This window comes from Cottoperca gobio, chromosome 7 (assembly GCF_900634415.1).
Source record: "Cottoperca gobio chromosome 7, fCotGob3.1, whole genome shotgun sequence".
NCBI lineage: Eukaryota > Metazoa > Chordata > Actinopteri > Perciformes > Bovichtidae > Cottoperca > Cottoperca gobio.
In genome coordinates this window covers 9,086,498-9,158,586 of record NC_041361.1, presented here as the reverse complement: position 1 = coordinate 9,158,586, position 72,089 = coordinate 9,086,498, and the positions used below count along the sequence as shown (strand labels likewise).

General features: G+C 40.1%; 2 protein-coding genes across 2 annotated transcripts; both read left to right on the top strand.

Annotated features, from left to right (window-relative positions):
* The first annotated feature begins 54,650 nt into the window (after positions 1-54,650).
* LOC115010779 (nerve growth factor-like) lies at positions 54,651-56,695 on the top strand. Its single transcript, XM_029435563.1, is given in 5 exon segments — positions 54,651-54,809; positions 55,651-55,823; positions 55,825-55,854; positions 55,856-56,291; positions 56,294-56,695. Coding segments are annotated over 4 exon segments (876 nt in total). The 5' UTR covers positions 54,651-54,809; positions 55,651-55,661; the 3' UTR covers positions 56,542-56,695.
* Positions 56,696-67,288: 10,593 nt separating this feature from the next.
* On the top strand, positions 67,289-69,545 carry LOC115010778 (nerve growth factor-like). Its single transcript, XM_029435562.1, has 2 exons — positions 67,289-67,447; positions 68,291-69,545. The coding sequence occupies exon 2, from the start codon at positions 68,302-68,304 to the stop codon at positions 69,178-69,180; it is 879 nt and encodes a 292-aa protein (XP_029291422.1). The 5' UTR covers positions 67,289-67,447; positions 68,291-68,301; the 3' UTR covers positions 69,181-69,545.
* The last annotated feature ends 2,544 nt before the right edge of the window (positions 69,546-72,089 follow it).

Genomic DNA, 72,089 nt, shown 5'->3' with positions numbered 1-72,089 from the left:
CATTACATTTGAGTAATCCATAAAGTAATTGCTAATCCCCTTGAGCACAAGGCCACACAGGCAACACTACCATTGTGCAGATTCAGCAGTCTTTTTTAATGATTAACATTAACATATTAAAACTTGTGACGAGTTAGCTCTTTCCCCCATGAGTCACTGTCATCTAAATAGCAAGCTGCTTCTTTGTAAAACCCACTGTAATTATCATGTTTATGTAAATGATGGTTAAACTAAACAGGGTCGGCACAGGAGAACAATGAGTCACTACATTTGCATGCGCTTTTGCTTACTATGAAAAAAAGATTACGGGTAATAATTTGCTAATATTTTTGTATCTGCAGTAATCTAGCAACGTGAAAAATTGGCAAAAAAATCCAGAAAGATTTGGTGTCTATTTAGGGCTACAAATAAAGAAAACGTTAGAGAATGTAGAAACCTTGATTTACTTTTATTGTTTGCACATAACAATGATGTTAATCTTTTCTGGTTATGCATACGCAATTACAACTTTAATGTGATTAGAGTACTGCAACAACGTTATCATGACAATTGATAGGATCTACAATTTGTTATAAGCTGGGTGGTCTGATTAGTCTCCACTTTTCTATATTTGATTATGCTTTTGCATGTTTCTTGCTGCATAATAATCTGGTTTTGAACCTCAGCTCTCTGTATTGTTGCAGTCATTGCCCTGCACAACCTTTGAGGATTATATCCTGAGCCTTGCAATAGCAACCAGCATGGATTCCCTCCTGCTGCCAGTCGCTTGCTGGGGCGAAGGTTTCTCGTCTTCTACAATAACAAAATTCATTTACAGAATTCAGGATGGTGATTTTTTCAGCTCGTCCAGTGGTTAACAGTTTAACTCTGAATCACCACTACAGGTCAGAGGTCACACAGAAATCTGACCTACTGCTTCCCTGCAGAAACATCTAGCTGGTCCATAAAAACTGTACACGTTTGTTCTCACGGCTGATGATGTAGCTTGAAGTCGTCGTGTTACTACAATTTATTCCTGTCCATATCAAGAGTATTTTCAATAACACCAATATTGCGAAACTAAAATATTAAATGGTGCTAACTTAAGCATCACATATCTGCATACCTTCCGGTTTCCAAAATGACTCCTTCGGTTTAGTGCTGTAGTTATGGTTCACAATAAAAGTGCAATCGTATCACAATGACTGGTCTTTAAAAAGTACAAAATAAAATAAAAAGGTGCTACTGCTGTATGTCTTTGACCAATGAGTGAATGCCTTTCAAAGGCTGCAGATTAACATGCATGTCAGGATTGACTCAGAAGCCACTCCAAATACCTGCTCTTCTTCTGTCAATACATGTGCACACAATGAATGTGCAGTCACACACACACACACATTCACTTATTCAAGTTCCTGTTTATGTGTATGTGTGTGCGTGTGCGTGTCCACTATTGCTTTCTCCTCCATCAGTCTCTCCCTCCTCTTGCCCACCACTCACTCATTCATCAGACTCATCGTCTTTCCATTTGTCTTCATCCCCCCGTCAGTGGCCTCTCTGAAAGGTGTTGCCTTGATAAATTATTCAGTTTTGGCATTTAGAAATCTCTGCCCTTGAGAACAGAGAACACACATTTCTAATGTGTGTGTCATATAAACCCTGGCCTCAGCGTGTATGACATCCTCTCCCTCCACTAAATGTCATATTGTGCTTTTAAAAAAATAAAATGAAAATAAAACGTTCAATCTCACATGGACTTTGTGACAGTGTAGTGTTTTCTAAATGAGAGGCATGTTGTTTCTTTCAAAACTAAATTGAAACATGATTTACAAAGTGAGAGACTAAAAAAGTACAGTTGAAATCAAAATGATACCAAATGAACAATTAAATGATTTCATTCTATATTTTAGTGCTGCGAAAGCGTGCAGGGCTGATTCATTCTGTGCACATTTCAATACAAAACATCAGTTAGATAGATTAGAATGCAGATTTATATATTTATTTACTTACAGAAATTAAAATACATCAACTTGCAGCCTGATTTGTGGTCCTGGAAGCAGTTATACAATTCTAAATGAAAGGACATAATTATAATAACTGTCTTCTTGCCAAATATCAACCAATTACATGTCGGCAGAGTCTTTTTTCTAGAAACAATGCTGAAACAATTGAGGCACATCTATCAGAGACGTTTTGTGGTTGCTTCTCCGTGCAGTGGAAATAAAAGGACAGGAAGGCCTGGCACTAATTACAGTAAAACAGGAATATTGGAGGAAATCGTATTTCCAGCTGGATTGTTTAACAAGGGAAATTTGGACAATTCCCACCTCACATAGTTGTCCTGCAACCTGAGTTTTACTGGAGAATAAACTCATCTCTTTTTCCACGGAAAGTCTCTCCAGCTAGTTCACAACTGTGTATCATGTCATCACCATAAAGCTTACAGTAATTATATAAAATCATTCACTGTCACCGCTTTGTTAGTTTAGCAACAAAAAAACCACAAACAAACCTGACATTTTAAAATGGTCACTGCTCTTTTATAAAACTCTCCATCATTTAAAACAGTGTGTGCGTGTGATTCTGTGCTCGTTAATTAGACACATAAGCTTTCTGTTCCCTGTTGTGAGATAGTGTCCGCTCTTGAAGTTCAATGATTTATCCCTCTGTAAGTGTTTGGAAAGATAATGAAAATCTGTCGGGATGGACCCAGGCTGAGCCAAGTAACTGGAATCAACCGAGAGCTGGGAACTTCTATAAAATAGAAAAACTTTTAAAAACAGTCCAATACTGTAAAATAATGAGTCCAGCATACTCATTTAGTGAGTAGCATCATTCAGAGATTACAAAGTCAGTACATCTGTGCATTTCACTCACCTCTGGTGAACTAAAGGCCGCTGTCCTGGGACCCAGTGCTATTTCTATCCAGGAGAGGGGAGGGGAGGAAAGGGGAAGAGAAGAGAAGAAGAGAAGAGAAGAGAAGGAGAAGAGAAGAAGAGAGAAGAGAGAAGAGAAGAGCAGAGAAGAAGAGAGAAGAGAAGAAGAGAGAAGAGAAGAGAAGAGAAGAGAAGAGAAGAGAAGAGAAGAGAAGAGAAGAAGAGAAGAGTAGAAGAGAAGAGAAGAGAAGAGAAGAGAAGAGAAGAGAAGAGAAGAGAAGAAGAGAGAAGAGAGAAGAGAAGAGTAGAGAAGGTTAAAGTAAGTACAGAGGGTATTTTTATTCAGTCTTCCCCTTCAGAACAGGGCAAAGGGCTAATAGCACTGAGACTGCAGAAGGCCTGAGCAACTGGAGGAATCAGAGCACAAAACGCACAAAGACCCACGGAGACACACACAGACATACATGCTGTGGAGACACATACTCACTCACCACAGACCTCCCCGGCTACCCACTTTGACAGATGACTTCCTCAGACATCTAGGGGATGCTACGAGGCAGTGTGAATTGAATTTCAGAAAAAAAAAGGAAACATAGACGCTAATGCACAGAAATGCACGCTCATCCACACAGACCATGAACAGAATGACATTGGCAGAGTTAAGTCGCAATTACATTGCAGCTACGGTGCCCTAAATCTCTATTAAACAGAGCGCCATTTTGTCCTTCATGATGCCTCTCCATCCGTTCCTCCATTTCTTACCCTTCATCTCCTTCATTTTTTAATTCACTCGCCACACGTCCACTATCCTCTCATTGAGGGCTTGAGTATCTTGTGTGTTGTATAAGTGGTTGGTATCTTTTTTGTTGTGTGGTTGTTTAATACATTTTCAGTGGTTGAAATCAAGTGTTTGGTATCGTTCTGCACCTAACATAGCCAACCTTCAAATATGAAATAATCAAATATGTAAAAGTATGAAAGTAAGTATAAAATATAAAAAATATATAAAAATTATATAAGTATAAAAATATGAAAAGTACACCTGAGAAAGAAGCTCAACAGGTTTTACAAGAGAGTTTGGACTTCCTCTCTCATGCAAGTTCACAGTTGAAGTGAATCCTCATCGTGCAACAAGTTCTTGTTGAATCTTTTAGACAAATGGGATGTTTGTATTCTGCATTTTTTGTTATTTAATTTACTTATTTATGTATTTATTTTGATGAATTGTAAATAGATGTATACAGTAGTTGGTGGCCTCAATAGTTTTTGAATTAAAATAAAATGTATTTGACCTACAACTTACCCCACTTGGGGCAGTTGAAACAAGCTGTAGACATATCATCCCATTTTAAGTTCATATAACAGTGGCCTCTTTAAATTCAGCAGAGTCAGATGAATATTAGCATTCATTTGAAGTTGTTTTTCAGGCAATCCAGCTAATGCACGTCCAATATTCGCTCAACATTTAGCTCTATTTTTGGTCTGCGTGAACTCCTGAGGGAAATATCTGGCCCTTTAGCAAACAGCTGCCTGCCGCCACAAAAAAGGTGAACCAAAACACTAAAGTTGTGGTCCGTAAATAAATAAAAAAGGAGCTGAAAGACACTATAAATCTTCTTAAAGCTGAGGGGAATTGCAGAGTCAAGTGATAACTCAGTGGCTTTGTCATTGTCAAAATATTGATCATAGACGCTTTTATTTTATTTTTTCCTCAATATATTTAGAAAGTAAATAATCCATTATTTTCCAATATTATACACAATTTATGTGTCCAGACTGACCAACAAAGGCACTTTAAATATACAGTACTTGACATCTATAGACACATCAAAAAGGCCAGCTGAAACGCATCTGTTCGGCACCATGTGCCACAACCAAGCAGTGACCTTCAGGAGGTCAAAGCAAAGAGGGAAAGAAAAGATGCATGTTATCAAGTATGGAGGGTAGACGAAGAAAGAGAGTAAAGGTGTTATTTTCGGGGGAGGTGGTCATTTCAAACTGCTGACTCTCCTCTGGCCTGTAATGGCCTTTACCATGGCAACAATGCCTGATAGAGGCATGTTAATAATGTAACAGACAGGAGAATAAAGCTGCCAATCAAAGAGCTTCAGTCCCCTCTGCACTGAGTGAATTATTCACCACAAGCACTGATTAGAACAGGGAGAGAGCGCGAGAAAAAGAGGCTGACAAAGGTGTGGAGAGCGTGACAAAAGGAGAGTGATGTGACTGTGGAGGGGAGGAGAAAAGAAAGAGAACAGACGAGAGGAAGAAAGAAAGGTATTCTCCTGTTATGTAACTCGGGGGTTGACAGGGGTGAGCAGAGGGTTGGGGCTCAAGACAAAATAACATTATTTTTCGAAAAAGACAGGGTGGTACAGTACCGCTCTGCTGGAACCTAGTTCGCTGCCCCTGTTATGTCTCTGTGTTTAAAAACCTGTTGTTTTTTACCTATTCTTTACTGCTCCCATCTGTCCCTTATGCCTCTTTCTCTCCCACATCCCCTTTGCATGCTTTTAAAGCTGTAAGTAAATGTTGATAGTTCAAATTGGAAATGCACATTCCACACACACAAGGAAGCATGTAAACATGCCATTTTCTAGTCAATGATGGGAAATGCAGATTTGACGAGCAGATGTAAAGGACAATTACGTTATTCATTTAAAAAGGCAGGGGGCAGTAGCCTGTGTGTGTGTGTGTGTGTGTGTGTGTGTGTGTGTGTGTGTGTGTGTGTGTGTGTGTGTGTGTGTGTGTGTGTGTGTGTGTGTGAATCTCATTCACAAAAGAATAAAAAAAAGAAGATTGATCACTTTTCATTTAACTCAAATTCCACAAGTTTTATTTCACCTCTCTGTTTGTCTCAGACTGTCTCCCTCCTTCACACACAACACCACTTCCTGCCCTTTCAATTAGCAAACGCTTGCAACACATTGCTTCCTGGCAAAACCTTAGTCATTAGGATGCAATTAGCGACTTAAATACACTGAGCTCATGTATAAATATAGCTTTTATATGATCACTTCATACTATCAAAAGGCAATGTAGAGATGGAAAAAAGCTGGTAATTAGAAGCCTGTGGCACAAAAGGAAATGTGCCACATAATCATTTACAGAAACGCAGGAACACACACGCAAGCTAATACAAGGTTTTTCCATAGGCAGAGGTGAATTTATGCTCAAAGTTCACAGAGTTCTTTGTATTGTCAGAACTTCAGGTTTCCACTATGAGTTAAAATGATAGAAAATAAAAATTATTTAAATGTTTTTTTATTGTAAATATTCTAGAAATTGTCCCTATATGTATACTTACTTCTTTAAGGCCACATTTTGGTAAGTTTTGCTTTCATTTTGATTTACTTAAAAGTATTTTGAATGCATTTACCAAACTGAATGCAGCCAATCCAAATGTGGGCAGCAATAATTCCTGTCTAGGTGCCTTAGCTTTTACAATTCTGGTTAGCTCTTCGCTGTACATCTAACACAGTGTGTGAAAATACAGCAGTCAACATGTGCAGCAGTGGTAAACCAACTCTCCAGTCTTTCCTTCATGACCCAGTTTACTGTTTTTCCAGGATTGTGGGCGACCCTCCATGATGGAGCGCTGTTAGTTGAAACATCCTCTTTCCACATGTTGTGTGTGTGTGTGCGTGCGTGCGTGCGTGCGTGCGTGCGTGTGTGTGTGTGTGTGTGTGTCTGTGTGTGTGTGTTTTGACGGGGGTAAGACGTTGCTGAGCTTTGTTTTTGTCATGATTACACATGGTGGAATAATGCCTCAGGCAACCAGATGGATTCTCTCTCTGAGAGAGCTACACAATCAAGTTAATCTTTGCAGTCCACCATTTATTCACTGTGTAAGTATGGACATAGAGCACAGCAGTGAAACTAAGTAGCCCTTCTCTGAATAAATCAATCCAATTCCTTGCAGGAGAAGTTTATCAAAACCATATGGTCACTAAAATAATAAAAAAAGTAATTTAACATGAAGCATAATCTTCATAATGGACACATTCACTGCGTACCACAGTAACTGGGAACCTGAATCTGAAGGTAAAGATGAACAGAATTTACACTGGACACAGGACAGTTGCCTGAAACTGAAGTTTAATCCTTTCAACCTCCTATTAACCCTTAAAAAAACGAGAAGATTCCCATAGTCCTTTGGGATCATTCATAAACTGAAGTTATATAAAACCCTTTACACTTTATGGAGCACATAATAAGTAGGCCTACCTAGCTTTCCAACAGACATATTGAGCAGATCATCTTACTCAGACTCAGTTCTTGGATGGGTCGACATGATGTAGCCTTTCCTATACTTTTTGTTATACTGTGTACATCTGATATTGATAAAAACGCACTTTGTCTTTATGGCTGCAGTCTGGAAACCAGCATGTTCTATCATCTCCTGGCCAATGACTAACAATGTACCTTTAGTCATTTACCTCTGAGCCAAGGAGCCGCTGCTTAAGATAAAATGACCCTTAATCAGATGAGATAGTCTATATAGCCACAGCAGCTTGCTTAATATCCAAGTACCTGCACTCCAGTTACATAGAGAGCACGTTTACAGGAAAGCCTGACGTTGGGTAACACATATATTTATGTTTGTTCTGCTTCGTTAGTGTCAACTCTGCAGACTTGGCAACTCTCCTGTTAGAATTTTGTCATTCGAAAAGTGATAAGAGACTCCAATAGTGAAGGCCATGTTATGACAACGGGACCAAACAGCTGAATATATAGATGGCTGGCCCGGAGCATGATGTGCACATTAATGTGGACGAGCTCCAGTTTCAAATGGGGGGCCTAAGTGTTCCACATGGAGACGACTGACAAAATGATGTACATGGCATGTGGTGTCTCTGTGTACATTTACTGTATGGTTGAGACAGTAACCCTCTCACTGAACTTTTAGCACAGCATCTTAAACAGACTCCAGAGAGATCAGCAACACACAACTGGCAACTCACACTCCACTTCCTTAACAGATCATTTAAAACCATAAGGCCGCATACAGCACGACATTGAAGCAACAAGCTCAGGCTACAGTGCCTAATTTGGATCCTTGTGGTTTAAGAAGATCTAAATAAACCACAAAGGCTCATACTGACACATATGATAAATTATTGCTCAAATTTAGTTCAAGCCACCATTTTCCACTGAGATCGACATAACGACCACTGCTGCCCCCCAGTGGCCTGTAAAGGGAACTGAACTGGGTACCAAAAGTGAAGATATAAAGTAAAAAGTGTTGCACATACTCCCCATCATAAAAACATAAGAAAGATTTGGTAAAAAAAAAATATATAAATCGTGACATCAAAAGGGAGGGAGGAGAAGTAAGGAGAGTGAAGGGAGGAGATTTCCTTCTTTTTTTTAAATAACGAAAGAAAAGAGATGTAGAAGCAGACAGCCCGCCTTTGTACACTAGTACAAAAGAGCAGACAAAGAACCATGGACACCTGATCACCAAGGCCTTGGACCAGAGAGAGAGAGAGCCTGCAGGAATAAAGAGAGAGACGGACGAGGGCATGAGGTGCATTTGAGTATATGTGTGTGTCTGTGCGATTGTGTGTGTGTTTTATCTGGTGAAGGGGTGAAAGCCAGGAAACAGGTCCCCATTGTGCAGCACAGAGTAATGAGGAAGGTAATGAGGGTTTGGGTTTCCAGAGCTGCCCTATTACAAGTGCACCATGGCTGCTCCCGAGAGAGCCAGGGGACCGAGAGAGCAGAGGAGGGGTGGTGGGTATCAATGAAGATAGGGGAGCTTGATCTAGATAGCAGTGAACAGCCGTCTGTCTCAAACTACCACACAGGGAGTAGAAGTGTCACTGTGGATTTTGATAATACAAGATAATGGACACTAACGATTTAATATGTTGAACATGTTGAATATAGCTAATAGCATATTTCTGTAAAATCTGAAAATTTCCTGCAAACGATGTTGCCAGCTTGGGTTTGATTGGCATATTTGTTTTCATTGTGTTTCTCTGTAGTATGATTATTACCCACCTGGGGGCAGCAAACAACACAATGTTTCCTCCCAAGCTCTGAAAATATGATGAAGAACCTTTACCACATCATCATCAGATTACTATAGACTATTAATTGACAAACCACCATAGTTAAGCATACAACTATGTACACACACAGACATACTTATATACTTGTGAGGACCTCCTGACCCCAACGTTCATCACAATGATATGCCTTACCCCAACCTGTATCAAAACTCAGTGGTGGAAGATGTCTTTGTAAGTAACAATACCAACATGTAAAAATACTCTATAACAAGAAAAGGTCATGTACTAAAGAAGTATTAAACTACTGAGCAGCATTCGATTTGTTTTAATGATGCATTAATGTGTGAGCAGCCTTTTACTGTTGTAGCTGGTTGAGGTGGAGCTCATTTTAACTACTTTATACACTTTGTACTTTTACCTTTAGCAATGCACCATACATCACAAGCTCATTATATATGTTTGTATGGCAAACTGTAATCTGCCAAATATTTAGAAACTACAGCCATCACATAAATGCAGTAGAGTGGAAAGTATATTACCCCCCTCTGAAATGCAATGCAGCAAAAGTATAAAGTACCACAGAATGGGGTAGTTCCACTTAAGTGTTTCAGTAAATGTACTTAGTTACTTCCCATTACTGCCAAAAGAAGGGACAGCTGGCCAAAATGTCTGGACTTTCCAAACTGTTCGCAGTCTTTAGGTCTAAAATTGTATTTCGTCCTCATAAAGATAGGCAGATAGAACTCGGACATATTTATTCTCATTGCACAGCAGGAGGAGATGACACAGTTTTAAACATTTTCTAAATCGAACAAATGAAAAGCTGAGACTGATGAATAGAAAACAAACGTGCACACTTTGTCACTTTATTGTGTGCATTTGTACTGTAAGAGAGAGCCGGAACTCCCTCTTCCACTTCAATAGCCAAACAACCCTCTATAATGTAAACAGTATATTTTGCGTAATCAGACAAGCTGAAAAGGCCACAGCGGAAAGAAAATAGCACGTTAATAGCGAGGTGAGGAGGGATTTATTATGTAATACATGTGTACTTTCTGTATGTATACACAGTGAATTAGAGACCTTCATCTTTATGAAACAAGTCTGTGGGCAGTCGGCAGTGCTGGCTGGAGAATCATGGAAGATTCAACAGCTGCATTGATAGTTTACAGAGGTTAATCAGACCTTTAGTGACATCAGTTGAACCACGTGAATTCTGTTGTGACTCTTTCTGGCTTTAAAGTCTCCCTCATCTCTGTTCCCTCAAGGTGTATGTTTTAGAGAGCTTTACCATCCCAGCTTTACAAGTGTTTGTCCAGAGACACAAATACCACCGGACTCATCTTTGTGTGTGTATCCATCAGAGCTGTAAAGCCTTGGATGTCTCCTTGTCATCCCCTCTGCTTGGTTGTCTGACTGTGTAAACTCAGGAGACTGACACTGAGACTGGGGCAGAACGAGCTAACAAGTGGAATGTAAGCATTTGGGAAATGTGAGAACTTGTCTGCAACTTGCACTCTGTGTGCAGTCTAAAGCACTATTATGGTCTGTGCTTATGTGAATGTGTGTGTGAGGAGTCTGAAACCTCAAAGTATACCTGACTTGTTTTTACAAAGATCTTAGTTGTTCCTGGTGACCACATGAACATAATACAGCAATGATCCCCGCGAGAGTCTGCTCACTATGCATACAAATCTAAACATGTCAGTTATCTTTACAGTTATCGTTTTACAGTAAACCAACCCCACCTCTCTTGCTACATTTTGAAACATTCATATGTTCAAGATGAAAAAGGAGGAAACACTGTACGAATGTGGCCTGGGTTAGATAGAGGTTCTACACCTTTGGGTTATCTGGCATCTTGCCATGACATTTTCCATTGCACTTTTAAGAAGACTGTGTGTGAGTCGGTGCAATGAATTGTATTGTGGGGACACAATCTGTTCATGTCATCACATGTGGAGACACGTCTTCCATATGGGGACAATAATCAAGTCCCAAGAGTAACTGTTTATTGTTAGGGTTAAATCTGGGTTTTAGATCTGCTTGCATGTGCTTTTATTTTGGTGTGGAATAATTTGGAGTTTTAGACTTTCAGAGCGAGGACATTTCTTTCTTTCTTTCTTAATGATTGCAATGTCAGTTGGTTCGTCCACCACTTTGGTCCAGACTGAAATATTTTAAACACTAATTACATGGATGGTCATAAAATCTTTTAAAAGCATTCTTAATCCCCAGAGGATGAATACTTATGACTTGGGCGATACCCCGACATTTCATCCAGTACAGCCAGCAGTTTGACATAATGTGGATTAGAGTGAAATATCTTTAAAAACTTTTGGATGCAGATGACATTCATAGCTTCCACATGATGAATTGTAATAACTTTGTTGATCCCTTGACTTTGGTTAATGACCAAATATCTGCAAAACTAATGATATTCTTATCAGCCTGAATTGTACTTTGTGTTTAGTGCTGATGAGGTTAGTACCTTGAATGCATGAATACAGTAAGAAGTACAAGCAAAACATAAATCTGTTCACATTGTCACATATAAGCCATCAACCTGTCTTTTAGACCTGATTCCAACTTTAAAGAAGTTTTATCCTTAATTAACACCTCGTTATTACATTTTTTAAACCTGTCTCTATTATCTGGCAACGTACCACAATCCTTTAAAGTAGCTGTAATAAAACCACTTCTTAAAAGCCTAGTCTTGATCCAGAGGTTTTAGCCAACTATAGGCCGATATCTAACCTTCCCTTTCTCGCTAAGATCCTTGAGAAAACAGTTGCAAAACAGTTGTGTGATTTTTTACATTTATAATAGTTTATTTGAGGTTTTTCAATCTGGATTTAGAGTTCATCATAGCACAGAGACGGCACTGGTGAAAGTGACCAATGACCTTCTATTGGCATCAGACAAAGGAATTGTCTCTGTTCTTGTCTTGTTAGACCTCAGTGCTGCTTTCGACACTGTTGATCATGACATTCTACTGCAGAGACTGGAACATTGTGTTGGCATAAAAGGAACTGCACTAAGCTGGTTCAAGTCCTATTTATCTGAGCGATCTCAATTTGTATGTGTTAACGATAAATCCTCCATGACAGCCAAAGTCTGTCTTGGAATTCCGCAGGGTTCTGTACTTGGACCGATTCTATTCACCTTATATATGCTTCCTTTGGGACAATATTATAAGGAACCACTCTATAAACTTTCATTGTTATGCGGATGATACCCAATTATATCTATCAATTAAACCAGACAAAACCAATCAATTGGCTAAACTTCAAGCCTTAAGGACATAAAAACTTGGATGTCTAGCAACTTTTTGATGCTAAACACAGACAAAACTGAAGTTATTATACTTGGCCCTAAACGCCTCCGAAATGCATTTTCTAATGACATAGAAGCTCTGGATGGCATTCATTTGGCCTCCAGCACCACTGTAAGGAATCTTGACGTTATCTTTGACGTTATCTTTGTCTTTTAACTCCCACATAAAACAAATCTCAAGGACTGCCTTCTTTCATCTACGTAACATTGCAAAAATAAGACACATCCTGTCTCAAAATGATGCAGAAAAACTAGTCCATGCATTTGTTACTTCAATGCTGGATTACTGCAACTCATTGTTATCAGGTTGTCCCAAAAAGTCGCTTAAGACTCTTCAGTTGCAAAATGCAGCGGCACGTTTATTGACAAGAACTAAGAAACGGGATCATATTACTCCTGTATTAGCTGCTCTGCACTGGCTCCCGGTAAAATACCGAATAGAATTCAAAATCCTTCTCCTGACTTGCAAAGCAATTAATGGTCAGGCTCCAGCATATCTCAAAGATCTCATAGTACCTTATAAACCAACTAGAGCATTGCGCTCCCAGAATGCAGGGTTACTTGTAGTTTCTAGAGCAGGGGTAGCCACTGCGTTGCACTTTGTCGCCCGCAGGGACTACGTGAGTCGCCCACAGAGCATGTTCTAAAAATTGCACTAGTCACCATGAAGCTCCGTCTAAAATTTGTATTTAATTGTTTTGCTGTTTAAAAAAAAAAAATCAATAACACTTGAATTATTCTTTATTTTAAAATGACAATATTGAATATAGAATAATAAAAAAACTAAAATGTGTTATGTATATATGAACCTGTCTGGGGTCAGAGTTCCACGTGCAAGCTGAGACAAGCTAGCGGGAGCAGCTACGATGGGGTGCTAGGTGCGTTTTTTACGCTAAACATGACAAAAAAGCGAAAGAAAAACTAATTATTTTCACAATGATTGGGAGGAAGAATAATTTTGTACAACAGTGAAAGAAAAGTGTGTATTTGTGGAGACACTTCGGTACGTGTCACAAAGCTACCATGCTAACTACCCACTTGGCAGCACAGCGGGCAGAACACACCGTCAGTTAAAGGCAGCTTTGGGCAGCAGCATCTCTTTTCACGAGGCCGGTGAAAAAGTCACAGAAAGCAACGGAAGCTTCATTTAGAGCTGCACATTTTTTTAAATAAAGTACAAGAAAGCCTTTTCGGACAGAGAGGTCTTGAAAGGGGCAATGATGGTTATTGAAAACACTGTTCTAAGACGAGAAGAAAGGTTCCGATGTCATCTCCACTCTCTGATGTTACAAAGTTAGTGGTTTGTACAAACAGGGTATGATTTGACAGTTAATGATTTCCTATAAAATGTTACAGAAGTGATACTTTGTACACAAATATAACTGGTGTGATTTTGAACAAAATTGTCATACAAAACTGTCAATAAAAGATATTTACAAAAATATCAGAGATGTGATAACTCTGACTTTCAAATGTTGAAATAGATTAAGAACATAAATAAATAATGTTACATGTTTTAATATATCTGTGTTTCTTACCATAATCATTGTTAATAATTATAATCTTCACATTTATGAATATGTATTATGATTTGTGTTCGGGAGGCAGACACCCTTTCCACATTTAAGAGCAGGCTAAAGACTTTCCTTTTTGATAAAGCTTATAGTTAGGGCTGGCTCAGGTTTGCCTTGGATCAGCCCCTAGTTATGCTGCTATAGGCTTAGACTGCCGGGGGACACCTCTGTGCTCTCCTCCTTCTCTTCCTCTCTCCTCCCCTCCCTCTCTTCTTCTCCCTCTCTATCTGTATGCATTTATGAAAATGTATGTTACTAACTCAGCATCCGGGGCATCATCCCCGGAGTTTCTGTGTCTCATGTGGCAGGTTGCCACTGATAAAGTTTACGTAAGGATCAGGAATCGTGGCTACGCCTGCTGCCCTGGTCCTGCTGAACACCGGGAAGCCTTTTTGACATTATCCTGGATTCATCCATACTTTCTCTTTTTTGATCACAACATCATTTCTGTCAAATGTTGTATTTGTACTATGTTGTTTATCCTGTACACACAACATCTATTGTATGTCTGTCCATCCTGGGACAGGGATCCCTCCTCAGTTGCTCTCCCTGAGGTTTCTTCCATTTTTCCCCCTTTAATTATGGGGTTTCTTTTAGGAAGTTTTTCCTTGTGCTATGCGAGGGTCTAAGGACAGAGGGTGTCGTATGTTGTACAGTCTAAACTTGATTTGATTTGATATGATGACTATGTTTGGGCAATTGGACGAATGTATCGGCTACCGATTGCCTGAGTACATCACCGGTTGTTTTTTGGGTGATTTTTGTCTTTTTACTTTGCTAATTTAACGGTCTGCAAGTGAGATGCATTGTAGAGTCAGTATATTTTGACATCTAACTCTGTGAATTAAGGATTTATTTTGACCAAACTTGAGTTTATTTATTTCTGTCAAGTATGAATGAAGTGTATGCCCAACCCGAGTGTGGACTTTCCTCTCAAATGAGGGCAAAAACAAGGAACCCATTAAGTGAACAATTGTTTTATTAATCCTAGTTAGGGCATTCATTGGCGTTATGAAAGGAACACTAAAGAACACATCACCGACCCATTACAGACATAAATGGTGATTTCTAGCAGTAAACCATTGCGTAAGAACATGCAGACAGACACGTATACAGTAGATTTTCCCACAGTGTACAATTCCTGCTGCATAGAACAATATTCCTCTATATAAAACACAAACAAAATATGATCTGTCTGTATCTCTTCATCTTTCCACAGCTATAATTTAGAATGTACCATGCCACTGTAATTGACCACAAAACAATAACTAAATTACAACATAGCAGAACTATTAGTTCAGTAGAAACGTTTGAAAGGATCCAGAACACCAATCTGAAAACAATTACTGGGGGGAGTAGAGAGACGAGAACAGAAACAACATGCATTTCAATATATGGTTATTGAGCTTTTTGGCCACTGTCCATACCACCCATATTACCCTGATGGCTTGCATTTATACTCTCTAAGTACGCTCTAAGCAAAGCCCAACTACTTTGAGCTGTGAGGCTAAGTGGCCAGACAAAGACGTTAGGGGTTTGTGATGGTACAATTTGATCCAAAGGAATTATTTTATTCATAATTTTCTGTGCAAAATAACTCTAAATTACTTCATTATGCAGGGATTTGTAACTTTTCCCGAGTTGCATTTAGCCTTTTTGTATTTTGCTCTTTGAATGCATTTCTAGAATGACTCTACACTGTGAAATCTATGATTAGCCAATACGCTCCAGATGTGTCTGCAAGGTGAGTTTTGCCACAAAATGTATGCTTAAGAGAAGACAGCAGCCTCCCTGTCAGCCTATTAGCTCTCCAATATACCCCCCGACACTCAAAGCACACACCAGCAGACACACTGAACAGCTCTTAGTTGTAAATTTCCTTCACTCTCTCTCACTCTTTACACACACTGCTTTGGCACAGGTCCAAGTCATACTACTCCTCCATTAAGGGTCCTTGTGGCAGTGGGGCTGCCCTATCGAATGCCTGTGTCCTGTTTGATCCCATCCTAGATTTCAAAGGGAGATACCTAATCCCCACCCTGGGTGAGGTGGGTGCGGTAGGAGGGGGGTGGGCATGGGGTTGGACCGTGGGCAGGGAGTACAATGTTTGTAATAGATGGGTATAGGCAGAATCCTGGTCCCCTCTCTCTGCCTTTTTCTCTCTTTCTCTCTCCTGAGGATCTTGTTTCAATGGAAAGGTAAAGATGGACAGGCGGTCAGGTTGGTTGGGGTTGAGTTTGTGGTCCTCTCATATGTCAAATCCTCTACATCAGGGGCCTCATCTATCAACTGTGCGAATGCAAAGTTTTGTGTGTAAACGTGCTCCCAGTTCCACGGCTAAGATTTTTCAATTACTTTTGTGTTTGAGTGTGTGTGTACATTAAGAACCGCTCCTGCCCTTGCACACAAGCAAACCCTTTGTGGGCGACAAGTATAATCATGTGCAAATGAATTCCCAAATCCTAGACCCAAACCGTATTATTAGACTGTCGACTATTAACACAATTATGTGGGCTGTATACAAATTATAGTGCATTACTTTTTGTAGGTATATGTACGAACAGTGTATGAGAAAAGCCTGCATTGCTCATAGGTGTGTGTACACACGCTAAATACTAACTTTCTTGTGTACAGGCAGTTCACACACACAGATTTAGAACTTTGAACACACTTTGATAAATAAGGCTCCAAGGTTAGGTTGACAGACATTAAAGCTCGAAACTTCAGTCCATCAGTTGTAAACTGAAATTTATTTCCAATGCAGCTCTTTATTGCTCTATTTCTGCATCTGTTTCAGCTTATTTCCCTTCCCGCGCATTTCTATGTTCCTCAGCAATTTCTCATTGCGTGTGTAAAGTGTTTTCAATTAAATTCTTAAGTCAGAGCAAGGTCATATTGGAAGTGTTATAAATGTGGACCAGGGGGGCCTAATGTTTTCTGAAGCAATGGGAGGAATTTGTACAGTTCAAACACAGGCCCAATTGCATTCCAAGCAGGTGGCATTTTTGCACTCTTTATGAATGTGAAAGGACTTAGCCCCGATTGTTGAGCTGAAGTACTGGCTCCATCTGTCTGACATGCAAACAGATGATTAACACTTGTTTGTTCAGACACAAACACAAATTGTGTGCAATCATACAGCATAACCTGTACTGTTACAGTTTTTTTCTTACATTGTTCTGATGTTGGCATGTAGAAGTTTGAGTGTGGAATAAAACGAAAAGCACATAATCACATTTCAATAAAAATGTTTCTGTTAGACAGAGGCAAATTGTTTATTTCAGAGACTCCACTAAATTTATCACCATCTCCACTCAACTCCTAAATCATAAACAAGGCATAAACCTGCCGTTCCCGGCCTTATAAAGCAATGGAGAAACCTGGTCACTTCAGTCCACTGGTGCATAGCTTACTGTTCTAATAAACTATAACCTAAATGGTCTTGTAAGGACTGACAAGAGTACTAAAAGGGTTACGAAGAGTCCTAAAGAAATCACTTAAAGACCTATGTTTGCTTTCCAGTTTCCAGCAGTATACATGAAAGAAACTCCTCCAATAATTATTTTAGTTGAGAAATCAATGGACATAGTACATGTCTATATACACAGAAATACCATATTTTAGCCATTGTTAAGAACTGTATGGATTTTAGTCTGTAAAAGGATCCTGAGAAGGGAGGTACTAGGATTCCTCCAGACTCTTAAATCACCCATGCATCCATAAAAATTCTAGACAACAATCAAGTGGAAACCTCTGAAGTAAGATGCTTTGTGCACATGTGTGTGTGTGTGTGTGTGTGCGTGCGTGTGCGTGTGTGTGTGCGTGTGCGTGTGTGTGTGTGTGTGTGTGTGTGTGTGTGTGTGTGTGTGAAAGGTAAATCATGCAGGGTCAGACCCAGAGGTGTCTCTGGGGCAGGTAGCACCACTGTGTCACAGAGTCAAACGTGCACCTTTGTCTGGAGCTGTTCTTTTTAATCTGCACACAGCTGTCCTTCAGAAAATTACTTTACCTGCTTCAGAGGATTTGTGCCTCCAATTTTTTATCAAAATGTTTGTGCAGCACATAAGTCGATTTTGCAACAAACAGCTGAAAAGCCATTTACCATTAAAATAATGGTTAAGAAAGTAGCTTACTCACACAGGGCAGCATGTTGGAATCAGTGGTGGTCTGTTTCCTTTTCTTTATGAGGTGAATTATTGCAACGCACAGCAGCTCATTATGTGAGAATTTTACAGCATGGGATTAGTCAGCAGCAGCTAGCACCTTCTTTCATTTGTACAGTATGCCTGCTCTGTATCATACATAAAATACAAAGACACACACAATGGTAGCATGATCCATAAAAACTTAAGTTATCATCTGTGATTAAGCCGTGAGAAAGTGTACACAGTAGAAATATATTATTACATCAATTAACATGAACTCCCTACCAAGCAAATACAACATATCCATTTCAAGTAATTGCATTTACATTTTGCACAGGCGTTCTGGTTTTAGCAGTGTAGAATATATGATACCCACAAAGCAGTGGGGTTTCACACAGTTCTGCTTGTTTAGCTAAATTGGGCAGTAATAACATAACTGTGGCCAAGCAGGCTGCCTTATAGCGCCTTAGCTTTACAAGATCCCTGCTGTGTCATTAGCATTGTAGTATACTGTATCAACAGTAGTCATGCCTGAAAGCCTTTTGGTAAAGTATGACAGCATGCCCATTCATTACAGCAGTGGTAAAACCATTTGGACAGAGTGTGGGTTAATACAAGTATGATCAGCAATAAGGACAAACAGATCTGTCTCTGTTTTTATGGTACTGTATAATCGTGCCTTGTAAACAGTTTATCTATGCAATTAAAAGGTAACGAGCCACAAAGGTACAAAGAGCAAGTTGAGGCTGATTTTACAAAACCACTCTCATAATTTGTCATGATTGACCATGTTTATATTCACTTTTGCCTTGCGAGCCCTCATCTCCAGCCACATTCCTCCAGATGGGACCGGTGTGTTTGAGTCTGCACTCCATGTTCTTGTGCAACTTCCGCACATCCCCTGGCATATGAAAAGACATGATTTCTTCCATGTTATCAAGGTCTTGAGTCAAACGGGTTTTCTGGATAAACAATAATCTCCCTGGCAGGAAATCAGCGGTGACAAAAATCCCCCCCCCCCACACACACACACACACTCAGCTCCGACCTGTGTTATGGTTTCTAAATTGAAACTCAAGCCTGCAGAATGTCATACAGCAGTACAATGCAGTACTGCTGTGCTCAGCATATGTGACCAGGATTGGTTTACTAAAGTCCAATGTTTTATTTAGCATGCGTCAAAGTAGTTGTGTGTGTGTGTCTGTCATTAGGGCATGCACCCGTGTGTTTAAAGGAACATCAAGGAACACTAATCAACAGTCTATTACAAATGTGATTGATGAACTTTGGCAGACTGCTGCAGCCTCAACCTGCATAGGCCACATTGCTTTTGTGTCTGTATCACTGTGTGCAAGCACATGTTTGTGTATCCATATGTGGATGATATTTTATTCAGCAGATGTCACTGCCCCTGGTCACACTCATCTGAACAAGAAGACACACAGATGCAACCTAAAACCATGGGCTTGGATGGCTCTCTTGTAATAACCCTGACATCATTAAAAATAAAGGGGGGAACATGACAATTACCACCTATTAGAGTCCGTCTTGCTCAGGTGCATACAGTCTGCATTGACTATATAGCCATGGCTGGTGGTTAGAATACCTTCTGTATAGACTGCAAGTTATAACTTGCATAGTTAATTTTATAAGGTACAATTATTCAGGTACTATGTCTAAATTATAGTGTGTCTCTCGACAGGACAACTGAGTAAAAATGGCGATCCCCTGAAAGCTTTCAAATATGATTCTCCCTCCTTGCAAAGCCATAAATAAAACTAATTCAAGATGTAACCTGGCCATAAATGTGTTTTACAAGCACATTCTTGACCAACATGATGACCAGCTTATTCAGAGCAGGAAACCTCGTGTGAGCCGACTTCAGGAGGGAATAAGACTGAAAGCTGTGCTCTCTGGCCAAAACGCCACTCAGAGATGAATATCTGGGTTACATTAACTCTGATCTTTGTTTATCTCATCGTCCACTTCACAACTGACAGTGATGGATGTTTGTCTCTGGATATATACCTCTCTATATGTCTGTGATTTTCAATTCTACTCTTTTCTATCACCATTCTGAATTTCACCCGTGCATTTTCTCACTTCAGTTCCTCTTCCTTCGCTTTAACTTGTATGTCTTCATTTTCTGGCAAGTTCAAAGTTTTCGCAGCCAGATTGTGAAATTGACACTGGAAAGCCATCATTGAATGCTCTTTAAGTGTTCTATATACACCTTGTCCTACCTTTCAAATGTAAACACATTACATTATTTTTAGTTTTCTTCCCACGTAGTGTTTGGTACTATCTGAGAGGAAGTATACTGGACCCACGCAGTCTGTCAAGCAACACAGTTCCACTGAAAACGTTTGTAAAAATGTTTTGTAAGCAAAAGTAGTAATGGTCTCATCCACACTCATGACATAATATAATATAATTGCAAGTGTCTGGTACCAGTGAGTTACCCACTCAATATGTCCTGACAACACTTATTAGGCTTTGTTTAATGGATTGCGTCTGAGAACATTGTGGCAGTAATTTTCCATGGCTGTCTACCCAACCGGAGACATCAGAAATATACTTCCATACTTGTGAGTGTGAGGCAGTGCTATAAACACGGGTTAATGGCTATGGACACCTGTGAATACTTCACTGTAGGGCCTCTTTCTCTCTTTCTCTCTTTTTTTCTCTCTCTCTCTCACACACACACACACACACACACACACACACACACACACACACACACACACAGTCCTGTAAGCTGATCACATCTGTGTCCGTCAGAGTGGGTGTATGTAGTGAAAGTTGGTAATTTTCCATTTGATTATTCTTTGTGAGTCATCTCCATATGTGCGCAAGCTCTCTCTCTCTCTCTCTCTCTCTCTCTCTCTCTCTCTCTCTCTCTCTCTCTCTCTCTCTCTCTCACACACATACACACAAAATCCCTCCTGCAGACTGGCGATGGAGACCACCTGGTCACAATCAGTCAGGGCCAGGGGTTAAAATCATTGTGTCTTTAGTGTGGTGGAAAAGGCTCATGGAGGGATTGGCAAGGCAGAAAGGAGGATTGTGTTGGACTTGACAAAGTGTGATGCAACCACACTTATCAGGCCTGAACACCTTCAAAATGCATTCATTCGTTTATCAAAATACCTCTGACACTTGCCAGCGCTCGACCATACTGTTACTGTTTCATGCTAGCTTAAATACGGAGATACTTTAAAACCACACTTTCAAGTCTTTTCAAAGTCTTAGCTCCACTTCAATTGCTCTAATGTGCTACAAAGAAAATAGGTGCAATCAGGAAGGTTTTTATGGCTGAAAATAAGACAAATCACACATTTGAAAGAACTAAATGCGTCCTGTAAGAGAAGTTGGGTCACGGGCAAAGGTTAACTGGGCACCAGGCTGTCTGGATCTTACTTTTCAAACCTCTGATATATTACATCAGACATTTAACTCAGGAAGTAACGCTAATGTCACAGCCTATGGTATCTGCTGCCATGACACACTATTGAGCCCAGGTAATCATCCCCAGCTGTCTACAAACGCACGCAGAGACAGAAACATTTGGGATTCTTAGGGGTTTTTTTTGTCAAGCCAACTGTTTTAAGAGTGAGCCAGCGGATTGACACTGACAAAAGCAGACAGTGGAACAAAAGGATGGCAACCATGGGGTTGATCCAAAACACTGGCAGCAATTTCCTGCCACTGAGGCTCAGCCCCCCGAACGTGTCAATCTCCAGGTAAAAGCTGGAGCTAGTCAAAGCCAAAGAAAAACAAAGATGGTCTTGAGTAATGTGTTCTGGGTTTTTGTGCAGCTATGTGATACTGTAAGTAGGTCTTCGACAGCACCTGCCTCTCAACATCCAACTGCCTCTCAACATCCATCTCTCACTACACATTGAAGCAATGCTGATTAGTTGTGTAGTTTGGACCCTGATTGTCCGAGAGTGTGTGTATACTGTACACTTAACTGTAATTGTGCTTTTTAAACAGTTTGACTGCGCAGACCCATCACTTTGTCTTTGTTTGCCCGCTACCCTTCAGCACTCAGTAAAGTTTCAGAAGTAGCTGGAAGTCGTTGGCTTAAAATAGCTGTCAGTCGCTCTGTTTTATCCTGCACTTACATACTCCACTCTGACAGACGCAGACTCAATGCCATCTCTGATGTGGTAAAATCAATCAGTTGGATTGTCAGCTGGTTTTAATGGCCACCTTGTCTCTGTGCCATGTCATTCTTTCCTAAAGTGTTTTATTTCTTTTTGTCTGTCTTCTGTCTCTCACTCTCCCCCTTTTTTAAATTTCTTCTTTTCTTTTCTCTTCTTCTAGTTTCTTTTTTCAGTCAAGATGCAAACCAGAGTTGGCCTCGACAGCAACGTACAAGAGGAGGTGGTTGCTACGAAAAGCATTTCTTAACAAACAAAGAAATAAATGTGTGAAAGCCAAAGGCTGTTCACTGTACCTCCGCCCTCCATCCGACATGTGGCCGACACTCTGCAGACCCTCGACGTGGCAGCAGGAACACGTGACATCATCAACGAGTCGCAGGACATAATGCAAACAGGACATTTGTCATTCAGACACTGTTTTGTCAGCTTGATATGGCTTCATTCACCATTTTCTGTCTTTCGGGGCTACAAAATTGCTTCCTTGGAATATAGTTTCTAGTTTTTCATTGAATTAAGATCTTTATATCTGTACATGCTGAGCATATACAACAGTATTAAACTGTTGTATCCAACGGGATCATGAAGTTAACATTTCAATCATTTTTCTTGTCCATGTTTTGAGACCAAAGTTTAAGGACTATGAAGCACATTTTATCTCATCCCTCATCCCCTCAAAGGGATTCTGGAGTTGACTCCCAGTTTTGGGAAACACTCTTGAGCAAGACAGGGTGAATAACTAGCACCTGGACTGCTGCTGAAGAGCTGAAGTGCTCTGATCTCCTCAGCAATGAAAAAAAGAAGTTGATTATTTAAAATCACAAGCTTTTTTAAGGTAGTTTCGACAGAAGCAAAATCTTCCTATTACATTTCTGCATTTGAAGCTGTGCCAATATAGTTTTTGAGTCATCTGATAAAGTAGGTCAAGAAAGACTTCTGGTTTGTCCACATCTCTATTGTGCTGGAGATGTCATAAATACATGACTCACACCCGCACATCATTATTGATCATCGCACTTTCCATTTCCATACTTCTCTTTCACACGCAGACACATGTGCACATGGGCGTGCACACACACGCACAGAGGCATGTGCTGTATGTGGTTTAATTTATAGTGATGTCATTTTACAAACATTCAGCACTGCAGGCTTGTCAAGATTGTGGAGATGAAAGCACAGGAAGTTAGAAAGAAAACATGAAATCTTGTCTACAGGCAGAAAAGCTTATTTCTGTAATTACATGTACGACGATACATTCTTAAACCAGATTCTTAAGCACATATTCTGTGCTCGTCAACACAGACCTCAAACAGTAGCCGTCTACAGCCATGAAACTAACTCGTAGTGAACTCTAGCTGACTGCAGAGTCGAGTTACAGACTGGTCCGCCGACATCGGAAGCATTGCAAAAATTCAACAAATATGAAGGTAAGCTTGATGGTTAAGCAGTACAGAATGCCTTCGCTGTTGAGATGTGTTAAAGTTTGTATGGATGCAATGTTACAGTTAGTGGAGGATTGGTGAAGGGTAGTAACGTTTAGGCGTAGTGTGGTAACATGGTGATGATAAGTGGTCATACGTGGTCCCCCGGGTTAGGTTGGAGTTAGAGGTTTATGAATGGAGTGGAAGAGACATCTTGCTCGGTTCAGCAGGCCGCCGGGAGCCCCAGATCCTGACGTGTATGGATCTGAATGTATGTGTGTGCAGTAGACTCTATTGGCAGAATACATTTGAAAAGGGCAGCCATTGCTGAAAAGTTAGCTGAGCTTGTGTCCCTTTCTATGGACTCTGAGGGGTAAAGTGATGAGGTAAATACCTTATACCACAGAAAATAAAGAATAGGCTTTGGTCTTTGTCTAATAAGAATGTTTTCTATGGCAAAGAGCGAGTGGAAAAAACGCAGCAGCAATTACTGTGAAAGTTAAGATTGGCTATAAACGCGGGCTGGGAATGCTTACTGCAAAGTTCAGTGTAACACGGTAAGCAGCTCCACCTTTATTGCGTAGACACAGGATATTGAAATCTCTTTGGGTTGCATAATGAAATGATTATGAAACGGTCCCCATCTTTGAATGAAGTGATGGAGCTCTGAGCCGAACGGAGGGTGAAGCCGTTACATCTTTTCCCAGTTAAAGAGGCTTAGAGAGCAGCAATCTTACTCCAGTGACCTGCACTGATTAGAGAAGTGTCTGGCACAGAGGCAGTGTGTGTCTGCCAAGCTCTAACCACCCAAGAATAGTGTAATACACACACACACACAAAATGAAAACGTACTCTTTTTTTCCAGCAGACAAGTAAAAGCTGACTTCATAATTCCCCTAATTTTCGAAACTCGTACCTAAAATGGAAACCGCAGATCGTAGGGAGTCAGGGTTCCACATCATTTCCAGTCATCCAGGATCAATTAGGTGCTTCATTCCATTCTGTTGATGTTTCATTCACTCAACATGGGATTCGATGGGGTGAGTAGCATCTTGTGAAAGTTTGTGGTAGACCTGAGAGTTGATCAGTGTTTTCTGCAGCCCAAGGCAGACCTAAACCCCTTTGTGACATATTACACAAGTTACTCCAACTGAGCCTCTGCTGAGACGACACTTGTTTACCTTTACACACTCATATCCCAAACCACAAAGCTGGGATAATTGCAGAGTGATATCTCAATGGACTGTATTTATATAGCCCTTTTCCAATCTTTTTTGCCATCACTCAAAGCTCTTTACAACATTCACCCTCACACACATAACAGGGATAACCATTCACACACACTCACACACTGTTGGCCATGCCATCGGGAGGAATTTGGGGTAATCTTGCACAAGGACACTTTGACATGCTGACTGCAGGGGCTGGGGATCGAACCACTGACCGAAAAACCTCTCCACCTCCTGATCCACAGCCGCCCATCTCACTCATGGGCGCCTAGTTATAGTTATATCAAGATTTGTGACTGACAAGGGGAGGTATCCAGCAGAAACATTTTTTTATTTAATTAACACCTTATAGTGCCATTTCCTGCATAATAGAGCCTTCATTCACGCCCAATAAAGCTGCTCTTTCACTATAAAGCTCAGTTTGTATTACACTACAGTGTTTCCCACAGGACTTTGTGAAATGGTGGTGGGTGGGCCTCGGACCATGTACGGGTTTCTTTAAAATGGTGAATTACAACACCAACAAACCATTTACAGTAGGAGAGAACGCGTCTGACCAAGAACATCTTCATGTTGTGTGCTACAATTGTGAAAGGTCAACTCCGGATGTCCTGAAGTGATTCTCCGGACATTAATAGAGTTCATACGAGAAAACCATTTTCTTAAGGACGGGAAATGTCTTTTCTCATGTAGGCCTACTACATATGAAACGGCCAGATATAAACTATGTTTGATCGAAATTAGCTCTAAAAGTGATTATCCAAAATCACACATTAGCTCCCTCAAGTTTAATAGTGGGGATGTATATGCTCAGCTTGCTCCATTGCCAAGGCGCCTATGATCTCACTTATTGTCCTGCATCTTTTCCATGATTATTTTCTTTCATTGTTTTACCATTGCAGTGTTTTCGGCCTCCACACCCTTCATAGTCTTTAGCGCATACAATCCTTGTGTGTTTGACCCTGCCTCTCCCACCCGGAGAAGCACATCAAATAACTCAGGGGAGAAAAAAAGACAGATGTGTTAGGGGAACATCTGTCCAGAGCTATCTCCATGTCGAATGAGGTGCCAAGTACAATAAAACTCGAAGATAGTTTTTCTCAGGAGGATTGAAAAGAAAAAGAAATTCTTTTATGTTATCACTTGGCTTTAGGAACGTGAGGAGTTCTCACAGTAGACAATTAGACACCAATTTCCTCTCATAAGGCTCAGTTTCCGGCACTTTGACCCATAGATAACTGCAGCAAGAGGAGCTTTGGATGCTGTGTGAGTGTATTTTGGCCAAGTGTGCAAACATAATCTCCAAGCATCTCGAGGCCAGAAGGTGAGAGATTTTTGGAATACAAAGACATTGTGTATTCAGTATTACTTTGAACATCACGTTGGACTTGAGAGGAAAATCAAGGCTCAAGGGACAATATTTCAACATTATATTGCTTTGTTTTGACAGAAAACACTGCTCCCTTCCACTTAAATACAAAATAAAGGTTGATCCTATAATTATCTTCTCATCTTATTTTCATGGTTTTGGTCATGCTTTATATTGGTTGAGATAACAAAGTAAATGATAAGATCTGGGAACATGGTGGTATCACTACCATTAAGTCAGACGGGACAAAAATAAATAGGCATAACATTGGTGGGCTCATTATCTGTTTGGCTTGTTTATAGAATAAGTAGTCCCTCGTTGTGTGCGTGAACATCTAAGCAAGAACTGTAGGTCAAAGTTGAACTGGGAAGTCATTCTTTAAACTGAAAGTTTGGATAATACTTTTGAAATTCTTGTACCTTCTAATTAAGTTTGGCTGTCAGACTTGCCTTCCTTGTTACCCTGTCATACTTATTTTTTGTTGCATTCCCAGATCTCAGCAATCAGATATTAAAAATAGAAATGATTACCAATAAATGTAAGACCAAAGTTGGAATACATCACATGTATCATCTAATACTGATTAAATAATGTGGTCAGTATGGGTGAGTGATTCAAAATGTAATCAGGAAATAGCAAACTAATGGGTCACTACTGATGTCTGTCTTCAATGATCCCTGCCCTTTTCTGAATAGTTTGGCGAGTAAAGAGGAAATAATACAATATGGAGGGAAAAAAAGAGTCTACAGCTACTCTAGCAGCTCTTTTGGCTGCACTGAAGCACAGTGATGCTTGGATCTCACATTCTATTGTCACACAGCTGACATGCTCACAATGACATTATGGAAAACAATGTGCTGATGTATAGCAGGTATACTGTAATGTTTACCATGTTAAACATCTTAGTGTAGTGTATTAGAGTGTTAACAGCTGCTAAGTAGCACTAGAAGACAAGGGGATGCTGACAGACTGAGTGCATAAAATATTCTCTGAAAATATTTGAGACTTTTATTGGTGTCCAGACTCCATGATTTACAGTCTTCTATTTATCCCATCAATTTAGCAGTATATGCCTCAGCCTTATGATTTGTGCTTAATTGTGTTGCGCTACAAGATGTTCTCCATGCTCCACCTTCTGTCACAGCCACACTAAAGTGTTCTGTAGCTTGTTTTCATCAAACATGTTTGTGAAAACCTGAACTCAATGAAGCTCTTTTCATGATGCTCCACAGAACCAAATAAATCGCATCTGCCTTAAATCCAATCCAATACGCTACTTTTTCTGGTTTGGAGATTCCTTTATCCCTTTGCGATAACTCTGCTGCTCTGTTTAAGCTTTATCTGCTGAGGAGACGGAGGTCCTTTGGAGGGCACTCCTTAAGACCTTCTTTGACTCTGTGGTGGCATCAGCTATTTTTTATGGAGTGGTCTGCTGACGGGAAGAGACTGAACAGACTGGTTAAGAAGGCCTCCCTCTGTTCTGGGGAGCCCTCTGGACACTGTGGAGGTGGTGGGAGTACAGGAGAATGACGGCCAAGCTGTCATCTCTATTGGACACCATGTCCCCCCTCCCTCCCCCGCAGGACACTTTTGTCGCACTGTGTGCAGCTCCTTCAGCGACTAACGTGTTCTCGCTTATTCATTCTTGGCTTATTCATTCTTGTCGTTGCTGTAAACAATGTAAATTCCCCGTTTTGGACTAATAAAGGATTTCCGATTCTGAAAGACCTTGTCACTGAGGTCTTCTCGATCATTGTGGCTCTCACTCCATACTTCTTTCTGTTTCCTTCCCAACCTCTTCTCTTTCTGTCCATCTTCACCGTGGAGTTGTAATGGCTTTAGCATATGCTATTTTGAAGTAGCAGCTAGTAGCCACTGTGTAGATTTGTTCTGGGTTTTTGTTTATGGCTGTTACTAAGCCTTGTAGGCCAGCACCAGCCCTGTTGTCTGTCAGATGTCTACTACCAGCCGCCACACACAGAGGAACAGAGGAGCCTGAAGGACCATACCAGTGGTTTCGCACAAACAACACAGTGCTTAGTGCTATGTGCTTAAAACTTACATTACTGATATCCATTTCCCAAGTCATGCAAGTGGTGCTGTAATATAGTTTTAGGGTCATAGGGTCTTCTCTTTCAGTTCATTTTAATATGCCATCAAAATCCTCTCACACAAATTAGTTCAACATAGCTAATGCATCATATTTAGGGGTGTCCTGATTCTCCAATTCCACAATTCGACTTTGCGATAAAAAAAAAGGCATTGATTTGATTTGATTATTTCAAAACATTTTTCCCAGCATTAGCGGCTATGCCATTGTTTGTAAAGATCATCAGTTGTATGCCCGGACAACTGTCATTAACATTTAAAAAGATAGGCTACATGGCTGATATATCCACCATGTGTTTCTGGGACTGTACCACACCAAGACCATATGGTCAAATTTAAATAGTTGATTTAAAATGTAAAGAACAATAACTGATTTCACCAGGGAACAATCAAACAAAAAGAAAGAGCCACTGGATGGCAATAGGTATTTTACAACGGCTTACGTTTCCTTACCTGCAAATAGACACCAGATGCCACTTGATGACTTCAGGGCAGCAGGAGGATTTCCCCTTTATGTTATTTCTCACAAATCTCTGACTGTGAGTGGTCATGGTTTCTCCAAAAGTGCAGCTGCTGGCTACCGGTAAACTGTGATCTGTGTTATCTTAGAGCTGCAAGCTCCAGTAAACGATACTGTGCTGCTGTTTCAGATATATAGGTTGATAGAAAACTTGAATTATAGGCAAAATACTGCCATTTTTTAAGACAGCACTGTTAATATTTATAGAAAGAAAAAATGTTTGCTATGCAGACAAAAGACCAACATCCTGAATTATAATTTTTTCATGAATCTGCAAGAAGACTGGAAGAGCAAGACGACATGGAGACTTGATATCAGAACCGTTTATTCAATCTGTTTGTTAGGTAACATTCAAGAGTTATCTGAAGTACATGTTTCCAAAACAGAAGCAACAAGTGCATCTAACCAAAGAGTTCAGAGGAATTCTTACCATTAGTGATCCCACTGTTTATATCAGTAGTTCACTATGTCCATGGCCTTTCCAGTAAACTCTGTGCTTTGGTTACATCTAAACAAATGACAAAAATGGTCTTGAAGAGATACACAAGCTTGGGCATGGTAGATCTGGTGTGTGTCCCTTTTAATTGTGTACAAGTGTGCACTAGTGTGTATGTGAATAATTTGTCCCCACTCGCAAGTCATCTCTCGTCCCTTGGTGGCTCCAGAGCAAGCTGATGAGCTCATTTCCATAGCACGTTGTGTCTTATGCTGGCATTTCCTATCTAATCCCCCTTGCAGACTGTCTGACACTGATCTCTTTTTGTCTAAGCATACCAAAGGATGGCTCAGGACAAAGGAACGAGCCTAAAAGCTTATAAAACCTTCAGATCAAACACAGTGTTCATTTTCAATATGTTTGTGTGAGAGACGAAAGCCATTCTGGATCCTCATGTCTAAATCTTGTGCAATGCCATTCCTTCCCAGCCTCATCACTTCGTTTGTCAAACAATGTTTGGTGGTTACCGACCAGGAGGTATCGTTAGGTTCAACCCCGCAGCAGTTTTATCAAAAGATAGACCATGTTCTATATTTAGTTATTGTCCACAAATGTTATGAAAAGAGTGATAGATTGTCTCTTTAACTAGCCCAGCCTGTCTGCGGCAATGTGTTGAAACTGATGATGTAATTCTTTGAAAACATTTTTTGTGGGACTACTATACACACCACAAATTCGGTGTGCCACAGAGTGATTCAACTACAGCCATGGAAACAGTGTGGATAATTGATGTGTTCTTAAAAACACAGATAACTAAACTATATCACATACAGACAAGTAATGTACAATATTAGCTGTAACAACGACCTTTCCCTTATCAAGTTTCCATGCATGCGCAGATATTGTAAAAAGTGATAGGTATGCAAGAGTTTGCACAGAACACATCTAAAAAAGGCAGATGCATCTGCGATGTCCTACAGTACTTGAGGTACTATACTGCAAGTCTACATGTCTTTCCTGTTTAGTAGAAGCTTAATAAAGACCATAATATATCTGTGTTGATGTACAAGGTTCCTGGTAAATACCTGGAGCTTGTAGACTTGGAACAAAAACATCTGCTTCCTAAATTTCCAACTTACTCTCAATGTCATCCCTGCACTTACTCTCATTTTATGTATCTGGTGTAAACAGGATGGTGGTAGGAGTTACCTGGAGCAGTTTTGCAGTAAACAGATCTCTGTAAGCTCTGCAATAGACCAGATAATGTTGTTGATTATAAACATGGGTAAAAGTAATTGATTGCTCCTTTAAAGTTTGAGCACCGTGGCTGTGAGCTTGCAGAGGAAATGACACACCACATATCTTCACAGACTGGGAGTATTTTGACTGTTGGTTGGAGGTGTGGGGGGTCATGCCTGGAGGTTTGCGGAGGCGGTAATGGAGCATTTCCTAAATAGTATGATCTCTAATAAGCATACCATTTGTATTTCCTCTCGTTTGTAATCACCCTCAGGCTTCTCACCAGCCCTTACCTGGTTGGCAAAGTATTCAGATTAGTCAGAGCGGGAACACCCTGGGATCTCCATGCAGTCATAAGGTTGTCATTAAATAACTTTATATTGGATGGGTGTAAACAGGTAGTCTATCCATTCTGGCTGTTTCCTGGCCCTGTATAACCTGTACTCTCTGGTGTACATTCAGTAATGTATGCAACTCGTGCTGATAATGGAGCATCTCAGTATCAACATGCTGGAGACAGAAACACAAAACCGATTTCATTCCAACATAAGGGAACACGACTTCTCACCATACAGGTTATGTTTGGACCTGTGAACGTGTGTAATAGTGTGTATGTTGACCTAGTTAACCCTTTAAAAGACTCAGAGGTGTATCTAAGGAGTAAAGCCCTGCCAGCTGCTGCTTTGTTACTCTCCCAAATGTTTCTTTTAACTCAGTCGTCACAACTTACTCTCTCCCTTCCTTCCTCGTCTCTCGTCCCCTCCTCACGCTTTACAATTCGCTTTAACCCCCTGCCTCTGTCCTCTACGCTCCGCAACTAACCCTGACTGCTCACGTCTCTCCTCATGTCTAACTCAAACTTAATTTCTGTCTTTTCTACAATCACCTTATACGCTTTATTGAAAACACTGCCATCAAAGTTGAGTTGTCTAATCTCTGTTTCAGTATCCCTGATCACACATTAGGTGCGGACGTTGTACAACAACACGGAGATAAATGGTGATTGGTTCAATGGTGTCAATATTGCACCAATAACTATAACTATGTCATAAAATGTGTCAGATAAAGCTGTCAATTGTAGTATTGTTACCAACTGCTGAACAATTTCACGTTATTATAGTTGACAGTGTAATTATATCCTTTCAACTTTAGAAGAAGGAAATTATTCATGACTCTGTTATTATTTGATTACACAGTGTACCAATTACAGTGTCATGTTTTAAGGCCTGTCGTGTCATGTCAATGACAGGATGTCCCATTGATAAATAAAAAATCATCATTTCAGGTTAACCAAATGTCATTTGAGATTAATTACTGACAGTCAGAAAACATTCTGGAAGTTTATCACTAGTTCATGTCTGTTTTTAATCAACTGTTAGTTACCAGGAAGCATTTATGACCCTTAATTAAATCACAATTTTACACTTGCACATTCAGAGGGTCGGGAAACAGGCAAGGCAGATTGAAGGAATCCGGTCCGGGTCAGGAAACAGGCAAAGCAGGCAGGTCAGAGGCAGACAGTGTCGGCAACGAGAGATCTGTTTAGGGCAGAGCGCTGGAAAGACTTGCATGATGTGGCGTACAATCTGGCAGTGAAGTGGAGGCCAGAGCAGGCTTAAATACCAACTAGTCTTAATTGTTTGTAGCAGGGAGAGTCAGGTGAGCTGCAGAGGAGGCGTGGCTAGACGGTGTGACACACTACTAGGCGAGCGAGCCTTAAAGGAACAGAAACTGTGACAGTAGGTTTCCGTTCAACATTATGGGGGAAACTAATAAAGCGTGGGTCTGGGTGTAATCCCCATGGACATCTTGAGCATCAAAGTCTTAATTTCCTGCATTCGAGTGAATTTTTATGCACCAATTTATAGTGGGAAATGTCTTCATTTATGTAAAGGAAAACACAAAATTAAGGCAGCAGATGACAATTTCAAAATCAAAAAATATAATGGAATGTAAGTGTTCAAATATTTGTATACAATACATCTCTCTCTATATACATCTATCTATCTCTATCTATATCTATACATCTATCTATCTCTATCTAGATATCTATATCTATATCTATATATTTACCGTAAATCCCATATCAATAAATTGATTATCGTCCTTCTTTTAGGAGTGGTCTGGACTCCACTAACTCCTGAGGGAAATATCTGGCTCTTTAGCTGCTAAATACTACAATATGTTAACCAACTAGTTGCAAACTGTCCTGCACTGATCAGCATGGAAAAATACAATATCTGCAGTGTGTAATTTTGAAATATGTTTGATGGTTGGCACATGTTCTTTGTATTTTGTAGGATACCAAGTGTTACTTTGTGTTGGCAAGGGCAACCTTGTACCTGCTTGTGCTCGCAGTAAGTTATACGATGTTAATGACTACAAGCATTGAATGAAAGTGGAAAATTCTTTGACAAATTGAGAAGAAATAATTGTAATTATAATTGTGATGTGTAGACATAATAGGGCTTGTTCTGACGTGCTGAGGTAAGATGTGGGTAAGTAAGTTTCACATATGGGAGAAAAGTGGTGGTTTTCAAGATCCTGTGGCTCATATCTATAGAATTTGCGCAAAAAGGGGAAAATTATTTAAAGAAATAAAATAAAATCAGGGGACTTGATGTTGGAGGAACTGATGTAAATTGGATTTAGTCTAATGTGTGAATAAGGTTCAATATATGCATTATCTTTAGCATTACTGTATGATTGTTGCTGCAGAGTTGACCGCAAAATAGATTTTCATATGTGGTTGAGGAAGCGAGTGAAACGATTTCCTGCTCATAGCTGGTTCCATTTTGTTGCATGTATTCCTCATGGGAGATGTACTGTACACAGCTCCATGCATCCTGCGTTTGCTCCCAGATTGTTGTGACTTTATTAAAACCATTACTGGCTCCTGTCTTAATCAGGCTATATGGGTGATATACTGTATGCAGAAGCTTATTTAACCACAACAATGTGTTTTGAGGCAGAGATCTAAGCCTACATGTCTATGAGTTGTGAGCTGTGAAGTAACAGACCCTGAGGCCAGGGCTCCATTACAGGACACAATGCCCTCTGTGTGTGAGAAACAGCCAGCCGCTAAACAACTTGGCTAAAGAGTTGGGTTATTTGGATACCATGAACCTGTCATTAAATTTTAAACAGCTAGAAAGGTTTGAGTTAAGAAGATACAATGTATGGCTTGAAGTTAGATTAAATACATGATTTTTTTACTTAGAAATGTTGTGATAATAATGGTCATATGACAATAACAAGGGGGCAATATCAGAGTCCAGTTGCGGGATGCACAACAGCATATGACGTTAAGACTTAAGAAGCTCTCATTTCTTAACTTTGGCGCAGACCCAGATGCGAAATTAACACAAGATGTTGGTAGATTCAACATTTTGCCAAAATCTCTGGGAACTGGTTGCAGTAGCAACGGGCCATGTCACAGAAACAATGGTGAGAGAGGCTAAAGGTTAATACACTTACTTACCCCGCACACAGAACCACAGTAACAGACACAAGCACACATAAACACACTCAGGGACTTTGGGTTTAATGTAGAGCTTGGTTTCCTCTGAGAGTAGATCAGGAGGGAAAACTGTGGGAACAACTGGAAAACTATTCATCTTGGGAAAATGATGTGAGTAAATGACGTAAAGTCTGTTTTTTCAGAAAGTTCAGGTATGTTTTGCTGTTGTTCTGAATCCATCTGTGCATATCGTGTATGGTGCACAGTGCGTATCAGTGTGAGCCCGGCTCGTGTTTGTTAGCCTGTGTACACCGCGTGGTGGGACAATAGCGGGATTCTGCCAAGCGAGGCCGTGGGAGGAAGGGGACAGAAGAGTCAATGAGTGAAGAGGCTTCTGGGATGCGTCAGTGCAAGGCCATGATGAGGGTGTAGGAGGACGAGCCCTGTAACTCAACAATGCGCAGAGGAACAGCCATTCAGTCGCCTCGCAGGACGACACGCACATGCACACAGTCATAGGCACACACAGTCAACAAAAGGTGCAGGTGAAATTAAGCCATTCATCCACCTTCCTCGTGATATATGAATAACTGGGCCAGAAAGCCTCAATCATTGGCTGATTCTTTGGCGTAGCTTTGTAACTGGCCATTAAGGAAGAGAAAGAATGAATGCTATGGGAAATGTTAGAGGAGAGATGAGTCAATCATTGACTAGAGTCTGACCAATGCTGGTGAAAAAAAGATGTACGTCATGCAGAGTGCTTCGTGTATGAGCTTATTATCATGTCCATTAACAAAATGAAAAATTATGTCAGAGGTCAGATGTATTAGGGTAATGAAGGGGTTTCATAATGTGTGCTTGTACATTCATTCTGCAGGAACATTTTGATCAAATCATATTCTTTACAAACTTGTCATGTATCTGATGATTTAGAGCAAAATGTGGAAATTAAAATATAGCTTCCATGCTGTAACCAATTACTTTTTTTTCTTTTGAATAATGTTTACTATTAATTTTAAGGGCAAAAGAAAAGAGAATGAGTGTCATTATAAGCTGACATGAGTTGTGATGGAAGTGATGAACAGAAACATCCATACTTTCTCTTTTTTGACCACAATATAATTTCTGTCAAATGGATGTTGTATTTGTACTATGTTGTTTATCCTGTACACACGACATCTATTGCACGTCTGTCCGTCCTGGGAGAGGGATCCCTCCTCAGTTGCTCTCCCTGAGGTTTCTTCCATTTTTCCCCCTTTAATTGTGGGGTTTCTTTTAGGAAGTTTTTCCTCGAGGGTCTAAGGACAGAGGGTGTCGTATGTACAGTCTGTAAAGCACACTGAGACAAATGTGTAATTTGTGATATTGGGCTATATAAATATATAATTTGATTTGATTTGTCACAATATCTTTGGATAAGTCACAAAACACACTTTCAACAGGTTTCAAGATTCTTGCTGTTCGGAGTTGTAACCTCATGATTGTTTGCACTTACTGTAAGTCGCTTTGGACTAAAGCGTCAGCGTCAGCAACTGTAATGTAAAAATGTTATGTTTCACAAAAGGAACTACTTTTTCAAAACACCCAAACCTGAAGATACTGAACCTCCAAACCTTGACACATAAAACCAAGACTATTTGCATTTGCTAGATACCGCTAGGTAGATGAGAAAATATGTTTTTGTGTGGTTTGGGTGAACTGACACTTTAAATTGCATTTGACTTGATATTCTATCACCTGGAAGTATGATTGAAATGAATGGGGATCTGTGCTTGTCTGATTCATCAGACCTGTGCGTCCCTGTACAGCACCGTTTAGCCAACCTGCCAACCGTTTTCCTCAGATATCATCAAGATACATATGGAGCGCGGGTAAGGATTAGCCTGTTGTTAAGTGCTTGGAAGAAAACAATATTTGGATTTGGATGTGGATTTTATGCCGGTGCGGTTCACTGCTGCCCTACGGCTGCATATGAGTAAGGAATTAACTCACATATTGTTTCGAACCATCCAAATGATGAAGATGATGTAGTATTGTGCAGAATGCATCTCGATAATTATGCACTGTGTGGTAGTTTAAAGGATAAATGTCAAGTCTTTGCAGGCGTTCACTGGAATTTATAGAGCTGTAAATTGAAGACCACACATTATGGCTGGATTGTGACTCATCCCAGTTATTATAACACACGAGCATGCACGTGCACTGTAATAATGATCAACAACATATTTTACAGCGGCAAACCCAGACACAAAGCCTTGTTGATATGTCCATGGGAAAGATGCATTCATTCAATTTATTTATTTTATATAAACACGTCATTATTGAACAGTTGTATTATTTATAAATGTATATAAATTACAGACGTGACTAAAAAGTTAAACTACGATATAAAAAGGTTTAGCAACATTTAGACCCTTGTTCTAAACCTACTTAGACTAAACTTAGCCTAAGGTTAAGAAACCCGATCAACAATGCCGTTTTTAAAATCACCTGCATTTAAGTCGCAGCCTGAAACAAGGTCAAACTCATGAACACTTATCCTCCGAAGCAGCCGCCGAAATTCCTGAAATATGAGGATATCTGTACACTCTTGACCTCCTCTCCACCCTCCCAGTCCAAAATCCTCACCCCCTTTTCAGCATTTTCACCCTTAACCAAACCCATAGTGGGGTGCAGGGTCAAAGTTCAATGTCTGGGGGGGGTTTCCCCTTTCATGCTCAGCCTTGATAACTAGGGCCAAGGCAGTTTTGACAGAAACACGCACAGAAACACACACAGAAACACACACACACACACACACACACACGGGAAATACCCGCTTGGGTTTGAACTCATCAGATTGGGTCAAAAGTGAGACCCCTCGTAAATTTTCACCTGTGTTATTTCTTTCAGGGCCCATTTGTGCCCAATAAAGTGTTCTCATTAACACTGAAACACCAACTCAACTCAAAGTAAAAGAATTTCTATTTTCCCAAGAGGAGGCGAAAAGGATGACACTGACACACAATCCTTCCTTTCTCTCATTTTTCTCTTTTTTTTCTTCCCCTCTCTCTGTCTGTCGGGGCAGAAGGGTGGGATGTTTGTCTGCTCAGCGCCAGGGGCTCTGACAACGATACGGTTCAGGTCAGAGAGAAGCTGTGAAAGAGAGAAATGCATAGAACCAGAAAGAGGGTGAGAAGGCAGGATGGAGAGATGGGAAAATAAAGATGCATAAACAAGAAAGGGAGAGAAATGTCAGAGAAGGACTGTTGTGATACTGGAGCCTGGAGGCCTTGCTGAATGCAGGGTGTGGCTGAGCTCTGCCAAGGGTGAGGGGATATCATAGTTGCATGGTTTGACTTGTTCTTCTATTTGCCATTTTCTGTTCATTTACCATTGACAAGTAGCAGGGATGAATTCCTAGTTGTAACAGATCATCAAAGTTCTCTTCTTTCATTCATTTCGTTGGACTGTACACATTCTGAAATGGTCAATCAAGGACGTGGTTTAACCACACGAATGCCCGAGACACGTTGCACAACCAAGTCCACATATGCCAAGCTAAAAATGACTCAGGTGTGAAACAACAATGACAATCTTGGGAGGCTTTCACTGCACAGGAAAAATCCTGACCTCCCTATTAGGTGACGTCAAGTCTGAAATTAAAAGTCGTTGAATCATCCCATTTGCGCAAAAGAGGCAAATGGATGAAATGATGAATGGAAGGAGAGGATGAATAACAGCAACTAGTTGGAAATTATAAGCAGCTGTAAAAAAAATGTATAAAGGGTAGGCACTAGGACCTGCAGTGAGCCACACAGGAGGGAGGGAGCAGCTTTTAGGACTCCTCTTACTAAACTTTTAGAACAATCCATTTCCCAAAGAGTGTGGGAGTGAGACGGACAGAAGTGGATGGAGCGAGACCTCGATTTTAAAAGCAGGAGCGGGATTTGGAGATTGGGATAATTCTGCCCTTGGCCTGGAGAGAGTGAGGTGGAATATAACAAAGTTCATCTGGAAGTTTTCTCTCACTGGAGAGACAGAGAAGGAGCATTAAGAGGCTGGTGAGTCCTACCTTGGTCTTTAAATATTTTTAATTAAACACAATGTGTGGGGTGTGCATACAGGAAAGACAAATAGAGAGACAGAAGAGAGAGTCTCTCTTCTTCATACCTGTCATTAACTGAAAGTGGAACCTCTGAATTAAGTCTGAGCTCAGCAGCAGCCAGTTAAGTTCTCGGTTGGGGGGGGGGGGGGGGGGGGAATCCAGCTGACATGGGCCACACACAGGAGGTACAAAGAAAGTTTACCTGGGTGATAAATATAAAGTTTGTGTTGGCAAAGTTTTTTTTTTTAATTTTCAGTCAGACAGTAGTTTTCCAGGTACAGATGGAGAGAGGGGATGGAAGAGGAGAGGGTGTAGAGAGAAAGAGAATAGAGGTGAAAAAAAGGGGTTCTCCAAACTTCAATGGGAACCAGTTCACTGTTCAGAAAACTCCTGGGACATCAGGTTACCTTCATTCTTTCTCTCCCCTTTCTGTCTCCGTCTCCCCTTCTTTTTCTATCTGTCTTTCTCTCCGCTCATGTTTCACAACCCTTAAAGGACTTGTACATTCTGATGAGCTCGAAGGTCCGACATGAAGTATGTTGCTCAGATTATCCTTGTGTCTGGGTGGAGCCTGGTGCTTGTATGGGTGTGCAGCTGATCAATGTTTTACACTCCAATATGTATATTTATGTGTGTGTATGCAAGCGTGTGCGCTAAACACAGACCTCATGCCTGCCACTCCTACCAGGGAATTCCTTTCGGGCTTTGACAGGGGAGGAATGTCACTGCGGGCCAACATTTACGCACACAAACATCACACACAGAAGGCTTCAAAAGTATCCTATAGGTGCAGTTATTTGGTCAGCCACGCTAGACCTGACGTTATTTTGATTCAATTTGAATCTGAAGAAATGCAAAAAATGTAGGTGTTGTTGGATTAAAACAAATTCTAAATACAAAAAGGTTAGCTCATATTTTCACACACACACACTTAGACACACGTTTGTACATTGTCTGCTTCTACAGCATTGTGTGTGTGTGTGTGTGTGTGTGTGTGTGTGTGTGTGTGTGTGTGTGTGTGTGTGTGTGTGTGTGTGTATACATCTGTGTTGGATAAGAAAACTTATCAAAACTTTCAGCGTAGGCCAGCAAGTAAAGCGTTCTCAAGAGAAAGGTGCTCTGTCCGGTACAAAAATAAATTATTGTTTACGAGCTTCAATTTAGCTGCCAGTGTGTGCCGAAGGGGAGCGGACTGTGTTTTCATCACCTCTCTGTTGGTTCACAGAGCAAGTGGAAAGAGAAAGCTGCAGCAGTCTGGCTATATATCTTACATGACATCTCAAGAGATACTGTAGTTTGTCCATGTGGTTAACACGGGATAATTCAGAGCACATTCCCTTAAATTTCAACTGCAATTAAAATGCATATATTTTCCTCATAAAGATCAAAGATTATAAATTGTATGTCATGATCCCTCTTTTGGAGGAGAAAAATAAATAGTAACCAAAAGGGGAAAATAAATTATTATATTTGTTTGTCGGTCTCGTGAAGGCTCCCGCTGGCTTTGCACATTAAATTATAGTTCTAGCATAAAGCCAATCCAAATTCATTGTCAATGCTCCGTCATTGTTGTGATGGTGACACTGACCGACAGCCACATAACACTGAAAACAACAGAGCCATGAATGGTAAACCACACCAAATATATAGTACAATATGACCACCAGTTCATACAGTAGATCTACGACATATACCTCGTCTCAAACAGAGCAATGTCAACAACCAAGAGAAAGTGCACTTTCTGACATCATTTTGAAGGCTAGAAAGGTAGTCAGCTTTAAACAGGTTTAATAATTCTGCTCTGTTTTTAACCAACATTTACTCAACTAACTGCCTATCCCTTGGCTTGTCGTCTACAATCGAGTCTGTTAACGATGTACTTGGCTCCACTGCTGGCTCACTTGTCCGTCGATCATGCAGAATGATCCAGAAGCTTGTGGACTAAAATGGCTTTTGTGCTTATATATCGCTTAAGTGGCTGTTCCTCCACTTTATTCTATATTAATGTTAAAAAATCATTTTAATTTATATCAAATTACAACATGGGTTGACATCTATAGCTAACTTTGGCTAGGGGTTAAAATGGAAATGGTCATCCTCTATATATTTTTAAAACCCTGAAGAATTCCCAACGGCGTTGCTAAAAACAGCTTAAGCACTATAAACTGTGTGTGTGTGTGTGTGTGTGTATGGAGGGCAGATGGACAGTGCCGTTTTCCCCTGCAGACAAAGATGTCTGTGATTATTCATGACCCTCTCAGGTTTCCCTTTGAAGCTGAATTACAGCTTTCCCTATGTTATCACCTGTGTGTGTGTGTGCGTGTGTGTGTGTGTGTGTGTGTGTGGGTGTGGGTGTGTGTGTGTGTGTGCGTGTGTGTGTGTGTGTGTGTGTGTGTGTGTGTGTGTGTGAGAGAGAGAGAGAGAGAGAGAGAGAGAGAGAGAGAGAGAGAGAGAGAGAGAGAGAGAGAGAGAGAGAGAGAGAGAGAGAGAGAGAGGGTAACACTTTACTAGTATATACACAGAATCTACTGATATGGAAGACATATTGAACTATCTGAATAGTTACTAGGAATGAATTTGTTAACAACACAATACATCACTGGGTTAAATATAGACCATGGTTTGTTTTTTTATGTTACAACACAAATATGGAGTGGTTGTTATAATATCAATATTTGTCAGTGATTTAGAATAAAGTGTATTCTTTGCAATCTTGAATGACAGATGGATGTTTTGCATAACCAACAGTCAGCAGTTTTAAGGTGAAATGTGAGCTTGTTGTGTATCAGTGGGTGAAAATAACAATATTAAGTTTGAATAAATAACTCAAAGGTAACATAAAAAAAACATTCGGTCAAAACAACCAACTACAGTGGGACGTAGCTTCTGACTTTAAATGAAAATGCTCCTTTTTTATTCATGATTGAGGCAAACCAGAGACGACATACTCTTTAAGAAGAGATATCATGTTTAGAGCACATTTATATTAAAACGATTACAGTATCCATACATCTTATTATTAGATAGAGGTTACAGTTAACTGGTAAACGAGACAATGATCGATTTGTTCCCTAATTATAACGTGGCATCTTGTGATTTTGTGAACTTTTATTCTAAAGTTATATTTCAAGAATGTATGACATGCATTTTCACAGGTGTATGGGCAATCATTTGATACATTGATCAATAAATACAAGTGGTACTGTGTTGTACACAGTAGTTGACGCATCATCAGATTTCAAGATGTTTTTGGATTTATCTGCCGTTGTGTTTGGTGCTTTGCAGACGTGACATGTTGCCATCATCTCACCAGGCATACAAATCTATTGAATTGTACTCAAAATATGACAGAAGGAAGAAGATCCACCCCCTAAACACATAAAGGATGGAGTGGTGTGAGCTGTCTAGACTGCAGAGTGTTGTATAGGACACCTGGGCAGGGGAGAGGCTGCGACAGCACACCTGGACTGTTAATTTAACTGTGGCTATTTAACCTGAGGGCCTAAAACCAATTTATAGTCAAACTACAAAACACACATATAATTAAAATAATGTTTTGCCTTTTACCTAAACATAAACTCTCCACGGTATATCACAAACATTGTTGTTCTTTTAACTCTTGTTGTGAAGCTCTATTGCCTACTTTTAATTTGTGTGTTGAAGCACTATAAGTTCATACATATAAATCACGGGGGGGTAACACATATTCTTTTTCACCCATGGAAACGGCCTTGGTAGAGTTTGCATTCATCAAGTGCCCTTCTAATTTTAATAAAGATATATTTTTGTTATTTTTCACCCCAGAGGAGAGATTTGCACTGATAAAAAGGGTCAAAACAGAACAAAAAACATTTAAACCCATTTTGTTAACATGGTATCTTTGGTTGGTATCAGTTACAATTGAACCATTAATGCAACGTAAAGCATGGAGATTGCTCCTGTAAGCACTTGCAGCCCTATATAGACAGCACTAATATAAAACCATGATTTAGACCAGTGGAATTATGGGACATGATTTAAGAAACATATTAAATCATAGTTAATGTTGGCCGTGGAGAAAATGTTTTACAGTAAGTTCCATGCGCCACAAATTCGTTCCAGGTAAAAATAAATTCCTTGTTACCAACATACCACCAGACTTAGTTAGACACGATTACTACTCGTGTTACTAAAACATCTGGGACAGTTCCAGCTGGCAACAAAAAAACAATCAAGGGTTCTTCACACAGAAACATGACAAATGATGTTTTATCAGATTGCAAAAGCTGGAGGCAGATTAAATTGCGATCTTCTTCCAGTCTTCTACCAGTTAGATACAGTGGTTAGTAGCCTGTAGTCCCATAAGTGAAGATTGCCGTTAATATGAACACTTGTTCTCAGCTGCAAATGACAATTTAATTTGTCACAGAGGCTGTAATGCAGGAGCGTTACCTACAGACCTAATCATTCTTCAATCAACCTTTGTCAAAAAGAAACAAGTTTGACAGTATACTCCTTTGCTTGCCTCTTCCTCTCTGACATTGTCAGTTTTAGCAGCACTAGCTCTTACCCAGGTAGCAACTACCAAAATAATATCAATTGTTTTTGACCCCAAGTCAAAGAAGATTGACTTGCCGAACAGAGACCTATTTATTTATATCATTTATTATATAATCTTTGTGTAAGTTTGTGTCTTAGCCTCGTTAGCTATAGTCACCTGTCAATCAGGATTTTTAGGTCATACATTCGTCAAAACATAATCCAATGTGATATGAGTTTTCTTGACATCGACCATCTTTTCAAACTTGATAGCCAATTTTGCTTTAACATCCAAAACAAAGCTTCCCTGTTTGGTAAAAATGAGGAGATGATAATTCATGGGTCAAAACATAAACCCAGACCCTGCTTTGGTTATCTTTTGGGTCACTAGAGCAGCAGACCCAGTCTGGCACAGGTCAGTGCACAGAGGTAAGAACATCTGGTGTAAAGTGAACCAGCCAAAGTGTTCTATCTGAAATCAGCGGGAGAGGTAAGAGGCCAGAGTTCAGACTCGGGGGTTAACGTCTATGTTTGTGGAGGAAAACGAGGATCTGGAGGTCGCCGCAGGTCACGAGGATCCTGAACCATGTGTCACGGGAGCAGAGTGGAAAATACGGAAATGTGACGTCCCCTCTAGATTTCCTTTCTGCAGTAATTCTTGTTGACGTTTCCTTTACAAACAACTTCTAACAATGTTTGGGAGAAAATGTATTCAGCAGAAATCACAGCTAACATTGTTTGACATTTGTAACTTACTGGATTTGAACAGAAATGTTGTCAGGCATGAACAGATTCTTTTGTCCCAAGCACCTTTTACCACATATGGACCTGGTTTTCAGCTCCTTTGCACTGTACTAAATCAAGAATAATACACTTGTGTATTTAGACTTTTCTATACATTAAAAACTGAATCAAGGACTCGTAATGCCAGTCGACCTTTGTGTTTGACTGTAGAAGATCTGATTTCCACAGGTGTTCCATCAAAAGGGTTATGTTTGTCTATGTCTGCCTGTTTCTATGTCAGCGCACATGTGCGTGTATACACTGTATGTCTATGTTTCACAAAAATGACAACTAAATGTGCAGACTTGCCTGATCATTCCACACTAAATGCCTCTATGACTTTCAGTTATGGCTCGCTCTCCTCTCGTGCATGTGCACGCAGCCAAAACACATAGCCAATAAATCACCAAATTACCGGGGCTGATCTTACAGCTACAATAACAGTGTTGTGGTCTTAATCTGTTGACTCAGTGCACGTTTTGTGTTTTAAATTGTTTCACCGCAACCCTTTTTGTGTGTGTGTGTGTGTGTGTGTGTGTGTGTGTGTGTGTGTGTGTGTGTGTGTGTGTGTGTGTGTGTGCTTGTCTGTGTGTGCATTTGGATTGAAGTGATGACACAGTCTCACTCTCGCTTTCCTTCTCCTTTATCCCGATTAGTAGGTTGACTTTAGCTTGTCTGGACATGAAACTCTCCCTCGTTGCCATCAACAGAAAAGGAATACTTGATGTTTTCAAATATTGAAGTTCACTCCAAAGCCTGAAATAAGATAAAATTAGCATCTGCTATCAGATGCTTTGTTATCAATATGTTTTTTAGCCATACAATAATGTGTCTTTACAAATTCCTGGGTAATTGGAGAGATCAGGTTTACTCCAACAAACAAAGTACAGCAGAAATAGACACATAAACCACACCAGCATTGGAGGAATGTGGTTTGTACATGTTTACTGTATGAGCAATGCGCACGTGTGTAGGTGTATATGTATACGTGTGTTTGTGTTAGATACTCATCAAACACACACACCTTAGCCCCAAGGATACAAGTGAAGCCACTTATTATGCACTTATACGGATTATGCCGATTTGGGAATCCACAGAATGCAGGAGGATGATCCACTGGCTAGTCATAACAGAATGGTCATTTACACAATGAGCAGAAATAAATAAACGTGTCATTCTATAGTGGTTTTAGCCAGACAAGATCCTAAAAACCACAGAGGCGTGAAAGACTTTACAAGCAGTTTTCTCCACCTCTGCCTTCAAACAATCCGTTTTATCTGTCATCAAGTTGTTTTAAACTTGAGGATTAATGGCGTGTCAAGAGGAGTTTTGGGGAGGATGATGCTGTTGGAAGTCATTTATCTCTGCTGGATTCTCTGTTGTGCCTGCACATCAAGCTCTACAGTAAATATTAACTCATCCAAACCCCCGCTGCAGGTCACATACACACACAAACACACACATGCAGACGTGCTGGAAAGTAGCCACTCTCTCTTTCACCATAACTCTGCTCACACACTGAACATGGCATGCTGCTAACAGACAGGATGAACAGGATGGGCCTGGGAGGTCCCACGCAGACAGGTGGTTGACATCAGCGAGAGGGGGAAAGAGAGGCAGGGGGGAGGGAGATATGGACTGAAGGAGATAGGGAGGCAGAGAGACACAGAAGCAGAGAGAGAGAGTTGACAGAACGATGTGCAGACCACACAGAATAGAAAATGGCCGGGTCAAGTCTTTAGTGAGAGGGGTGAGACTGTAATCAAACAAACGCTGGGAGTGATGACAAGATCACATTTTTACACTCTTCAGAGGATTCAGTACAGTCCTGGCAGTCTGTGTTAAGAGCTGTCTCTATGTAGTGCAGGCTTTGTTTGAATCTGCATATTGTTTTCAATGCTTTTATCATTGATTGTATTTTTTATGCTTTTATTTTTAACGTTCTTAGCCTTTCTGGATAACTCTGGCATATTTTCAGAAATGTTAATAATGTACCATGTCCCTGCAAATAAACTAAATAAACAAGGCCATCTATAACAGTACAACAAAGTGGATTGTACTAGTCTGTTCTGTTGGATTAAATAGAGAACACTGAATATTCAAAGTGGTTTCACTAAGGTTTAAGCTTTAATTTTTAATGTTGACGGAGATGCTTACCGACACAAAGGATCTGAATCCTTTACCATTCATTTTTGATGTTGTACTAGCATGTTCCCCATGACCCTGGTAACACGCTGATGTTAAAGAGATGTGTTCAGCATGTTCATCATGTTAGCATTATAGCACTGCTTGCTATCATTTGCTAATAAGCGCTCAACACAAAGTACAGCAGAGGTATTTGGTAATAAATTAAAGAATTGGTACTTATTTTTCACATGATAAAAGAAACCTTCGACTGCACTACAGAAAAGAAGGATCTCAAATGCTTTTCTATCACTCCAACCAATAGTTGTTGATATTTTCTAGTCGGAACCAACCAACAGACAAATATTTCTATCCACTGAGCAATGCTACTTAAAAACAAATCAAATAACTAAATTAGGGTTACTGCAAAGAGGCTGACAGTTATGCCTCATGATGCCTCTTTAAAGCCAAATGGCAGCGGGACGTCGTCATGCAAGTGAGGTCTTTACTCATTTTACTTCAGTATCCTGGAGTGAGATACTTAATATCTACATGCTTCAGGAGGTACAGCGTCGGCTGGCTGACTCTTCGCCCCAAACAACCGGGCCAAAATAGAATTGAATTAAATTGAACAAATCAATTCCATGTTACACCAATTTAAAATGGAAGGCAACATTAGCCTGCAGCCACAGCCCTTTCACTGTGCCTCTCACATACTGTCTACACCTTTATGTTAAATTTAGCTCATCATAATCACATCGAATAGCTCTCCTCTCCTTCAGACGTGGACAATGTTTATATGCCTATTGTTTTATGCATACATGGATATCTCAATGTCTGACGTAACATATATCCAGTTTGCGTCTATGGTTCCACACCCATGCTCATGGCCTCAGATGAGCAGCACAAATGGGTGTAATGGAAAAATGTGGGTGTTTGATTAGGCACATCTGTCTATATACGCCTACGTTTCACTTCATGTTTTGATGCAAATTTACCTGAGTGACTCATTGACGAGCTCTTTGTTTTGCCGTTTTGACAACAAGCAAAGTGTCACATGCTAGATTTCTTTGAGGGTAAAAGCTGTGAAAGACGCATTCAGAGCACGCATATCAGATCGAAAGATGAGTCAAACCAAAATCAACAAGATGAATGACTCATTCGGTCGTTAGTCAGTGATCTTTATTAAAAACATCACCTCATCAGTCTCATTGCTTTTAATCACGTACGTGCTGATATAGTTGCATATAGTATATATAGTTGTACTCCCCGGGAAGATTAGTATGAGCGTGAGTGAATCTCTGCTTGGACAACGTAGATGCTTTTCAAGTTCTGCTCCAGCTCTGAGACAGTTTTCTGTCTGCTGAAGCAGAAAGGGGAGTATTGTTAATTTCTGTTAAAGCTATTGTGAGGACAAAAACAGCGATGAAACTTCATGTGTCTTTAACTCCTCAACACTTTGTAACTCCCTGAAGCCTTAATTCCTCCCCCCTTTCCTTGTCCTTGAACTCCTCTTCGTCTTTATTTCTGCTCCCATACAACCTTGTTCTTCCTTTCTCTGATTCTTTGTATCACATGCTCTTTTATTTGTTGAATTCCCCAAGACATCTCATTGCCCATCTGTACTCAGCCCTCCATTACTTGTTGCCTCTCCCCATCCCTTGATGTCTCCAACCCCTTCCTCTCCATCCCGTCTGTCTACATATCTCTCTCTGGCCAGACAGGCATTCCTGCTTCTGGTGCTCCTCCTCTCGCTGCTCCACTGTGGGATGTTAGATTCTCACCAGGAAAGGGAGTTATTACCACGGCCATGCCAAAAGATTAACCACTTGTCATGAGAAGATTGTTGAATGTCAAGGTCATAAAAACTAGGGGTCTGGAAAACATGTTAATCATTGTGTTCATCCTGCCTTCAAGACCTGGAGGACTGGCCTCCCACGTCTACTGGTCCAGGGCAGGGAGTGGGTGGGTTTACTGGGGATAGGCCTGGTTGTAAGGAGAGGAGAAAAAAGGGGGATAGAAGACCTTTCACAAACAAAGTCATGGCGCTGCCTGCGGTTTGCTTTAATGCCAAAAGAAACTCGTGCCTGGACTTTTGCCGGGGACGGCAGCCGAGAGTTCATTATGAGGACACTAAACAGCATTGGACCACTGAAGTTCATTGTCTGTGAGGACCTTTTGAAAGTAGAATTAAAGAGTGACAGCAGTAGTGCCAGAAAGAGTGATCAGGCTTGTTAACAATATCGCAGAAAAATGGCTCCTTAATTGTTGTGTATGTGGTCGGTTGTGACAGCTCTGCGATGTGCCGAACGTTCAAATTTGTTGAACTTTGACCCGAGCTGTGCTAACCTTTGTGGGCGCAGCCAATCGCTGTTGACCAGTGCTTTACCAGAAAGATTCCCACAACTGCACAATAAAAATAATTTACCCCTTATCGAGACCAGACAAAAAAAAAAAGAGATTCGCTCAGCGAAATATTACAATTATATTCCTCGGTGTACAAAGACCTGCATTGTTTCAGTTTACAGTTTCTATTTGCTGCTCATCTCTTTCTTCCAAATGCAATTACAGCTCAATTTCGCTCTCAGCTAAAAATGTTGTTTATTTTGGACTTCTTTCACAAACATCACAAGGATTCAATCTTTCTATTAGGATGAATCACTGTTCAATTTATTGTAGGACAATGTGACAACAGGGGAAAGGCTGAGGTTACATTGTAGTCATGTCTCTGCTTTGTCTCAGGGTTGCCCTTGCAAATAAAAAAACAATCCTGGAACAAATATTGTGCCAAAAGCCGATTTAAAACGTTTTACCACATGTAGCATTATGCGTAGCTGAAGACGTGCAAAGTCTCCGCTGAAAAACAGATAAAAAGCCCAGAGAGATACAGAATACGCCCAACTTAAAGTCTGTGGTTCCCAGAAAAGGGTTTCAGTATCTTGGACTGGAATGAGAGCCTTGTCAATGTTTAAGTGCCTTTGAGCTTTGCCACATCAAAGGGAAATTTAGACATTGAGAGTGTATGGTGACTTAAAGATCAAATAGGCATGTTATTGTACCTCCTGTGTCAGGTATGAGGGACGGATTTATAAAGTGTTCAACATCCAGCTAAACTTCATTGGCACACCTTTCCCCTCTTGACACAATACTTTGACGTCTACTTTTCTTGGACAATGTGCACTAGTGAAAAAGAGTAAAAGTGGATCCATATGTGGACACAAGTCCAACTGTTTCAATTATCCCAGTTCCAAGTCAAATTCCTTCCACTGGAAATGTTAATTGAAATCCGATTGTCTGGGTTTTTGGCACGTCTTTATAGAAATGATTTTACTGCTTCTGAAGCAGTAGCCAATTATTTGTAGCCAACAATACAAAAAAACAACAACACACGCACAGTCTCAGTTTGAGAACAGCCAAGTTGGAAGACGGTAAGGGGTTCTATAGATATGATCAGAAAATGGTTGTGTAATTTTCCCAAAACACAAGGAAATGATAGAGAGGATCCATAAGAGCAGTGCTCCACACCTGCACACATGCTCTCTCACAGTGTTGAAATCGGTTAGTGTTGTTAGATACAGAAACAGCCATGTATCCAGGAAGCTACCTTTGGCTTTTAACTGTGAGAGAAAAGACGAACATTAGGTCAGATGCCAGGAGGAGAAAAGGGAGAGCCAGGATAAATGAGACAGACTGACTGACAGACAGACAGATAAAGTCACGATACAGCAGGATGAAGATGCTGGCTCATGGCCAAAGTCGGTTTGGTTTTGCTGGATTCCCTGATATTCTCAACATTATCCTGAAGATATTTTACCTAATAAATGTTTAAACTAATGAAGAGAAACACACGTATAGAATGATGATATATATTAAATCCTACAGGCAACCAGCAAGTAACTTCAAATACAGACTTCTTGATATCCCCCCCTGTCACAGCCTGGCACCACGTTCATTTACACTTTTATCACAGGTAAATTTGTTTCAAATGGTTGCTCATAAAACTTGATGCCACAGATTTCAGAGGTCTTGTTGGCAGCATGTTACTGAGCTGGAAAACATTCAGTGGATGAGTGAAGTGAAGTACCTGCGTCTGTGGAGCTGCCAGTATCAGCCAGCTAAGTTTAATAAAAGGTCAGTGTTTTAAAAAGCTTCTAGTTTTTTAGAGAAAGTTGGAAACACATTTAGCTGCGTGTTGTACACAGCAGGCATATTTTATTGCCGCACCCAGTAAACCTATCAAGGTAATGCTGATGTCAAGAACTGCACATATGTTCTGTTTTCAATATTATAGCAGTTGTTCAGTTCGTAGTATAACACTATGTACACTAAATGTTCTTTTGTTTGGCAAATCTTGCATCAGTTGTCATCGCACGGAGGAGTCAAGCGCTTTAACAGGTTGTGTGTGTCTGTCAGTTTCTTCCTGTGTCCTGAGGCCAGAGCAGCAGAGTTTATCGTTTAAAGTATTCCTGATGCACAACAGGTGCCTTAGTTCTCACTTCAAATATATTTGAACATGAAGACGAGGCAGAAGCTGATATCTCCCTCATCTCTGCTATTCACATTACGACAGTCACGTGTCTAAAGTCTGATATTGTTCACTTCTAGTTCTTTTCATCAGCCTGGAATTAAAGCTACGGCTGATTCAGAAACAAAAAGGTGCAGAATCGTACCTGTAAACTCAGTATTATGGACCATATTTTGATGCGATATAGAACAAGTTGTCTTGAAGTTAACCATCCTCAGTGAAAACCACACTCAGTTGCACCATAACACATTTTAGAAAGACTCTGTGATAAGAGCGGCGTTAAACGAAGGTACAAGAATAATCAGACCTTGGTTTTGAGTTTCACAATTTGACTACTTTTTTATTTGCACTTGAGTTAATAAATTGCACTGTTAAATTTGTATCAGATTTCTTTAAGGAGAAAAACAAAAAACATGCATTTTCCAAGTTTATTTTATGGTTACGATGTTCTGACTGTCCGACCTGCGCTGTGTATTCCACATACGAGACCTTTAAAGTGTTTCGAAGAATAACCAGCCACACTGACAGTCTCTCAAGAACGTTTGGAGAGTGTAACTACATTTTTGCTTTTAACAGACGCTGCATTACATCACATTGCGTGACAAAAACGTGATTTATGGCAGTATCTTGGCTGTTGTATTAGTTTCACGAAGCGGCTTGTCTAAACTGTGACGAGCAGATTGTCTTTCATTTGATGACAGGTTCGATTACAACGGTGAATGAAACGGTGGCTGAACAAGGAAACGGAGGCCTTTCATCTGCGAGTATGGCTCTGTAAAATAAAAAAAGACATTATGAGAAAAGACATAGATGCAGATGTGAATTCTGTTCCAACCCTCCATTTTATTTTTGAGTTTGATTTCAAATTCAGCCTTCTCCAAATGTAAGACGTACTTAGTCCTCAAAGACTCAAAGATCCTTATAAGTCACTGCATGTCTCCAGGCTTTGATTAATGAGCATTAGTTTACGATTTCTTGAGAGGAAATTAAAAATATTTGGATGGGTGTTAAAGTAAAAAGAGAGCAAGTTGACCTGGCAGTCATCCCTCTTTATAATCATTTCCAGTGGATGACAGCAGGAGGAACTGCACTACACAGACTTGATGAGAGACACAGAAACACTGTTGACCTTGCTCTGTTTTCCTCTGCATCACCCGCTCTCTGTCTCCTTTCTCACTATCTCCGCAGCTGTCAGTCTTTCTTTCTCACCCCCTCATAATCTGATGCGGCTTTCATCGCTCAGAGAGAGAGGTGTGTGTTTGTTTCAGAGAACTGTTGACATGCCGTTCCTGCACATCTTTTAACAAGGACTTGTATCTAATGACTAATGTGTCACACTGATAGGAAGACACCCCTGCTAAATGTAAACTAACCTCGGATTGATGGCAGGCAAAGCTCTCCTAAACTGCTCATGTTTTGGTCCACCTGCCTTGTTGTCATTGTATCACAGTCAACACACAGTACTGTAACCACATGCAGCACCTTGGCAGCGTGTTGGCACCACAGTATGATTAATGGAGCATCTTGTGGACTGGCACACTGAATGTGTTATTGGCTAACTGCTTAGTCAGTACCAGTAAATGTGTGGCTGGGCTTCACTTCCTTGGGCTAAGTAATTCATCTCTGTCTGAAGTGTTTTCCTCCCATGCCGCCTAATGATTGGTTTTGCAGGTCACAACCTAGTTTATCTCTTCTTTCCAAACGCTTTCATCAACTTTGTCAATCTTGTTTAATCAGGTGGTACCAAACTTGGTGCTTTCAACGCACATGCCATTGTAGCATTTGAAGTGATGGATGACTCAACAGAGATGGTCTTGATTTACAGTTTGGCAAAGCTGGGGAATCAGCCTATTGTGAGAAGGGAAACTCCTTAGAGCAAGGGACGCTGCAGTAAGCCACATGAGGCCGTTTTACAAAGTCTTGTTCTCATAAACATCCTCCTTGGTGCAAACTGTACAAGGCATTAATCATAAAAGGATATGCAACAACTGCTTTGTTTATACCAGTGTGTATTAATACAGTATGATGAGTGTCTGTAATATGAACCATATTGTGTCTGTCATTTCTGTAGCATTTGCTTAAACAGTGTTGGAATGCCTTATATAATAATAGCTCTCTTGTTCTTCAGGGCATCTGCCATGTGTATTTGTGTGACTTTTTTTGCCTGGATACTAAAGAGGAAAAACAGCTTACTGTCCCATGCACGTCAAAAGGTTCAGGGAGCCTCACGCAGCACTCTAAGACTTCCTGTTTTATCAGTACCATATGGATCACCTTTCCCCCCCTACAGTTTGATATAGGATGTACGCTCGCATGTAAAATCCATTGGACCCTTTCATCTAACATGGTCGATTCCAGGCCCAGTCAAAACCCTGGAAATGTGGCTGGAATATATAACTTTCAAGTGATACTAGTACACAATTACTGGTACAGAAACCGCAAAACCATAACACAAACAATCAAAACTGAGCTGAAAGCCGCAGGAGCATCTAATCGTTCGTTAATTTTCATACAGTATTTGTGAGGGGGTCAAAGAGAAAGCCAGACAGATTCTGATCTTGTGCTGAAATAATCCCATAAATCAGAGGTGCTCTCTAAACCTGCTCTGACCCCTGTGCTCCTACGCTGCAGTGTTTACGCTAGCTCTACTGGTATTAAACACAAGCCACATATTTTTAACATTAGGATCCTCCAGGCTCACCCTGGGCCATGTAAATAGTGAGCTGCCCGTCAGCCGGGATCAATCAGCTCACTGCCTGTTTGGACCATGAGCTCCATATGTGTGTGAGTGTGTAGGCGTGCAAGTGTTTGATTGTGTTTAGTGAAGCCAAAAGATATCACCAGTAGGTCATTTTCTCAAAAGTCTCAAACAAATGACCTCTCCGTCTCTAAAGATAACTTCAAAGTTTTGCGTTTTCAATGCCAAACTCACCCTGAAGTATTCACAACTTTTAATCAAGTAAATATATTTTTACTGTGAAAGTATTTAATTACATGTGAAAGTCCTGCATTTAAAGATTTTACTTAAGTAAAAGTGCATAAGTACTCATTATAAAGAATAGTCACTTTAAGAGTCACAGACCATTATATGATGGATTATTATGAGATAAGATAAGCACTTTATATGCTTATGGGTTAGTAATGCATCAAATCAAAAGCTCACCGTATGAAAATACTTAATATTTTGTAAAATACATATTTTGCGCATATAAAAAGCTAAATCCGGTCTTAAAAATCTTAACCAGTAACAACAGCTATATGTATTGAGTGAAGTACCTCTGAAAAGGTAGTGGAAAAGAAGTTAAAGTAGCATTAAATTAAAATACAATACAACTAAAGTACAAGTTCCTCTAAATACAGTAATTGAGTACATGTACACATAGTTACTCTCCACCATTGCCTTATATATAAAGAAAATGTGTAAAGAACAGAAATCTCAAAAACGTGAGTACTGTTCGACTGTGGGAAAATACCTGAAAAGTGATTTAAGATGCTAAACTTCTCTAATGCAATTCTGGTCTATGCAGGCAACACTGACCTCTTCTGGTTATCATGTGCTACACTGTGAGTACTTCAATAGAAGTCATTTATCCAGAAAGTCTGTATGCCACAAAAGATTAAATAAAAAGTAAATAATGTTTCATCTTTGTAAACATGAACATGAATCACTTCTTTAAAAAATATATATATCCATCCAGGATGCTCTGCCTCACAACAACAAGGTTGTTAAATTAAAACCTGTTGACGTAAACATTTACAACACTAATAAAACGTTGCGGTATTCCAACAATGTACTAAGCAAAGTATGTGTTTTACATAACTCTGCAGATAAGTCACAATTACTGACACCAGTTTCAACACACATCAGTGACCTTCGGAATTTTTGTGTGAGAGGGGTTGTGTTCATATACATCCCAACATCTAAGCATGCAAACCAGTCCTCAAAACAATCTTACATGCATTCCTTGTTTGTGTTTGGATGTGTTCACATCCCCCATTAATGATGCATGTTGGAGTGCTTTACGCTAAAAAAAAGAAAAGGTACATACTGTATGTAGGGATAGAGAGATATTTAATAATATAGAGAGTATATATATATATAATATATATATATATAATATATACTGTATATTATACATAATATTATGAATATTATATATAATATATAATATATTATATATATAATATATATATTATATATATAATATATATATTATATATCATATATAATATATACTGTATATTATACATAATATATGAATATTATATATACTATATATATATTATATATAATATATCAATATTATATATATTATAATATCTATATTATATAGATGTGTATATATATGTGTTTATATGTGTATATATATATATATATATATATATATATATATGTAACGTCTAATGAGGTGTGAAATGCTGCACATTCCATTGTATGGCAAGTCTAAGCTCTGAGAGTTAAACATGGTGAGTGTGTGTGTGTACTTCGCATGAGATAAGGTCAGATAATGGTAAATTGTGTAGTCTGTGAGAGCAGTCAGGGAAGAGATGAGAGTTTTACTGGCACTATTTTACTACTTTTAGTACTTTAAATGTACGTTGTCAGTCTGAAAGAAGAACATTATGTCCAATGTGCGACCTCGAGGATAGAAGATACGTTTCGTGTTCTCTTATCTGTAACAGTAACTGGTTTTAGTAAATATCGCACAACATAAAATATATGAAAAGCTGATTTGTGATTCAATACGTTTAGGTTAATTATTTGGTCTCTATGCGTGTGTGTTACAGAGCTTTGGTTCAGGGGTTCCAGATGGCAGGCATGAGGGGCCCAGCCTGCACTGGAGTCTGGCTTTAGAGTCCACAGGGGCTCCCACTTCAACTGGACACATTCCACAGGTACACAACACTCATCACAACAACGCACAAACAAGACGTGTGCAAGCTCAATGACCAAAGATGTCCCTGTGATTGTGAAAATGGACTAAACAGTTGTCTCTCAAGCAAAGTTAACTCGATTAACTTCAATTTGGCGGAAAATGCTCAACTCTTTGAGGGAGCTTTTAAAAAAAGTTTCAGAGCAGTCACAAGGATTCTGCTCAGAAAGCTAATAAAGTTTGTAAAGTATAGGCTTACTCTAGTGTTTAGCTAAATGGCATGTATGAGGTAACAGCAGACAGCAACAGCAGGCTAATAACATTGTGTACATTAGCATAAAGGAAAACACTAACAATACCAATGCAAACAAATACACATGCATTGTAAATGAATACACACATTGCAGTAAAGATTTCAAATTCAAACACCTATTCAGTCGCCTAACAAAGAGCGATGAATGAAAGCACAAGCAGCTCAGCAGCAGGTACTTAGCTTTGGCCCCGGTTTAACGGCGAGTGATAATGCTCACGCTGCACACCTGCATGAATATAATTGGACATACTAGACACATGTGTGGATGAGACAATCACTGTGGAGCATATTGCAAACAACCAATATAAGCGCGACTTCGGTGGTCCGCTTCATTAAGTAATGATAAATGCCCATCTAAGGAATTCCATCAAATTGCTTTTTTTTATTACCAAGAGTCAAAAGGTTGAACAGCAAATCCTCACATTTGTAGGCCTATCTTAATTGTGTTTCCAGAAAATGTTTGGTCATCTTACTTTTTCTTTCAATAGCCTATTAGCATGACATATAAGCATGATATCTGAACTTTTTTTCTTTCTGTGCTCGGGCTCAGGACGTGTGCCCATGAGGTCGTCATCACTGGTCCTGCTCCTCCTGATTGGCGTCCAGGCTGTACAGACCATGGGAGGTGGATTGGCCCGGTGCGCCGGGACAGCCAATCACAAAGTTGGACAGCAGACGACAGCCAATCACAGAGCAGGACAGCAGCAGACAGCAGCCGGGGATCCACCTTTCTGAACACCATTCTCCACAGGAGCAATCGTAGGACCAGCCACCACAGGACCAAGAGGCCCCAACGGGCAGCTTCACACACCCAGGATAGGAGCACTGTCGTCGGGCACTCTATGTCGGATTCCCCCCCTGACCCCTCCATCCCAGTGGTGGACCCCAAGCTCTTCTCCAAGAGACGCTACCGCTCCTCGCCCCGTGTTGTCTTCAGCGAGGTGGCCCCATCCCATGATGCCCTGGAAGGTGAGGGCTATGACATTCAAGGGATGAGAGGGTCGAGGGTAAGGCGCAGAGCAAAATCGCACACCATGCACCGAGGAGAGTACTCAGTTTGTGACAGCATAAATACCTGGGAGGGCAACCTGACAAGAGCCACAGACATAGCTGAGAAAGAGGTGATAGTGCTGCCCAACGTTACAATCAACAACGTCGTGAAGAAACAGTTCTTCTATATGACCACCTGCCGATCCCCACGCAAAGAGGCTCTGGGACTGCAAAAGGGGGAAGGTCAGGGTTACGGGGTGGAAAACAAGGCTCCAGATCAGGCAAATCGGGCTGTCTCGGCATCGACAGTCGCCACTGGAACTCCTACTGCACCAACACACACATATTCGTAAGCGCCCTGACCATCTACAAGGAACGGACAGCCTGGCGTTTCATCCGCATCAACGCGGCATGTGTGTGTGTTCTCAGTCGGAAGTCTTGGGCTGATTGACTGGGGCACTGACTGGGGAGGACGACTCCTGATCACCAAACTATGAACCAAGCACACACATTTCTACTAAACAGCCACTGCAGCTTTATTGCCAATACTGTAATCCTCTTCCCAGCCTCCAAACATACAAACACACATACACACACAAATAGCTTCATCCATCCAACCCCTTGGCCCCCTGACCCTACCTCAGTCCGAGAAGTCCTGGTTGTTTTAAGTTATGGGGACTGCATGTCATATTTATGGTTTATACAGTCAATTTGCTTTTCAACAGACGCTGCATTACTCACTTGCTGTGCAAAAACGTGATTTAGGCAGTAATCTTGCTGTTGTAGTAGTTCTCACGAAGCGGCTTGTCTAACTGTGACGAGCAGATTGTCTTTCATTTGATGACAGGTTCGATATACAACGGTGAATGCACGTTGGCGAAAGGTAACGGAGGCCTTTCATCTGCGATTATGGCTCTGTAAAATACAAACAGACATTATGAGAAAGACAAGATGCAGATGTGAATTCTGTTCCAACCCCTCCATTTTATTTTTGAGTTTGATTTCAAATTCAGCCTCTCCAAATGTAAGACGTACTTAGTCCTCAAAGACCAAAGATCCTTATAAGTCCACTGCATCTCCTCCAGGCTTTGATTATGAGCATTAGTTTAACGATTTCTTGAGAGGAAATTAAAAATATTTGGATGGGTGTTAAAGTAAAAGAGAGCAAGTTGACCTGGCAGTCATCCCTCTTTAAACATTTCCAGTGGATGACAGCAGGAGAACTGCACTACACAGACTTGATGAAGAGACACAGAAACACTTTACCTTGCTCTGTTTTCCTCTGCATCACCCGCTCCTTTCTCCTTTCTCACTATCTCCGCAGCTTTCATCTTTCTTTCTCACCCCCTCATAATCTGTGCGGCTTTCATCGCTCAGAGAGAGAGGTGTGTGTTTTTGTTTCAGAGACCTGTTGACATGCCGTTCCTGCACATCTTTTAAAACAGGACTTGTATCTAATGACTAATGTGTCACACTGATAGGAAGACACCCTGCTAAATGTAAACTAACCCTCGGATTGTGGCGGCAGCAAAGCTCTCCTAAACTGCTCATGTTTTGGTCCACCTGCCTTGTTGTCATTGTATCACCGTCACACACAGTACTGTAACCACATGCAGCACCTTGGCAGCGTGTTGGCACCACATTATATTAATGGAGCATCGTTGGACTGGCACACTGAATGTGTTATTGGCTAACTGCTTAGTCAGTACCAGTAAATGTGTGGCTGGGCTTCACTTCCTTGGGCTAAGTAATATTCATCTCTGTCTGAAGTGTTTTCCTCCCATGCCGCCAATGATTGGTTTTGCAGGTCACAACCTAGTTTATCTCTTCTTTCTCCAAACGCTTTCAATCAACTTTGTCATACTTGTTTAATCAGGTGGTACAAAACTTGGTGCTTTCAACGCACCTGGCCATTGTTGCGCATTTGAGTGATGGATGACTCAACAGAGTGGTCTGATTACAGTTTGCAAAGCTGGGGAATCAGCCTATTGTGAGAAAGGGAAACTCCTTAGAGCAAGGGACGCTGCAGTAACACATGAGGCCGTTTTACAAAGTCTTTGTTCTCATAAACATCCTCCTTGGTGCAACTGTACAAGGCATTAATCATAAAAGGATATGCAACAACTGCTTTGTTTATCCAGTGTGTATTAATAAGTATGATGAGTGTCCTGTAAATATGAACCATATTGTGTCTGTCACTTTCTGTAGCATTTGCTTAAACAGTGTGTGAATGCCTTTATATAATAATAGCTCTCTTGTTCTTCAGGGCATCTGCCCTGTGTATTTGTGGTGACTTTTTTTTGCCTGGATACTAAAGAGGAAACAAGCTTACTGTCACTGCACTTCAAAAGGTTCAGGGAGCCTCACGCAGCACTCTAAGACTTCCTGTTTTATCAGTACCATATGGATCACCTTTCCCCCCCCTACAGTTTTGATATAGGATGTACGCTCGCATGTAAATCCATTGGACCCTTTCATCTAACATGGTCGATTCCAGGCCCAGTCAAAACCCTGGAAATGTGGCTGAATATAATAACTTTCAAGTGATACTAGTACACAATTACTGGTAAGAAACCGCAACAACCATACACAAAACATCAAACTGAGCTGAAAGCCGCGGAGCATCTAATCGTTCGTTATTTTCATACAGAGTTGTGAGGGGTCAAAGAGAAAGCCAGACGATTCTGATCTTGTGCTGAAATAATCCCATAAGTCAGAGGTGCTCTCTAAAACCGCTCTGACCCCTGTGCTCCTACTGCATTGTTTACGCTAGCTCTACTGGTATTAACACAAGCCAACCATATTTTAACATTAGGATCCTCCAGCTCACCCTGGCCATGTAAATAGTGAGCTGCCCGTCAGCCGAGGATCAATCAGCTCACGCTGTTTGGACCATGAGCTCCATATGTGTGTGAGTGTGTAGGCGTGAAAGTGTTTGATTGTGGTTTGTTGAAGCCAAAGATATCACCAGTAGGTCATTTTCTCAAAAGTCTCAACAATTACCTCTCCGTCTCTAAAGATAACTTCACAAGTTTTTGCGTTTTCAATGCCAACTCACTGAAGTATCCACAACTTTAATCAAGTAAATATATTTTTATGTGAAAGTATTTAATTACATGTGAAAGTCCTGCATTTAAAGATTTACTTAAGTAAAAGTGCATAATATACTCATTATAAAGAATAGTCACTTTAGAGTCACAGACAATTATATGAGGGATTATTATGAGATAAGATAAGCATTTAGTATGCTTATGGGTTGTAATGCATCAAATCAAAAGCTCACCGTATGAAATACCTTATATTTGTAAAATACATATTTTGCGCTATAAAAAGCTAAATCCGGTCTTAAAAAACTTAACCAGTAACAACAGCTATATGTATTGAGTGAAGTACCTCTGAAAAGGTAGTGGAAAAGAATTTAAAGTAGCATTAAATTAAATACAATACAACTAAGTACAAGTTCCTCTAAATACAGTAATTGTACATGTACAACATAGTTCCTCTCCACCATTCCTATATATAAAAGAAATGTGTAAAGAACAAATCTCAAAAAAACGTGAGTACTGTTCGACTGTGGGAAAATACCTGAAAGTGATTTAAATGCTAAACTTCTCTAATGCAATTCTGGTCTAATGCAGGCAACACTGACCTCTCTGTGTTATCATGTCTACACTGTGAGTACTTCAATAGAGGTCATTTATCCAAAAGTCTTATGCCACAAGAGTTAAATAAAAGTAAATAATGTTTCATCTTTGTAAACATGAACATGAATCACTTCTTTAAAAAAATATATATATCCATCCAGGATGCTCTGCCTCACAACAACAAGGTTTGTTAACTTAAAAACCTGTTGACGGGTAAACATTTACAACACTAATAAAACGGTGCGGTATTCCAACAATGTCCTAATCAAGTATGTGTTTTACATAACTGCTTGCAGATAGGTCACTTACTGACACCATTTCAACACACCTCAGTGCACCTTCGGTAATTTTGTTGAAGAGGGGTTTGTGTGTTGTTTTCATATACATCCCAACATCTAAGCAGCAAACCATCCTCAAAACAATCTTACTAATGCATTCCTTGTTTGTTGTTTTTGGATGTGTTTCACATCCCCCATTAATGATGCAGTTGGGAGGTGCCTTTAACGCTAAAAAAAAAAAGAAAGGTACAATAAACGTATGTAATGTTTATATATAATATATATATATATTACATATATATATACTATATATATAATTTATATATACATAATCTATGATAGTTAGATAATATATATATTATATATATAATATATATATTATATACTCTCTCTCCTCCTGTCTCTTATCCCTAATATATGCCTACCTTGTATCTACTCTATCCTTTATTATATATAATCATATATATTCTCCTCTATATCAATCCTCTCTTCTCTCTGTGTTCTCTAAGGTGTTTCTCCTTTCTCTCTCCTCTCATATCTCCTATCTCTCTATCAATGTCCACGTCTACTGCTCCAAATGCAATTACAGCTCAATTTCGCTCTCAGCTAAAAATGTTGTTTATTTTGGACTTCTTTCACAAACATCACAAGGATTCAATCTTTCTATTAGGATGAATCACTGTTCAATTTATTGTAGGACAATGTGACAACAGGGGAAAGGCTGAGGTTACATTGTAGTCATGTCTCTGCTTTGTCTCAGGGTTGCCCTTGCAAATAAAAAACAATCCTGGAACAAATATTGTGCCAAAAGCCGATTTAAAACGTTTTACCACATGTAGCATTATGCGTAGCTGAAGACGTGCAAAGTCTCCGCTGAAAAACAGATAAAAAGCCCAGAGAGATACAGAATACGCCCAACTTAAAGTCTGTGGTTCCCAGAAAAGGGTTTCAGTATCTTGGACTGGAATGAGAGCCTTGTCAATGTTTAAGTGCCTTTGAGCTTTGCCACATCAAAGGGAATTTAGACATTGAGAGTGTATGGTGACTTAAAGATCAAATAGGCATGTTATTGTACCTCCTGTGTCAGGTATGAGGGACGGATTTATAAAGTGTTCAACATCCAGCTAAACTTCATTGGCACACCTTTCCCCTCTTGACACAATACTTTGACGTCTACTTTTCTTGGACAATGTGCACTAGTGAAAAAGAGTAAAAGTGGATCCATATGTGGACACAAGTCCAACTGTTTCAATTATCCCAGTTCCAAGTCAAATTCCTTCCACTGGAAATGTTAATTGAAATCCGATTGTCTGGGTTTTTGGCACGTCTTTATAGAAATGATTTTACTGCTTCTGAAGCAGTAGCCAATTATTTGTAGCCAACAATACAAAAAAACAACAACACACGCACAGTCTCAGTTTGAGAACAGCCAAGTTGGAAGACGGTAAGGGGTTCTATAGATATGATCAGAAAATGGTTGTGTAATTTCCCAAAACACAAGGAAATGATAGAGAGGATCCATAAGAGCAGTGCTCCACACCTGCATACATGCTCTCTCACAGTGTTGAAATCGGTTAGTGTTGTTAGATACAGAAACAGCCATGTATCCAGGAAGCTACCTTGGCTTTTAACTGTGAGAGAAAAGACGACATAGGTCAGATGCCAGGAGAGAAAAAGGGGAGAGCCAGGATAAATGAGACAGACTGACTGACAGACAGACAGATAAAGTCACGATACAGCAGGATGAAGATGCTGGCTCATGGCCAAAGTCGGTTTGGTTTTGCTGGATTCCCTGATATTCTCAACATTATCCTGAAGATATTTTACCTAATAAATGTTTAAACTAATGAAGAGAAACACACGTATAGAATGATGATATATATTAAATCCTACAGGCAACCAGCAAGTAACTTCAAATACAGACTTCTTGATATCCCCCCCTGTCACAGCCTGGCACCACGTTCATTTACACTTTTATCACAGGTAAATTTGTTTCAAATGGTTGCTCATAAAACTTGATGCCACAGATTTCAGAGGTCTTGTTGGCAGCATGTTACTGAGCTGGAAAACATTCAGTGGATGAGTGAAGTGAAGTACCTGCGTCTGTGGAGCTGCCAGTATCAGCCAGCTAAGTTTAATAAAAGGTCAGTGTTTTAAAAAGCTTCTAGTTTTTTAGAGAAAGTTGGAAACACATTTAGCTGCGTGTTGTACACAGCAGGCATATTTTATTGCCGCACCCAGTAAACCTATCAAGGTAATGCTGATGTCAAGAACTGCACATATGTTCTGTTTTCAATATTATAGCAGTTGTTCAGTTCGTAGTATAACACTATGTACACTAAATGTTCTTTTGTTTGGCAAATCTTGCATCAGTTGTCATCGCACGGAGGAGTCAAGCGCTTTAACAGGTTGTGTGTGTCTGTCAGTTTCTTCCTGTGTCCTGAGGCCAGAGCAGCAGAGTTTATCGTTTAAAGTATTCCTGATGCACAACAGGTGCCTTAGTTCTCACTTCAAATATATTTGAACATGAAGACGAGGCAGAAGCTGATATCTCCCTCATCTCTGCTATTCACATTACGACAGTCACGTGTCTAAAGTCTGATATTGTTCACTTCTAGTTCTTTTCATCAGCCTGGAATTAAAGCTACGGCTGATTCAGAAACAAAAAGGTGCAGAATCGTACCTGTAAACTCAGTATTATGGACCATATTTTGATGCGATATAGAACAAGTTGTCTTGAAGTTAACCATCCTCAGTGAAAACCACACTCAGTTGCACCATAACACATTTTAGAAAGACTCTGTGATAAGAGCGGCGTTAAACGAAGGTACAAGAATAATCAGACCTTGGTTTTGAGTTTCACAATTTGACTACTTTTTTATTTGCACTTGAGTTAATAAATTGCACTGTTAAATTTGTATCAGATTTCTTTAAGGAGAAAAACAAAAAACATGCATTTTCCAAGTTTATTTTATGGTTACGATGTTCTGACTGTCCGACCTGCGCTGTGTATTCCACATACGAGACCTTTAAAGTGTTTCGAAGAATAACCAGCCACACTGACAGTCTCTCAAGAACGTTTGGAGAGTGTAACTACATTTTTGCTTTTAACAGACGCTGCATTACATCACATTGCGTGACAAAAACGTGATTTATGGCAGTATCTTGGCTGTTGTATTAGTTTCACGAAGCGGCTTGTCTAAACTGTGACGAGCAGATTGTCTTTCATTTGATGACAGGTTCGATTACAACGGTGAATGAAACGGTGGCTGAACAAGGAAACGGAGGCCTTTCATCTGCGAGTATGGCTCTGTAAAATAAAAAAAGACATTATGAGAAAAGACATAGATGCAGATGTGAATTCTGTTCCAACCCTCCATTTTATTTTTGAGTTTGATTTCAAATTCAGCCTTCTCCAAATGTAAGACGTACTTAGTCCTCAAAGACTCAAAGATCCTTATAAGTCACTGCATGTCTCCAGGCTTTGATTAATGAGCATTAGTTTACGATTTCTTGAGAGGAAATTAAAAATATTTGGATGGGTGTTAAAGTAAAAAGAGAGCAAGTTGACCTGGCAGTCATCCCTCTTTATAATCATTTCCAGTGGATGACAGCAGGAGGAACTGCACTACACAGACTTGATGAGAGACACAGAAACACTGTTGACCTTGCTCTGTTTTCCTCTGCATCACCCGCTCTCTGTCTCCTTTCTCACTATCTCCGCAGCTGTCAGTCTTTCTTTCTCACCCCCTCATAATCTGATGCGGCTTTCATCGCTCAGAGAGAGAGGTGTGTGTTTGTTTCAGAGAACTGTTGACATGCCGTTCCTGCACATCTTTTAACAAGGACTTGTATCTAATGACTAATGTGTCACACTGATAGGAAGACACCCCTGCTAAATGTAAACTAACCTCGGATTGATGGCAGGCAAAGCTCTCCTAAACTGCTCATGTTTTGGTCCACCTGCCTTGTTGTCATTGTATCACAGTCAACACACAGTACTGTAACCACATGCAGCACCTTGGCAGCGTGTTGGCACCACAGTATGATTAATGGAGCATCTTGTGGACTGGCACACTGAATGTGTTATTGGCTAACTGCTTAGTCAGTACCAGTAAATGTGTGGCTGGGCTTCACTTCCTTGGGCTAAGTAATTCATCTCTGTCTGAAGTGTTTTCCTCCCATGCCGCCTAATGATTGGTTTTGCAGGTCACAACCTAGTTTATCTCTTCTTTCCAAACGCTTTCATCAACTTTGTCAATCTTGTTTAATCAGGTGGTACCAAACTTGGTGCTTTCAACGCACATGCCATTGTAGCATTTGAAGTGATGGATGACTCAACAGAGATGGTCTTGATTTACAGTTTGGCAAAGCTGGGGAATCAGCCTATTGTGAGAAAGGGAAACTCCTTAGAGCAAGGGACGCTGCAGTAAGCCACATGAGGCCGTTTTACAAAGTCTTGTTCTCATAAACATCCTCCTTGGTGCAAACTGTACAAGGCATTAATCATAAAAGGATATGCAACAACTGCTTTGTTTATACCAGTGTGTATTAATACAGTATGATGAGTGTCTGTAAATATGAACCATATTGTGTCTGTCATTTCTGTAGCATTTGCTTAAACAGTGTTGGAATGCCTTATATAATAATAGCTCTCTTGTTCTTCAGGGCATCTGCCATGTGTATTTGTGTGACTTTTTTTGCCTGGATACTAAAGAGGAAAAACAGCTTACTGTCCCATGCACGTCAAAAGGTTCAGGGAGCCTCACGCAGCACTCTAAGACTTCCTGTTTTATCAGTACCATATGGATCACCTTTCCCCCCCTACAGTTTGATATAGGATGTACGCTCGCATGTAAAATCCATTGGACCCTTTCATCTAACATGGTCGATTCCAGGCCCAGTCAAAACCCTGGAAATGTGGCTGGAATATATAACTTTCAAGTGATACTAGTACACAATTACTGGTACAGAAACCGCAAAACCATAACACAAACAATCAAAACTGAGCTGAAAGCCGCAGGAGCATCTATCGTTCGTTAATTTTCATACAGTATTTGTGAGGGGGTCAAAGAGAAAGCCAGACAGATTCTGATCTTGTGCTGAAATAATCCCATAAATCAGAGGTGCTCTCTAAACTGCTCTGACCCCTGTGCTCCTACGCTGCAGTGTTTACGCTAGCTCTACTGGTATTAAACACAAGCCACATATTTTTAACATTAGGATCCTCCAGGCTCACCCTGGGCCATGTAAATAGTGAGCTGCCCGTCAGCCGGGATCAATCAGCTCACTGCCTGTTTGGACCATGAGCTCCATATGTGTGTGAGTGTGTAGGCGTGCAAGTGTTTGATTGTGTTTAGTGAAGCCAAAAGATATCACCAGTAGGTCATTTTCTCAAAAGTCTCAAACAAATGACCTCTCCGTCTCTAAAGATAACTTCAAAGTTTTGCGTTTTCAATGCCAAACTCACCCTGAAGTATTCACAACTTTTAATCAAGTAAATATATTTTTACTGTGAAAGTATTTAATTACATGTGAAAGTCCTGCATTTAAAGATTTTACTTAAGTAAAAGTGCATAAGTACTCATTATAAAGAATAGTCACTTTAAGAGTCACAGACCATTATATGATGGATTATTATGAGATAAGATAAGCACTTTATATGCTTATGGGTTAGTAATGCATCAAATCAAAAGCTCACCGTATGAAAATACTTAATATTTTGTAAAATACATATTTTGCGCATATAAAAAGCTAAATCCGGTCTTAAAAATCTTAACCAGTAACAACAGCTATATGTATTGAGTGAAGTACCTCTGAAAAGGTAGTGGAAAAGAAGTTAAAGTAGCATTAAATTAAAATACAATACAACTAAAGTACAAGTTCCTCTAAATACAGTAATTGAGTACATGTACACATAGTTACTCTCCACCATTGCCTTATATATAAAGAAAATGTGTAAAGAACAGAAATCTCAAAAACGTGAGTACTGTTCGACTGTGGGAAAATACCTGAAAAGTGATTTAAGATGCTAAACTTCTCTAATGCAATTCTGGTCTATGCAGGCAACACTGACCTCTTCTGGTTATCATGTGCTACACTGTGAGTACTTCAATAGAAGTCATTTATCCAGAAAGTCTGTATGCCACAAAAGATTAAATAAAAAGTAAATAATGTTTCATCTTTGTAAACATGAACATGAATCACTTCTTTAAAAAATATATATATCCATCCAGGATGCTCTGCCTCACAACAACAAGGTTGTTAAATTAAAACCTGTTGACGTAAACATTTACAACACTAATAAAACGTTGCGGTATTCCAACAATGTACTAAGCAAAGTATGTGTTTTACATAACTCTGCAGATAAGTCACAATTACTGACACCAGTTTCAACACACCTCAGTGACCTTCGGAATTTTTGTGTGAGAGGGGTTGTGTTCATATACATCCCAACATCTAAGCATGCAAACCAGTCCTCAAAACAATCTTACATGCATTCCTTGTTTGTGTTTGGATGTGTTCACATCCCCCATTAATGATGCATGTTGGAGTGCTTTACGCTAAAAAAAAGAAAAGGTACATACTGTATGTATGTTTATATATATATATATATATAATATATATATATATATATATATATATATATATATATATAATATATACTGTATATTATACATAATATATGAATATTATATATAATATATATATATTATATATATAATATATATATTATATATATAATATATATATTATATATATATATAATATATACTGTATATTATACATAATATATGAATATTATATATAATATATATATATTATATATAATATATCAATATTATATATATATAATATATATATTATATATATGTGTATATATATGTGTTTATATGTGTATATATATATATATATATATATATATATATATGTAACGTCTAATGAGGTGTGAAATGCTGCACATTCCATTGTATGGCAAGTCTAAGCTCTGAGAGTTAAACATGGTGAGTGTGTGTGTGTACTTCGCATGAGATAAGGTCAGATAATGGTAAATTGTGTACGTCTGTGAGAGCAGTCAGGGGAAGAGATGAGAGTTTTACTGGCACTATTTTACTACTTTTAGTACTTTAAATGTACGTTGTCAGTCTGAAAGAAGAACATTATGTCCAATGTGCGACCTCGAGGATAGAAGATACGTTTCGTGTTCTCTTATCTGTAACAGTAACTGGTTTTAGTAAATATCGCACAACATAAAATATATGAAAAGCTGATTTGTGATTCAATACGTTTAGGTTAATTATTTGGTCTCTATGCGTGTGTGTTACAGAGCTTTGGTTCAGGGGTTCCAGATGGCAGGCATGAGGGGCCCAGCCTGCACTGGAGTCTGGCTTTAGAGTCCACAGGGGCTCCCACTTCAACTGGACACATTCCACAGGTACACAACACTCATCACAACAACGCACAAAACAAGACGTGTGCAAGCTCAATGACCAAAGATGTCCCTGTGATTGTGAAAATGGACTAAACAGTTGTCTCTCAAGCAAAGTTAACTCGATTAACTTCAATTTGGCGGAAAATGCTCAACTCTTTGAGGGAGCTTTTAAAAAAAGTTTCAGAGCAGTCACAAGGATTCTGCTCAGAAAGCTAATAAAGTTTGTAAAGTATAGGCTTACTCTAGTGTTTAGCTAAATGGCATGTATGAGGTAACAGCAGACAGCAACAGCAGGCTAATAAACATTGTGTACATTAGCATAAAGGAAAACACTAACAATACCAATGCAAACAAATACACATGCATTGTAAATGAATACACACATTGCAGTAAAGATTTCAAATTCAAACACCTATTCAGTCGCCTAACAAAGAGCGATGAATGAAAGCACAAGCAGCTCAGCAGCAGGTACTTAGCTTTGGCCCCGGTTTAACGGCGAGTGATAATGCTCACGCTGCACACCTGCATGAATATAATTGGACATACTAGACACATGTGTGGATGAGACAATCACTGTGGAGCATATTGCAAACAACCAATATAAGCGCGACTTCGGTGGTCCGCTTCATTAAGTAATGATAAATGCCCATCTAAGGAATTCCATCAAATTGCTTTTTTTTATTACCAAGAGTCAAAAGGTTGAACAGCAAATCCTCACATTTGTAGGCCTATCTTAATTGTGTTTCCAGAAAATGTTTGGTCATCTTACTTTTTCTTTCAATAGCCTATTAGCATGACATATAAGCATGATATCTGAACTTTTTTTCTTTCTGTGCTCGGGCTCAGGACGTGTGCCCATGAGGTCGTCATCACTGGTCCTGCTCCTCCTGATTGGCGTCCAGGCTGTACAGACCATGGGAGGTGGATTGGCCCGGTGCGCCGGGACAGCCAATCACAAAGTTGGACAGCAGACGACAGCCAATCACAGAGCAGGACAGCAGCAGACAGCAGCCGGGGATCACCTTTCTGAACACCATTCTCCACAGGAGCATCGTAGGACCAGCCACCACAGGACCAAGAGGCCCCAACGGGCAGCTTCACACACCCAGGATAGGAGCACTGTCGTCGGGCACTCTATGTCGGATTCCCCCCCTGACCCCTCCATCCCAGTGGTGGACCCCAAGCTCTTCTCCAAGAGACGCTACCGCTCCTCGCCCCGTGTTGTCTTCAGCGAGGTGGCCCCATCCCATGATGCCCTGGAAGGTGAGGGCTATGACATTCAAGGGATGAGAGGGTCGAGGGTAAGGCGCAGAGCAAAATCGCACACCATGCACCGAGGAGAGTACTCAGTTTGTGACAGCATAAATACCTGGGAGGGCAACCTGACAAGAGCCACAGACATAGCTGAGAAAGAGGTGATAGTGCTGCCCAACGTTACAATCAACAACGTCGTGAAGAAACAGTTCTTCTATATGACCACCTGCCGATCCCCCACGCAAAGAGGCTCTGGGACTGCAAAAGGGGGAAGGTCAGGGTTACGGGGTGGAAAACAAGGCTCCAGATCAGGCAAATCGGGCTGTCTCGGCATCGACAGTCGCCACTGGAACTCCTACTGCACCAACACACACATATTCGTAAGCGCCCTGACCATCTACAAGGAACGGACAGCCTGGCGTTTCATCCGCATCAACGCGGCATGTGTGTGTGTTCTCAGTCGGAAGTCTTGGGCTGATTGACTGGGGCACTGACTGGGGAGGACGACTCCTGATCACCAAACTATGAACCAAGCACACACATTTCTACTAAACAGCCACTGCAGCTTTATTGCCAATACTGTAATCCTCTTCCCAGCCTCCAAACATACAAACACACATACACACACAAATAGCTTCATCCATCCAACCCCTTGGCCCCTGACCCTACCTCAGTCCGAGAAGTCCTGGTTGTTTTAAGTTATGGGGACTGCATGTCATATTTATGGTTTATACAGTCAATTATGAAAATATATACAGTATGTGTATATATAAAAAATGAATTCAAGCTTTTAATGTTGTTGTTGTTATTGATGTTGTGTTGTTCATGCTGTTATTTATTAAACACCTCAGTACTTGCCTGGTTTCTTGTGTCAGTTTAACATAGTGTTGATGTTCACGTTTCTGCTCTTATCAATATATTCATGATAATAATGAATGAAATTACTATGTGAAATATGAAAGCGGTCGATCGTAGTGACAAACCCGAAGAAAATTATTACCCAACTCTGCAGTTACCCTCAATTCTAGGTGGCGTTTTATATTCTTATAGCTCATTGTTTTGGTTTTATGGCCCACAATTTTACTGTCTTGGTTCAGTCTCACCGCTCTTCACTAAGTTGTTTCCAAATGCATCAGGCAACGGCTTTTCACCTTCAGGTACCTCCCCAGCACCAAACAGCAGAGAGCCAAAGTTAGCAACTAGCATATAAGTATAAGAGCAAAATAATCCCTTTAGGATTTGTTGGAGGCCTAACCACGGAGGACACTGAACATTGAACTTATTGGACATTCATCAGAGACACGGTTTTAAATGAATGCCAAAGCTGCTCTGTGTCTGCTCAGTGTGTAAATAGGCATCTGCTTGGTAACAAGCTTTCCATATTAACTTTATGAGGTGATACTATGACAACAATGCAGCATATAATCATTGCACTGCAATTTGTGCTCTAACCCCATAACAACCTCACAAGGGGTCACAAGATGTAAAAGTGGTTGTGAAATGATGAGTGGGGTATGAAGGAAGAAAAATATATATATATTACTCTTATGCTCAAACCATTCAGTAACCCTTCTTTCATCTGCATTTGGTTAATTCTCAACTCACTTATTCAGGATATTCCTGTAATGTGTCACCGATGTGTACATAGTTGTAGACTCAAGTGGTAGAGACTCAACATGTAGAGAGAAAATAAGGGCAGTGGAGGCCAATCAAGAGAAATGAATATCACTCAGATTTCCTCCAACAAAGTATAAAAACTGTATGCTAGTTTTGCAACACAAGAAAAACTAGTATTTTGTAACACATGGTGAAAGTACCGTATACTGTAGCGCCCCATTTACAAAACGTTTTTATATTGACTCCCTGTTAGTGATAATTTGTTAACAAATGTATATTTAGGAACATGCAAATTATGACACAGGTCTCTACAAGACAAGTAGACAGAACTGGCATTAATGCACTAACCTGTCCTCATTATTTGGGTTGATTTGGTTCTGTGGTGGTGTATATTCCCAAGAAAACTTACAATGAATCAAGTTACCACAATCCAACTGACATGGGGCCTCACACGGCCCCGGGGCAGTTGCCCACTTTGAGCAGTTTGTAATTCAGCCCTGTATACTACAGATTTTCTTTGTGTCAGACTGCGAATGGCTGCCAATCACAGACATTCACAAAAGATGAGAAGAAGAGCATTTCATCTTTACCGACACAAAAATTCTCAGCGTTACAGTGGATGTCTCTGACAAGATATCTGCAGGAATATGCTGCCCTCTTGTGGTGAAGTAAAAGTTATATATGACAAATGTTGGTGCCAAATAAACAGAAAAGGAAAAGGTCTGATCAAATGTTTTTAAATACAGTGAATACATAGCACTCCTTGTCAAAGAGCCTTTGAACAAGTCACCAGCTTCTCTGTGACCATTTATAAAAACCTGCGTGTGTACTTCTCATCTCCCAATATATGAATGAAGAGCGCAGCTGCTGGTGACTTTCCCTAAAAATAAATGACCACACAGTCAATGTTTGCAGTGTGACCAATAGATGGTGCTATTCTGCCACAGATGGAAGTCTCTTTCAATGCTTAAGTCTCCTGACGCTTTGTTGTTGTGTTAACTAAATAAGGTGTTATCATTACTGCTTAATTAATATTATTTTCAATAAAAGCTTCAGTTTAGTTACAGCTTAATTCACTTCCTCCAAAGTGAGACTGCCACTGACCCTCACAGCCGACAGATTTCACAGTCTGTCATCAATAATGATAATAGTAATTCTCAAGAGAGAAGGAGAAGCGCACAGACTTTATTCAGAATCTTAAGATAGCCAAGACAATAGTTTAAATGTGTTTAAGATTGGCTGGCTCACAGTTATATCAAATATGGTCACAACAAAAGAATAGAGCCACAATGATCCTGTTAAGTATTATGTTGAGCTGTAAAACAATCTATATTTAGATTGTTTTTATCTATTATAATGGGGGTTATGACGTGCTCACATTTTTCTTGTTCATATGTTTGGAACCACATAGCAACCGGCAGCCAACAACAACCCAACAGTGGTATTGTCCCCATCTTATCAGCCTTTACTCTTTTGGCACTGCTCTGGTTAACAGCCAAACTAAACTTCTTGTTTTTCTTCTTTGTTCTCCACAATTCCCCGAATGAGCGTCACACCACAAATGTTGCTGCTCTGAGAGTTTTAGACGATTCGGTTTTGAGACAGACGTGTGTGTGTGTGTGTGTGTGTGTGTGTGTGTGTGTGTGTGTGTGTGTGTGTGTGTGTGTGTGTGTGTGTGTGTGTGTGTGTGTGTGTGTGTGAATGGCTGAAAATAGCTACACGTTGGTGATTATTCACATAAAAACATCATCTAAGCATTTATTCAGCCCTCTCT

Coding starts and splice junctions, on each gene's coding strand:
- LOC115010778 (XM_029435562.1), top strand. CDS start 68,302: ATGAGGTCGTCATCACTGGTCCTGCTCCTCCTGATTGGCGTCCAGGCT.